At 38.1% G+C, this 72,089-nt stretch overlaps 1 pseudogene; it reads left to right on the forward strand.

Moving 5' to 3' along the window:
- The first annotated feature begins 14,825 nt into the window (after nucleotides 1-14,825).
- On the forward strand, nucleotides 14,826-24,043 carry LOC104837515 (annotated as a pseudogene).
- The last annotated feature ends 48,046 nt before the right edge of the window (nucleotides 24,044-72,089 follow it).

A 72,089-nucleotide genomic window follows, 5' to 3' on the forward strand; every position in this document is an offset into this window, starting at 1 on the left:
TCTACTTGCCTCAGGCAGAAGACAGTTCATCAGTTTACAGTGTCTTCACGTGTTTGAGGTCATATCTCTTGAAACCATAGAGGCTAGAAATACAATAAAGAAACACAAAAACCTTAGAATCATGGAAAACAAATTTTTAGGGAGTGTTGAATTTCAGAGTAATGGGAAACACACAGCTCTATTTACACCAAAATATACAGGCATGCATCTAGGGGACTTAAACCTAGAAATTGCTTTATAATTCTTCCAAAGAGTGCAGGAGCATGACAAAAAAACACTGAGTTATACTCAGCACCCAATTCTCATCACCTTTTTTTGTTGTAAATCTATTTCAGCCTCTTTCAATCCTTCTATTTCACTTAATAACTCATCTTTCTTTGATGTAAATGTTTATCTTTTTTAAGACCATAAAATAGGAAAAAGGAGTAATCAAATTGTGTAGAGAAAATATTACTAAAAATTGAAAATGCCAGGCAAAAAGCATTTTGCTTTTAAGGACTAAAGTACAGACACTGTCATGTCTCTGAGTATCTTCAACATAATAGTCTGTGACTCGAAGGTAATATGCAATGAGTGTGATGCAGAGGTTGTTATGGTTTCAGGGGCTTCTATGACTTTTACTGAATGTAAAATCCTACAAACAGATATGTTAGACCTGATCCTGGAGCTATAACTCACAGAATGAGATAGTCTCCCTATACAGTGCAAATATGTATGTACCTGTGTACCTTTATATTAAAACCCAAACCATTTATCCCTCCCATACAAAGAAAGGTAATCTTGCTCCCTATATGCTTTCAAGAACTCAGAATAATTGTGCTAACATAAAAAAATATTTTTTTCACTTAGTACCCTCACATAATTGTCTTATACAGTGGCTGCAGGGTTTGGGAAGTTATGGAACCATTCCTATAATAAATGTTTTTGCTAAAATATAAATAAATATTTTAGATTATGTTTTAAAGGAACATTTCCAAAGTTAGAGACAGCACGCATGCTATTGGTATTCAGTGGGAGTTGGGTGCTTAACTGCCCTTCATGCTTTTGAAAGTCTCTCTTTTTTTCTCCTGGATGTTCTAAGTAAATCAAAGTCAATGGAAAGTTTCTCATTTGGTTCAGAGGTGTTTAGATCAGGCTATAAAGGCTTGAATTTGTTCCCACTGGTGACAACATCAAAATCTGTTGACTTCTGGCTTCAGGACAAGTCCCTAAAGTGCCTTCCTTCTCATAACATGCACCATTTCCTTTAATACATTCATTTTCTACAAAATGCTCACAGTTCATATTTGTATACTTTACCTGTAAATAAACTATGTCTTTCCTATGAAATCATCATCACTATTACCACAGAGTTCTAGATTATCTTATTGTATCTCTAATGTTTAATTTAGCATTCTGGTATTTTTTCCTCCAATTTACTAGGTAGATTATTATAGTGCACAAAATACTCTCCACCCACCACCACTTCCTATACCATGCCTGACTGTCCTGGTTTCAGCTGGGATAGAGTTAACTGTCTTCCTAGTAGCTGGTACAGTGCTATGTTTTGAGTTCAGTATGTGAAGAATGTTGATAACACTGATGTTTTCAGTTGTTGCTCAGTAGTGTTTAGACTAGAGTCAAGGATTTTTCAGCTCCTCATGCCCAGCCAGGGCACCTGACCCAAACTGGCCAACAGTGTATTCCATACCATGGGACGTCCCATCTAGTTTAGGAACTGGGAAGTGGGGGGGGCAGGGAATCGCCGCTCGGGGACTGGCTGGGGGTCGGTCGGCGGGGGGTGAGCAATTGCCCTGCGCATCATTTGTACATTTCAATCCTTTTATTACTACTGTTGTCATTTCATTAGTGTTATCATTATCATTATTAGTTTCTTCTTTTCTGTTCTATTAAATCGTTCTTATCTCAACCCAGGAGTTTTACTTCTTTTCCTGATTTTCTCCCCCATCCCACTGGATGGGGGGGGAGTAAGTGAGCGGCTGCGTGGTGCTTAGTTGCTGGCTGGGGTTAAACCACGACACTGACATACACTCATAGAACATTTTTTAAATATTTCTCCTAAATGTCATGTATTACAACATGCAGGTAAAGTAAGAAGGAAAAACTAAAACATAAAATGGAGGAAACATACAGTTAAAAATCTATGTTTAACACTATGGAGTATTTGACTCCTTTCCCACAAAAAAATGCCCCTTTCACTCTTCAGTATTGACTGTATGTTCTTGAAATAACAAGTTGAAATGATTGCTATTCTTGACCCTTTCCTCTCCTTGACTTACTGTTCTGTATCAAATTGCTTGATTATCTTATCATTCAGGGAAGAAAATACTCAGTTCCAGATGAATAAAACTGTTTTTTTTCAGTCAATGGCATTACAAGACTTTAATATTCATAGTAATTGGATTGAGCAAAAGGCTGAATGAAAATGACACCAAAAATATTATTCAGAATTATTGTTTAAAAGTGTTTCTTCTAAGTATGTATTGCTTTCTTGGTAAGGGGTAACAGTAGCAGCATTTTTTTTCTTGTTATTACCTCTACATTTATGAACTAAAAACATATTTTTGAGGGCACTCACAAATTTCAAGTTTCTGAAAATAATATTTATGATAATTTAAAAATATTTTAGCAAATAAGAACATAAAAAATATGAGCAGTAGTTAAAAAGCAATTACCATTCTAAACTAAAGAGATAATGGGTAATCAGAGCACAAATATTACAGACCTCTCATATCTGACTTACATGTAATAATCTTTTTATATAACTTATCTACTAGATGTTATAAAAATCAATATTAAAGTATTATCAATTATCATTGCTAAAAGAACTTAACTTTCATAAACTTCAGAAGTCACCAACTCTGTACTTACATTCGATTTTGTGTTCTTTTTTGAGTAACTCAGAGAGAGATGTTGGGAAAGAGTATTATAAAAATGACCTCGTTTTGTTTATATTGTTAACATTTGGAGAATAAATAACAATAGTCTGCAGAACTTAGGCGTGGGAGAAGTGTGTTCTCTGCCCAGGCCTGTCCTGAGAAGTGGAAGGTGTCAGTCATCTCAAATTTGTGATTTGGTCCTGAATTCAACTGCTGTCCTCAACCCAATGAGATATGGGGTTTGTGCCTCCTCACATCATTTGGTATACATTTTAAATTGCAGAATTATAGAATACTTAAGGTTAGAAGGAACCTTATGAGGTCATCTAGTCCAATTTTTCCCTCCAAACGCAGCACAGATGGCCAACTTCCTCCTCAGCTTCACTGTTAAAGCACAGCCAGCAGTTTAAAAGAAGTGATTATTATCCCATATGGTTGCTGTGAAATGGAGTGTATCATCTTCCAGTCTGGGGGCTCCCCAGTACAAGAGAGACATTGACAAACTGGAGCAAGCCACAGGAGAGCCACCAGATTGTGACGTGCCTGGAGTGCACAGGGTTACAAGGAGAGGCTGAGTTTCAGTTGTTCAGTTCAGAGAACAGATGGCTAAGGGTCAACTCAACATTGTCTTCCACTGTTGAGTGTGTGTTTCTAGAGAAGATCTAACCAGGTTTTTCTCAATGATGCACAGCAAAAGGATGAGGAGAATGAATGCAAATTGCATCAAGGAAAATTTCCTCTTGTTATTAAGAAAACAACAACACAGGGTGGTCAGACGCTGGGACAACTTTCCCCCAGAGATTCTGAAGGCTCCTTGCTCGGAGATTTTCAGAACTCTGCTGGACAATGACTGGAGAAACTTAATTTAAAGTAGGAGTTTTCCCCGATTTGATCAGGTGGCTTATGGTCCCTTCCAACCTAAATTATTCTATGGTTTCACAATTTAATATGTGTGACAAATGATGAGGGAGGAACTGTAGGCACACCAAAATCTTCACAGAGTCTGGAGGTAGAAGGTACAAACTGTACATCCTACTGAGCTGATGACAGTGGTGGGATTCAGAAGCAATTTACAGACAGGAGATAGCAACCATTCCCTGGCTGTCTCAGTGCTTCTCTGTAGCAATTGCCAGGGATGACTGTGGTCAGTTTTATGGCAGTCCCTGACAGCTTGCCTGAACAAAATGAACCAGATGATTCCCACAGGTTTCCACTCTTATATCAAAGACTAGATGAAAGTTGGTGAGAAAAAAGGAAATCTAACTAAGGGGTGAAATTCAGCTTTTTCTGTATTATATTATTGCTGTAAAAACCTAAATTTAGCTGAGTTGGTATGCTGTCTATACTGTCAAATAATGTGTCACTTTAATCCCAGATCCTGTTCTTCTGATTAAGCATATAAATGTTCACTTGTTTTTGTACACTGTTGTGGAATAAAATCACTACTTCCCTCCAAAACAAAATCAGATGTAATTTCTAAGGATAGTTCTCATGTAAGCTTCTGAATGTGTTTATTTCTGTCACTGACTATAGAAAAGATCCTGGGGTTTTAGCTCAGATATTGATACTAGTGTTAGCAGAGATTAATACCATCCAAAATGACTGCTTCAAACATACTCTTTCTATATGATGGACACTACTATTATAAGTAGTAAGATGTCTCCAACAATAGAAAAATTCAGTGTGTGGCTGTGATACAAGAAAAGAGTTCTCAGGAATCTAGTGATCTCTTTATGTTCTAGATAAGGTCTGTTTTTCTTTGTTTTCTCAATTACTTTGAGTATAGTCAGAAGAGTTGAAGCAGTCTGAGTGACTAAGCAAACATGAATTACAGTAAATTATTTGTAGAATATGTGGGAAATTTTGACAAGTGATTATTTACCAGTAGTGTTTCCTTTCCTTTTTCCTTTTACTTTTTCCTTTCCTCTTTCCTTGCCTTGCCTTTCCTTCCTTTCCTTTCCCTTGCATTTTTCTGTGAGGTGGTTCTTTACTAGGGAAAATGCTTCTCCTTTTCATTTTTTAAGCAGAGCAATTCTTAAATCTGTTAGTACTTGTCTATGGAGCCATATGTGTTTCCATATGGCATTTCTTTTGATGACTGTGCCATATTCAATATCTTAACCATGTGCATGTCTGTGTAATCAAGTGTTTTATCTTTAATTTCCTGCACTGATGTGTAGAAGATAACTCTGAGTGTATTAGCACATTTCTGCTTTATCTGTCTATCATTAGATTGGAGGATAGCATGTTCACACATTCTTTAATTGGGTAGTTAATTGGTCTAAGAGAAGATGTGGTAATATGAACTGTCTTCTGTCATGGGTGGTATGAAAATGTTCTCCTTGGTACTGACCGTTTTATTACCATAAATAAGCAAGTTGAAACTTGTCTTAAAGAATTTAAAGAACTAAATTGGAGAATGATGGAAGCTATGTGTCAGAAAACATTAAAGGAGATTTTTTATTTCTGATATTGTTTACATGACTCAGGAATGTCACAAAATGAGAAAAAATATTTGTTTAGAGTGCTATAAGCAGAGGGGATGGGTCTTTTTTGATAAAATAAGCATGATTTCCAACAAGGTATTAATAGAAAAATGTAGTCTGAAATACTTCTGAAGATGTAAACCTCATAATGTCGAGTATTTCAGTTCAGCCAAAATTCATTACTAACTTTATACAAGTAGATGCAGTTATGATTTCATATCATGACATTCCTCTACCAAACTAAGGAAATAAAGGAAACTTGTAATTTTCTATAAGGCTAGATGCAATTAAAGAGTATCAATTAAATATTCATATGTAAATGAGAAATAGGACTGCTGTCTTGTATTTCCAATGCATAAGCTTTGACGATTTAGTATATTTCTTTCTTGTAAGATAGTTTTGGCTCCCTTTTACAAAGCCTTGAGGTGTATAAGGTACATTTTCACTCAGATATCTCTTATAGGGAGTAGTGATTCTTGCTTTGGAAAGTTGTCTGTATTTGCTTGCCAGGAAAAAGAACTATCTGTTTGCAAAATAAAAATTAAGTATATTCCCAGTATTATGGTAGGCAAATTTTAGATTAAATTATTATTTAAAAAAAAACTTATTATATTCAAAAGAGAAAGAAGAAAAACGTTATCATTATTAGCATTTTCCTATGATTCTATAATAATTCAACCATTTACAAGGAAAATTAAAGAGTTAAGCACGACTAATAGACCCAGTCTTTTGCCTCTTCATTCTGAAGATGTGCGAACTGTGTAGTGTTAGTAGCAGGCAGAAGCTGTTCAGCAGCCATCTTTTCCTCTGAGCAAGGAACAGTTTCTTCAAGGGAGATTAGTATCACAGTTTGATTCTGAGGATAGGAGCTATGACGTGTTCTTGATTTAAGCTTGCTTTCAGAGTTTGAATAGAAAAAAAAATCCTGTTATAGAAATACATCAATATTTTGAATACATATTTTAAAGCATTGCTTAAAATTTAATTTGTTAGGGACTACTAGGAAGCACAGAAGAGAGTATTTTGCCCAAGGGAAAAAGAAGAAAAAGAGGAAAGAAAAAAAGAAAAGAAAAAGCGGGGGGGGGAAGTTATATTAAAAAAGTTTGGGAAAACTCAGTTTGGAGATATTTGGAAAACCTCATGCTCATGCACACTTTGTAAAGCTTTTTCATGCATGAAGATTGCTCACTGTGCATGTACATACTCAGTAAATTTTTATTGTATATCAGCTTCAATTTTGTATGCAGTGCATCAGTTTACGGCCCAGTACTGCATTGATCCACACAGCAATACTAAATACATATTTATGATGAGAGAAGGTTAATGGTCTTCCAAAACTCCCACTTTGTTTTAATCTTTAATTAATTCAGTAGAAGGGATAATATACAACTTTTCTTGTTTTGGGTGGTTTGGTTTTTTTGGTTTGGTTTGGTTTGGTTTGGTTTTTTTCCTCTTTTGTTTATAGGGACACACAGGAATAAAATTTCAACAATATGTTTTCTCAAATAATTCATTTGTGTAAATATTATCCCATTAATATATAAACCTTCATAGTTTCCTATTAAACACAAAAGCTCCCCTTGTCAAAATTTAACAGCTACATAGAAGGTCTGCTGCAGTAAAAGACATTAATGGTAACAGTGTATTTTGGACCTGTTATTGTGAAGCTCTTTCTACTAACTAAAACTAAAAACCATCCATACACATATCAACAATTTTATGGGCAGAGCTGGAAAGCTTTACTCAATGCTTTTGATTTTTACAGTGTCTTTTCTTTACCTGATTCTAGTCTCCACATATTTTACCAAAATACATTCACTGAAGTGGTAGCACAAGTAAAATTTGCCTACTGATGTATATAAAAGTTCATACATATTAAAAAATGCGTACCCCAAAAATGGTATGTCCAATGACTGTGCTGATGGAAGAAGCCACATAATCAGTCACCTTTCTCATGAAAAAAATATCACTGATACCTCCCTCTGGAGTACTAACCTATGTAGTAGATAATGACTATCAGTATTCTCTATACTGTGGTTATATGAGCAGCAAACCTAAGGAAGATTATAATATTTTGAACTTTCACTAATATATAAAAAGAGATATACTTCTGATAAACTGCCCTTGAAAGAAAAAGAAGCTAGGAAATAAACAGAACAAAGCAGACCCCAAAACCATATTGCTTCATCTATACTGTTTAGTAAGCTCTTCATCTGGTGTTATGTTTTATTAGAATAATTATATCAAGTTACAAGAACATTTCAAGATATTAAAAATGTAGGTTACCTCAAAAGAAGAAAAAAACATATACCTTATAACATTTGGAATGGGAATTTGCATGTATTGACTTGTGTAATAATTACCCTCTCTTTCCTTCATAGCGAAGTCTATTTAGTATTTATGAGAAGAGAAAGACCATGAAAGAAGCTTGTGTTGTGCGCATACACAATACATAAGCTCCTGAAATATAATGCTCCTGAAAAGGACAACAAAACAGACTGGAGCTCTCCTGCTTTCTTTTCACATTGCCTCTAATGCTTTGCAATTACTTAACCAATGACAGTGTTTAATTATCCAAGATCTGCAGTGAGTTCTGTTAAAAAAAAAAGAAGAAAAAAATTAAACCTGTATGGTATAGGAGTGAGATCAAGTCCAAATATTGAGGATTCCATCTGAATTTAAATTTATGGGGTTTTTTGTTTTCTTTTCTTTCTTTTCTATTAAAAAATTACCCTGCATTTATTTTTGCTAGGAGGAAGGAGGAAAAATGGAGGAGGAGAAAGTTAAGAGAGAATGAGAGAGAAAGAGAACAGGTGGCACTATATATTTACAACCTTTTATTCAGGTTTTATCGGAAAAAGAACTGTCCTTACTGCAGTGCTTGCAGCCTGAAATGCACTCCATCATTCCACTCCGAAACTCCGATAAGTCCAGATGTGTGATGGCCTTCAGCTCTAAATCAGGCTGTGCACTTCTAACATGACCTTCCCCTAGGCATCACAATGATAGCCCTGTCTCTGACTTCCTATGCACAAATTGAATCAAGGTACTTTAGACACGTCTTCCTTAACAACTTTACATATTGTATGGAATAATGGACATCAAAGATTTTTCAATTTCTGACTTACCCATTTCCCAGCTTGGATTGTAATGGTAATGATGTGTTTATTGTCTAGATATGAACAATGAAAGGACTAAAATACAATAGAAGAATAAAGCATTGTGCATTCCAGGCATGGCAACTGAATAAGTAGCATACAAACTTCAGAAAATTCTTCTGCTGCATTTATAACATCATTCAAGGTAGAAAATAAACTGTGATAAAATAGCAGTAGCATGCTATTCTTTCCACAAACTTCTTGATTGTTTTTATTATTTTTTTAACTTCATTGTCTTTTCTATTGTACTGCAGTATTTTTAAAATTCATAATTTGTATACTTCTGGAGAAAGTAATGAGAAAGAAAATCTACAAGCTTTAGAGGCTGCTACTTCTTTAGTCCCCAAGAACTTTTAAAATGAACATGAAACATTTTTTAAAACAAATAATTAATGCTAATACCTAGTATCTTACAAGGATTCAGTTAAAGCCAAGCACCATGGGGACATGACTAGAGTTTTTCATTCATGTTCCCTTCAATGGGCAGTAATTTTGGCAAACACACAGATGTTAGAAACCCTCATTGCATATATAATTTCCCCAAACTTCCAAGATGAAGGCATGGATAGAAAATAAAGGTTCCTGAGATTATGGAAATCCCTGACTAGATGCTTGTGTCATGATCTGAGTTAGTAGGAAACTTTCTGTGGGAAACAGTGTTCCCTACCACTTCCATCTACATCAGCTTTCTGTGCTTCAGTTTGATGCTTGAGTTAATTTAAAGTTTTATGCAGGAAATGGTGACAGAAAGATTTGCTCACAGGAGCACTGGTATCTCAGTGAAATTTCAGTGGCTTTTGTCATTTTAGCTTCAAGATAGAACTGTTAATTAAAACAACAAAAACTCCTCAAAAAAACACAGCCCATTTTGACTCAAAATCCAGTAGCTGAGGAGACATGAAATCACTTTACTAAATGCCTGACCAAAGTCCAAGTTTCAAGGTTCTTCACAGAAATCAAAATGAAACCTGGATATTTTTATTTCTTCCTAACTGATTTGAATTCCAACCTTTTTGGGGGGGGGGGAAGGGGGGGCAGCTTTTCAGTTACATTTCTTTGTAAATAGTTGTACCCACTGGGCTGCAAAATGACAAATCTCCTTTATACCCTGGTGGTTGGACTCTCAATCTTGAGATAGAAAACTCAAGACAAAGCTACAGTAGTGTATTTATTCCACATTAACACAAGGCAGAATACTTTCTTCCAGACAGAGCAAGCTTGAGCTCTTCCTTCTCCTCCCTCTCCTCCTACCCTTCAGAAAAGAAGTACTATCAGGAGATGGATTATTTGATCTTTCTCCTTTGTCAAAAATGGGAAAATTAGTGCTAAAATTTAGGACAAGCGGCTCAGGAAAAGTTTTCAGTCAGTTGAGTAGTCTAGTGTCTTGTTCGTCATAAGATACTTCTAAAGGTCTTTGTTTTACTTGACTGCAGAGCAAGAACATTTATAAAACTTTACAGGTGTTGTCTATAGAAAAAAAAAAATTGCCACACTCTTAATTGTTACGTAAAGCTATATAGGCAAGTGCGTCTGAGTACTGCCTGTTCTGTCTTGTTTTTTTTAATTTACTCCCTCCAGATCTCACAGCAGATCAGAGGACAATAAGGTTTATAACTGTTACCCTAATTTCAGATTATTGAATGATGGCTAATTCCTTCTCAAAAAGTTAGATTCCAGCCACTTGAGTCCTGTTCTGTAAACACCAATCATGGATTTATGGAATATTAACCACTTCAAATAGCATATGGCCTTACATAGTCACACATGTTACTATAATATAATGTGTGGGAAAGATGCAGTAATTTTGTATACCTTCACTCAAGGCAAATGCTATAACCAAATTCTAAAGTATTATTGCATATATATTTTATGTACATTAGAAACATTAAACAATGATTTAGCTGGGTTTTCCCTAGACTGTAACATTGCTTCTCGAATTTGTATATGATGAACACACAATCATGACAGATTTATTAAAGACAAATGATGTATTAAAACCCAAGAAGTTATATTTTTACTTAAAAGGAAATTAAAACAATAAATTTAATGTGTGCACAGATGAGCCCAGTCTTCGCAAACAATAATCACTTGCTGTTTAATTTTCCTGGGCTGGATTGCTTCATATCTTGACCTGATGAGCCATTTCAGCTATCTTCCCTACCCCCATATGCTTGACATTTTGTTCATTAGGATTGGCTTTCCTGATCATCACAATACAAGATAAACTGTTGTATTAAGAGGAAATGATGGTGTTGCCTCTCCATAATTGAATCTGGAAGATGTATCTGCTGTAGTTTAGAATGACATATTCAGGAAGCCAAATAATCAACCTCAAGGGAACAGCTTTCTGTGCCTGAGAGATTCAGGTCGCCTAATACTTCACCAGTGGTTTTTTGCAGAAAATGTGAAGCTTTTGTCAAAACAAGCCAGCTCACCTGATAAATAATCATGTCATATAGAAATATATGTTTTTGCTAAAAATGCTTTAAAAATAAGGTTTAAGGTACTAATTCAGAGAGAATAGGGTATATAATGGTCTATTCATCACTCTCTCTTGTCTTGCAAAGGCTATGTTCCAGGACTAAACTTCAAGTGCTCTTTTTCTTTGTTTTTCCCTTCCAAGAGATAAGGACCATAAAAGAAGTGATACTTAAAATCAGTGTTTAGAAGTCCGTATGTAAAAATACAATGGGCCTTTTTGTTTTTTTTTAAGTATAGATAAAACAAACACTTATTGTAGCATGCATTTTTTCTATAGGGAAGGATCAAGGGCATCCAGACAGGATTATCTCTTTCACAAATTCTCCAGCCTTGAAAAAGTATGTTGATGCTGCCAATGACAGTAACTGGTAAGAGATATGTAACACGATCTTCATAGAGTTAGAGAGAGCATTTAGAATTTATCTTAAATTCCATGTCAATACATGCATACACACAAAAACTCTAGGAGGTTGGGAGTTTTTTTTCAAATTCATATTGTAGTTATCCAGGATTATGTAAGTTTGAGCTATTACATTCTGGATTTCTTTATACTTTTTTTGTAGTAAATTTAAAACTGCACAAGCCTTAACAATTTTTAACTTTTTATATTTCCTAAAGTGCCTTTCCCTTCAGAATTTCAGTGGCATTGTTACCTGTATAAACAAAGGAAAAATGTATGATTTGATACTAAAAAACTTTTACGGTAATACAAAGCATCAAAAAAAAAATCTTCATAATCTGTTTATAGACTAAAATATGAAAAAGATTATTCTGAGTTCATGTTATACCACAATATCACAAATGGAGATATTCAGAAAGAAGTACTACCGTTTTGCTCTCTGACCTCTGGAAGACAATCAGAGTTAGAAATCAGTCATTTGTGACTTAGATTTCCTCCTTTACTAATGTAAACATTGATACCTTCTTTATTTGATACTATGATGGATATTCAATTTCACTTTTCTCACCCTACTTCTCTTTCTTATCACAACAAATTAGATGGTGTGCAAAATAAGTACATTGCTTAATTAAGACTTTATAAAAACTTACCTGTGAGCTATTCAGAGGATACCATTTTTGTTTCACAGCAAGAATCTATTAGATTTTCAGACTCTGTCTCTTGCTCTCTGTCTCTTTCTTTCAATTTACCTCCCCATAGCTTTTTTTCCTACTTAATTTATTCCCTTGTCATAAAGATGTTGTCCTATTATGATTATTTTTCTTGTCCTTTTTCTTCTCTTTAAAAATATCTTGGTTTTCCCCTTTTCAAATGCATGACCATTCATATGGCATTACAGAGCCCTTCTGTTAATACCAAGCCACTTAGAATGCAGCATATTTTGATTCCACCACTTGCTTGTTTACCTTGATAACTACATGTTGCATACTCCTTCTGGCTCAAAATATGCGAAGCTCTTCAGTTAAAACAAATAATAAGTTTTGAGTAATTGGAAACTTATAAAAATAATTTTAAAATATTTTGCATACCATGCTTTTAACTAATGAAATCTAAAAATTCAAAATGGAAGTGTTTATCTTGCCCATAATACCTAACCCTAGAGGCAATGAATCATCTGAAAGGAAGAATGTTTTGTAGATCTGTTTTCATATGAAATTTAAAAGCTGCTTCTAGCAGAGTTATTTTTAAGGCGCAATTTTCTAGTTCTAGTGCGTATTTTATACTTTTAGTGTGTTCCATGCCTAAAGACTTTAATGGCTGGTGAAATACTTTGCCTATACCAGGTTTCACCATCTGCTTTGTTATCCTCCTAGTCTTTTCAGGTAAAAGGGAGAAAGTACATGATCTTAAAAGAAAAAGGAATTGTTAATGGAAATAAAGTGCAAAAAGTGAAAAAGATTCACTCTTCCCATATCTAAAAGCTCTTTTTTTTTAATATGTTTTATGTGGGGAGGAAAGAGGAGTGAGTGAAATGTCTTCACATACTTATACACTAGATCATAAAGGAGCCTGGAATAATGGAGAAATAAATTGCTTTGGCATCTGTATTATAAAGCTAAGCATATGATTGTGCCATGAATGTAGTCTCTTATAAAGAATAATTTCCTGTATTGTCATAAAAAGGTATGATAGTCCATTAATATCTATTCACATCTCTGCCTTTCTGATGCAACTACGCTAACATGTTTGCAGGATTTCTGAATAACCATGTTAAAGAGGATAGATATGCTAAATAAAGACTTTCCAAAGGGAACTTTATCCTATATTTGTCCCAAGTGTTCCAGGTACTTTTTTTTTCTGAAGCGTATTGACCATTATCGGTGACGAGGTATTACAGGATATGTGCCGGTACACTGATCTTTCATCTTAAATTCTCATGAATGACATGCAAAGTTGGGAGACATGATATACTAGGCTTTTTTTCTTTTCTGTGAATACAAATTTTCTCCCTGTATACTGTTTCTCCTCACTTTTTTTTTTTTGTATTCCAGTTTTCACTTGGGTTTAGTCTCAAATAACCCAACTAGATCATATTTGTCTTTAAAGCATGGAAGTTTTTAGCATATTTTGTAGAAGAACTTGTTGAAACTTTAAAAGAAAAAACAAACAAACAAACAACCCCCCCCCCCAAAATCAACCAAAACAATGACCATATGTCAAAAACTATTGCTGCTAAATCAGTAGATACCAAATAAAGTATTTATGATTGTATAATACTATTACACAATGCTTCAAGTAACTAAAAGCAAGAAAACCAAAATACTTCTAGCTTGTAAAATATACGTGTATAGCCTATTGGAAATATATGACCTGAATACTGAAACCTGCTGTGGTGTGTTGAACTTGGCTGGCTGCCAGACGCCCACCCAACCACTCTCTCACTCCCCCTCCTCAACAGGACAGGGGGAGAAAATAAATGAAGACGCTTGTGGGTCAAGATAAAGACAGGGAGATTGTCTGCTATTTACTGTCGCAGGCAAAAGAGACTCAACTTGGGGAAAAATGATTTAATTTATCATCACTTAAAGTACATTTGGATAGTGAGAAACAAGAAAAAAATAAAACAACATCTTACCTTCACCCCTTTTCTAGGCTCAATTTCAATCATTCTTTACTGATGCCTGTACCTTCTCCCCCATGAGTAGCATAGGGGGATGGAGAATGGAGGCTGTGGTCAACCCATGACAGTTGTCTCTGCCGCTCCTTCCTCCTCACACTTTTCCATTTCTCTGATGCGGTGTCCTCCACAGGCTGCAGCATGGATACCTGCTCCATCATGGTCTCCTCCATGAGCTACAGAAGACTCTGTGCTCTGGCACCTGGAGCGCCTCCTCCCTCTCCTTCTTCTCCAGCCTTGACTGGTGTCCACAGGAATGTCTCTCACACTTTTTTCCCCTCACTCCTCACTGTCATGCAAAGTTTTGCCCTTTCTTGAGTATGTTTTCCTCGAGGTGCTTGGCTGTTGACATCACAAGTGTCTTGCATTGTGTCCTTTGAAACTGGCTGGAACTGGCCAGAACCAGCTGTGTCCGGTTCCAGCCAGCAGCCTCTGGCCTCTCCTCACAGAGACCACCCCTGCTGCCAGTGCCTTGACATTGACACCCAATACACCGGCAACACTTATTTAAGGGCTAGCTCTAGATAGCATAATAGTGGCTTTAGAAAAACTCTGTTGTGCCTCTATTTTAGTTACCTTTCCTGTAGTCATATAGTCACTTTTCCAAAACCTTGTTTCTTTACTTAATTTATCACAAATATTGTCATTACAGGAAATCTAATTTAAATTGGTAACCTATCTATTTCAAATCAGGTATCCTGGGAAGAGTATAGGGATGTTACCCGGTTGTGTAGGGATGGGGTCATGAAGGCCAAGGCACGGATGGAGCTGAACTTGGCAAGGGACACAAAGAAGAAGAAGGGCTTCTACAGGTATGTCAGCCAGAAAAGGAAGGTCAAAGAAAGTGTACCCCCCTGATGAACATGACTAGCAAACTGGTAACAACAGACAAGGAGAAGTCTGAGGTACTCAACAACTTTTTGGCCTCAGTCTTCACTGGAAACCTCTCTTCCCACACCTCTCGAGTGGATGGACTGCAAGGCAGGGAATGGGGGAGCAAAGTCCCTCCCACTGGAAGAGAAGATCAGGTTGGTGACCACCTGAGGAACCTGAATGTACATAAGTCTATGGGACCTGACTAGATGCGTCCCAGAGTCCAGAGGAAATTGGCTGACGTAGTTGCCAAGCCACTCTCCATGAGATTTGAAAAGTCATGGCAGTCAGATGAAGTCCCTGGTGACTGGAAAAAGGGCAACATTGCACCCATTTTAAAAAAGGGTAGAAAGGAGGACCCTGGGAACTATTGAGCTGTCAGCCTCACGGGATCTGGGGAGATCATGGAACAGATCCTCCTAGAATCTCTGCTAAGGCACATGGAGAACAGGGAGGTGATTCAAGACAGCCAGCATGGCTTCACCAAGGGCAAGTCCTGCCTGACCAACAGAGTGGCCTTCTAGGATGGAGTGACTACATCAGTGAACATGGGAAGAGCTATGGATATCATCTATGTGGACTTCTGTAAGGCCTTTGGCACGGTACCTACCCCACAACATTCTTCTCTCTAAACTGGAGAGATATGGATTTGATGGGTGGACTGTTTGGTGGATGAGGAATTGGTTGGATGGTCACATCCAGAGGGTAGTGGTCAATGGCTCAATGTCCAGATGGAGATCAGTGATGAGTGGTGTCCCTCAGGGACACCTCAGTCTGTAATGGGACTGGTACTGTTTAACATCATCAAGGACATAGATGCTGGGATTGAGTCCACCCTCAATGAATTTGCAGACAACACCAAGCTGAGTGGTGTTGTTGATGCACCTGAGGGACGGGATGCCATCCAGAGGCACCTGGACATGCTCAAGAAGTGGGCCCATGTGAACTTCATGAGGTTCAACAAGGCCAAGTGCAAGGTCCTGCACCTGGGTTGGGACAACCCCTGGTAGCAATACAGGTTGGGGGATGAAGGGATTGAGAGCAGCCCTGAGGAGAAGGACTTGGGGGAACTGGTGGATGAAAAACTGGGCATGAGCTGATGATGTGCACTCACAGCCCAGAAAGCCAACTGTATCCCAGGCTGTATAAAAAGGAAAGTGGCCAGCAGGTTGAGAAAGGTGAGACTTTTTAATTGGGCCTGTTGCAATAGGACAAGGGGTGGTGGTTTTAAACTAAAAGAGTGTAAATTCAGACTAGATATAAGGAAGGCATTTTTCCAACAATGGTGGTGAAACACTGGAACAGATTGCTCAGAGAGGTTGTAGATGTCCCATCCCTGGAAACATTCAATGTCAGGTTGGACGAGGCTCTGAGTAACATGATCTAGTTGAAGATGTCTGTGAACATTGCAAGGGGGTTGGCCTAGATGACTTTTAAAGGTCCCTTCCAACCAAAACTATTCTATGATTCTATGATTCTAAATAGAGCAATTAGAAAACATTTTCCCTGCAAGAAAATATAGTAATTTTCATCTTCATATAAATAAAAGTAGATTTTTGAAATTAGTAACATATGACAAAAACATGTAAGTTAAACTTTTAACTGCACTAATAACATTTTTTATTTTACAAAAAAATCATCAAACAGTTGCAAAACAGTAGATGAAGCATTAAATAATGAACAATATGTATCAAACATGATATATTTTAGTTGGAACAATGTCTAAAAGCAGCTGGAATTTAATGCATCTTGAAAAACAAATTGATATGCATCTAAACATTACATAAAGACAATGTAGTCAGCATCAACCTGTGCTAATTTCATTTTGCTAATTACATGTATCATGTCATATCTTTCTTTACATGACAATCACTTCAAAGGTATAAACCAGAATAACACACACACACAGAGAAAGTAAGAATGGCTTGGAAACAAAAAACAAGTATCAGCTTTTTTTTCAAATACCAACAATAGTATCAATTATATACAGCTTATAGAGGGATTTATTAGAACAAGTTAAAAATAAATAGCTATATACAATAAAAGTAAATTATAAATATGAAATGGGGAAAAATAATGAAAAGTCATATAGATATGAATCCACGCAATAAAGCAAAATCCTATCTGTGGTTTGGCATCCTACCTAATACATTTAAGCTTATTAGCCCATCCCTCTCTCACAAAAGCAAATGTCATATTGGCACGTTTTGTGGCTGTGGTGCATGCATGAATGTGCATATTTGGTATGCAGAGCATTAACATTTCCTTATGGTTATCCAGACCTTTGTCAATTTGGGGGATCACTGCACTCCTGATAGCTCCTACTAAGTTAAAATAATTTCCAGACCAGTATTTCATGCTCAGTGCTTATACTATCTTCATTTGACTTCATTCTGTGCCAAAACAAGTCATTTCCAAATTCTCATTCAAGGAAATAAAAAACCTGGAGATTTTATCAGAGAAACATAAGCAACAGTGATCCTTCTAATGTTTTTCAATAACTTGGATATGGCTTTGATGAAACTGGTACTATTAGAAGAAATATGAACTTTGTAGAGAGGAGGTAGTGATTGATGTGCCTTTTCATCACTCCTTTCTTCTACTTAATTTGTTTTTCCTTGTTAGTTTGTTTGTTTGTCTTTAGGGGTTGGCACATTTTCCTTTTATTACCACATTTTCTTTCTCTTTCCCCCTTCTCTTGTCACTAGTTGTGAAGAGGTAAGAATTCACACTGACTGAGGCACTGGAACTTACTCTGCCCACTAGTGCTGATATTACACAAATGGGCCCATACTGGCACCAGATGCCCAGTCTTTTATGTGGTGTTACCAGAGTGCAGGTGGAAGTTCTTTTAAATTCTTCGAGGGGGAAAAATTATGAGATTCTTGGTCTGGATTCAGTGAGCTAAAAGGTTTTGTATCTGAGACCGTTAAAGTACCTGAGGCATCCGCATGGAGCATGAACCTCTGATATGAAATTGATTTCAAAATGATCTCAAGTTTCAAATTGCAACAGAATCATAGAATCATTTAGGTTGGAAAAGACCTTTAAGATCATCAAGTCAGACTGTTAACCTGACACCCCCAAGTCCACCACTAAACCATGTCCCTAAGCACCACGTCTACATGTCCTTTAAACACCTCCAGGGATGGTGATTCAGCCACTTCCCTGGGCAGCCTGTGCCAATGATAAAGATATTAAACAGAACTGGCCCCAATACTGAGGCCTAGGGAACACCACTTCCGGCCGCCAGCTGGATTTAACTCCATTCACCACAACTCTTTGGTCTCAGTCATCCAGCCACTATTTCACCCAGTAAGGGCATACCTGTCCAAGCCATGAGCAGCCAGTTTCTCCAGGACAATGTTGTGTAAAATGGTGTCAAAGGCTTTACTGAAGTCTACGTAGGCAACATCCACAGCCCTTCCCTCATCCACTAAGAGGGTCACCTGGTCATAGAAAGAGACCAGGTTACTCAAGCAGGACCTGCCTTCCATAAACCCGTGCTGACTGGGCCTGATCACCTGGTTGTCCTGGACATGCCGTGTGATGGCACTCAAAATGATCTGCTCCATATCCTTCCCCAGCACTGACGTCAGACTGACAGGCCTGTAGTTCCCTGGATCCTCCTTCTGCCCCTTCTTGTAGAATCAGTCTTACAGATAATGACACTCAATGAGCTGCCATATATAAATGTCAATATTAGGAGGAACTGGACAGGCAACACTGGCTCTTTTGACTACGATTAGTATTTAGTTGCCTGAAATTGGAGCCTAGTGCTATTTCAGATGCTCTAGGCTTCTGTCTGTCATACCAGATGGACCTCCTGTAGATCTTCTGTCATAACTGCTACTCCCATGGCCAGGTCACCATGTCTATGACAACTTGAATGGCATTAGACACCCAATGTGTGGGCAACTGATCTTACTCAAGATCATCATTAGTTCTTAATGCATTGTAGACATACCTTGCATGATAAAATCCTCATTTAAAAGCTTTTAGATGCTGAGTCCTATTTTTAGATTCTGGGTGATGAGGTCATTTAAGCATCTCTACAGTATAGAATAGAGCAACCATAGGATCAACAGTAAGTGTAATTTTTCTGCTGACCTTTAGTAATAACAAGTTACTACCCCTTTTGTAGTAGGGCATGACTCATTCCTCACCTCATCTACTTCCTAACTGCCTATACAAAAGAGGAAACTACTAGGGACAAACTCTATTCTTGTTAACAACCTGGGCTTACAACACATCTCCAGGTGGGGTGGAAAAGAGCATGTAGAGTCCTTATTCACTCACTTAATCATGTTTGGGCTCTGCAAAGAGCAGTTCCCCACATTACAGATTTTGAGAAAGAAATTACTTGGTAAGTTATTTCAGAGGTAATAAACTCTTAAATTGGCTTCATCCTTAGCTTTGATGTTCATGAAGTAATGCTTTTAAATTTAATTTTCTATTTTCATTTAAACATTTTTGTAGTGTATAGATCATTATAGAGTTTTAAAAGTTCATTTGTGTTTTAATAATCCATACGAGTTCTTGGCATCTGTGTAGCAGGATCGTCCTGTGAAAACATAATTCTTATGCTATTATGAAAAACTAGTTTTGTTCACTTAAAAAATCTCATTTAGTTTCTTTATAAATGCTTTTTACCTTAACCACTGAAAGATCTCCAGGCAGGTTATATCAAATTGTCTTACTTTTCTCACTAATATAGGTGAAGAATAACTAAAATGGCATGGTATTTATTTATGTTACTTCCTATGGAAAACATTCAGCACCTTCAAAACAGAATTAAGGAAAAAAGCAATGGACTGAATCATGTCAGAAGCGTATACACGCTAAAGCTACATTGCATAAAGTTAGATAATATGAGCTTGTTATTGGATGTATTTTAAAGCAGGCTCTGCCAAAGCTTTCAACTGAAGGAACTGTGCTGAATCTGTGTACTGTTCAATGCTTCAGATATTAAATTCAGTTTGCAGTACACAAAGTAATAGAAAAGAAAAAAAAATGTTCAGCACTCGAGAAAACGTTCTATCCATCAAATTTGTAGATTGACTTCTTACCAATAACATATATGTATTGTTCTACATGATCTCAAACTTAGATTGTGCAGAACAGTATCTTGCAATAAAACATAGAATAAAAATAAAACCTAAAAAAGATCAACCAGCAAACATTTTAAGGAAAAGATAAGTTATGAAAGGAAGTGACGTACAAATCTCTTTCAATTACAAGTGAGTTCCCCAGAACAATTCATGTAAGTGGTTATATTACTATGGGAAGTTATCTAAATTCAAAAAGTCTAAAGTCACAAGATTTAAAGTCACAAGTAAGTCAGGTATGCTAATGTTGGGTTCTTCACTAAACAAAATCTTTAAAGCCCTTGAAAGACTGAAATTTCACTTCCTAAAAATCATGCTTTTGTGCTGGACGCAAGAAGAAATTTTTCATTAGTTGTGTTGTGTTGTACACACAATGTAATGTTTTTGTTATGATAGTGAGAAATAAATCTTAAAAATTACAACATTAGTATCCAGTCTCAACAAAAGTACAGGGCAATCCCTGAAAAAGCTGGTTTCTTGCTAATGAAAAACCTGAAAGGAGTACCTACCACTTATATTTTTCAGACTCTATGTATGGAGATGTAGTAAAATTTATTATTTGTGTCTTGGGGAGACTCCACAATCTTGATCAGGGACTAATATGTCCTTCTTGTAAGAACAGCACAATTAATTATGAGGAAAATAGTACTTATTAAATATTTTACAGCTGAACAAAAATGAATGAAACAACTAAAAAGGGACAAGGAAAAAAAAAAGAAAAGAAAGAACAAGATGAACAGCTTATTTTGGTATGGTAATAGTCATAAAGTGTATTAGAATATGAATACGCAGATTCACTCATAATCAACAGAACAAGAGAGGTCAGCTTTGAGGGCTGAATCACCCAATCTTTGAATTGCTTTTTTGCTGTTGTTCCTTTTTTCTTTTTCTTTTTTTTCCCCATAAACTACATAAGGAGTCTGTGTGATTAGTTTTCTTTTTAAGGTTTTAAATTTAAATAGCTATTGATAAAGGCAATGAATCTTATCCTTTCCCCTTTTTGATTAATTAGACTCTTAACTGGGTACTTTTACTGGGGCTATCATTGCATCAGATCTATTTTAACACAATTGCAAAACCATAGAAGAAATTAATCAGCAGAGGTCAATGGGATCCATTTTGACTAATGCAAATTTTGTCCTGCTTTGCCATCATAGTACCAATATCCTATCTTATTTGTTTGTCTCATCTTAGATTTTATTAAGGGTTTTTTTCACTTTAATATGTTGACTGTATTGGTCGCAGGTGCCCAGGTGCTGGCAGCTCCAACCCGCCCACCCCAGGGCACCGCTCGGCCCCACAGACAAGGCGCTGGCTCCTTGGGGAAAATGTGCTCAGGAAAGGGTAAAAAAACGCTGCATGCAGTGAGGGAAAAAAAAATGTGAGAAACAACGCTGCTGACACTGAGGTCAGGGGAGGAGGAGGTGGAGGTACTCCGGGTACCTCCTGGAGGAGAGATTCCCCTGCAGCCTGTGGGAGACACCACGGTGGAGCAGGTTATTTCCAAGCAGCCCACGGAGAGGACCATGTTGGAGCAGATATCCACACCGCAGCCTGTGGAGGACCTCATGCTGGAGCAGTTGAATATTTCCTGAAGGACTGCAGCTTGTGCGAAGGACCCATGCTGGAGCAAGGGAAATGTGTCAGGAGGAAGGACCAGCAGAGAAGAACTGTTATGGAGGGACCCCAATCCCCCATTCCCCATCCTGCCTGCACTGCCCATGGGCGAGGAAGTAGAGGGGCTGGGAACAAAGGAGTGAGGTTGAGCCTGGAAAAGGGATGGGGGAAGGTGGTGTTTTAGTTTTGTCTTTGTTTCTTACCATCCTACACTTTTAATTGGCAATGAATGAAATTAATTTTCCCCAAACCCAAGTTTAGTCTGTTTTGCCCATGTGGTAGGCAATCTCCCTCTCTTTATCTAAACCCACAAACTTTTTCATTGTATTTTCTCCCACTGTTCTGTTGAGGATGGGGAGTGAGAGAGCAGCTGGGTGGGCATCTGGCAGCCAGTCAAGGTCACCCACCACAATGATAAAAAGAAAAGGGATAAAAGAAGCAGGGGCTGCAAAGAACATGGTTGTTTATTTGCTCATCTTTTTTTTTTTTTTTCCTTGCCTTTTTTTTTCTGTGAGTGCAAAATTAAAGACTTGGGATCTAAATTAAAGAAACCAAGACAGACAAATTAAATTAAGTAATTCTTATATTAATCTGATTATTAACTTATATAACAGTAGAAAAGAAATTATCTAGTGATGTATATGCAGTGTGAACTTTCAAAGTTTCAGTTCAGGCACTGAGTCTAAACTAATTTAGTTGCAACCTTGGACAACCTTTGGATTTTCCAGTAAGTCTTCAGAACTGTTCAATCTTTGAAACTATACTGTTATTTAAATATGGTTGCAATGTTCTTTCAAATAAGTAACTTTTATAGACCCTACTAGACAGAATGAAACACAATATTACATAATGTTACATGGGTATATTCTTTATTATAACCCACCCCCAAAGTATAGAACTAGTATTGTATTGCTTGAGAAATGCTTCAAGGTAATGTAAATTCAAGCTGGGTTGTAACTTAAAGGCTGGCAGGTTCATAAGCTTGCTTGCTGCAAATGCCAGATTGTTTAACCATAATGTACTCTACATAGTTATTTTCCTTCAAACATCCGAGGATTTTCTAGGTTTGTTTTTTATTTGTTCTGTTTTATTTAGAGAATTAAGAGAAGAAAAAGCATAAAGAAGGAATTTACCTAGCTGCATTCCTGATCTCTGCATTTGCAAAACCAAGCAAATAAAAAATCATATATATCATCAGTGTATATAAAATCTAAATATCATTTGCCTTGGTATTGTTCACAACATTGGAACTAACTAAATGTGATACAGCATGTGTGCAATGTAATTTAACAAGGACCATATTGACAGAAATCTAAACCGCTGTTCTGAGAAATCTCAAAAAGTACTTCCTCAAAACCCTCCATGATTAACTCCAGCACCAGGTTAGTTCCTTGTTGGTAGTTACAATGTACAAATTCAGAAAAAAAAATACATTTTTAACAAAAAGGCTGTTGTTTTTCTTTGGGTACATAAATAGTTCTTCTTGACGGATTCTTGACCAAAGTGTTTTAAAATGTAAAATTTCCCTTAGAGCTAAGCACAATGCAGAGATAACTAAAACATAAATTCAGTAATTTAAAGGTCAAACCCATCTTATGTCAGTAATCTGAATGTCAAATCCACCTTTTCCTAAAGTTTTTCCTTTCTTTTTCCTCCTAATTATATTTGTCCATTCTTTCACTTTGGTCATTTCCTTTCTTGCAGTATGACTTCTCCATGGTTTGTTACTTCTCCCATCTTCTACCACTTTCTTTCAAGTAGAAGAACAATATGAAAGAAAGTGACTTCTCTTTTTTAGCTTTTTTTCTTCTTTTCTTATTTTTTTCCTGTTCCTGAAAACAGTCTAGGAAGTCTAGAGACTACACAGAATAGAGTAATGTATTTCTTTTCCTTTCCTGAAATCATCCCAGGTGTTTTTATTTTTTGTTTCTTCTGTTCTCATTAGCTCATGTATTCAATAGCTTATCTCTTCATTTGCTTTTCTACTTGTTTTGAACTTTTCCTTATTTTTCAGTGTACTTTCCCATTGCTTCAGATTTTTTATTTTCCTCCATTTTTCTTGAGTAAGCAAAGAAAAATTCCATGTCCTGCAGGTAAGACAGAATAACTTGCAACAGTACAGACTAAGGGCTGATTTAAGGATCAGTCTCTGCAAAAAAGAACATGGATGTCCTGGTGGGCTGTGAGTCAGACATAAGTCAGCAGTGCATCCTTTTGGTGGTGAAAACTTACCACTTACAGAGCTATATTACCAAAAGCATACATTGCAGATCAAGGGAAGGGATTCTTTATCTTTATTTGGTACTTGTGATGCCTCACTTAGAGCACTATCTCCGGTTGTGGGCCCCCCAATACATAAAATGATTAGGGAGCTGAAGCACATTTCATATGAGGGATTGGGTTAGACTGGATGTAAGAAGGCTCAAGGAAGACTTAATCATGGCCTTCTACTGCCTAGAGGGTTATAGTACAGAAAAGGCTAGACTTGCCACAGAGGTGCAGAGAAGAAGACACAAGAATATGGTCAAAAATTGTAATAAACAAAATTCCAGTTCTTCACAATAAGAATGACTAAGCACTAGAGTATTTTCCAGGAAGGCTTGTAATAGCTCCATCCTTGAATATTTTCTAAACACAGATGAGCAAGGCCATCAGCCAACTGTCCCTGATCCAACTTTGAAGCTCATCTGGCTTTGAACTAGACATCAGACCAGATAACCTCCAGGGATGTTTTCCAGCATTAATTTTTCTATGATTCCATAAGTCTATGACCAACACTACTAGTCTATAACCAGCATAGATTCACAAAGGGGAAATCATGCTTGTCTGACTTGATAGCCTTCTACAATGAAATGACAGGCTTGATAGATGAGGGGACAGCAATGGATACTCTCTACCTAGACTTCAGTAAGGTTTCTGACATTGTCTCTCACATGATGCTCATAGAGAGGCTGTTGATGTACAGCCTGGATGAGCAGTGAGGTGGATTGAAAACTGGTTGAACGGCCAGGCCCAGAGAGTAGTGATCTACACAAAGTCTAGTTGGAGACCAGTGACTAGCAGTGTACCCCAGCAGTCAATAGTGGCTCCAATCCTGTTTAACATCTTCATTAATGATCTGGATGATGGGGCAGAATGTATCCTGAGCAAGTTTGTTGACACAAAACCGGGAGGAGTGGCTGATACGCCAGAGGGTCCTGCTGCCATCCAGAGGGATCCCCTGTGACTGACTAAACCCCTAGAGGTAGAATGTGACTCACTGGATAAACTCCTAAAATGGAAGAAGGCTCAGAGGAGATGGGCAAGGGCCATGAGGGTCAGGGCATAGTACAGGATGTGACTGACCACAGCTATTGCAAAGAAGCTCACTTTTATCTCAACTGGTGAGGCCACACCTGGAGTATTGTGTCCAGTGCTGGCCTCCTCAGTACAGAATAGACATAGAAAGAGTCCAGCAAAGGACTACAGAGATGGTGAAGGGACTGGAGCATCTCTTATAAGAGGAAAGGCTAAGACAGCTGGGACTGTTTAGCCCAGAGGAGAGAAGGCTCAGGGGGGGATCTCATCAATGTCCATAAATACCTGAAGGGAGGATGCAGGGAAGACAGCGCCAGGCCGTTTTCAGTGGTGCCCAGTGACAGGACCAGAGGCAATGGGCCCAGACTGAAACACAGGAGGTTCCATCTGAACGTCAGGAAATGCTGTTTCCACTGTGGGGGACTGAGCACCGACACAGGTTGCCTGGGAAGTTGGTGGAGTTTCCCTCATTGGAGATACCGAAAAGCTGTCTGGACATGGTCCTGGGGATCCAGCTTTAGGTGGCCCTGCTTGAGTAAGAGGGGTTGGACTAGATGACCCTCCAGAAGTCCCTTCTAGCCTCAACTATTTTCTGGTTTTGTGATTTTGTTTTTACCTATCTTAGTCCCAGAACCATGGCAGTAAGGACCTTTATAACTTCATTTAAAATTATGTGGAAAGCAGAGAATAGGAAAAAAGAAATATATTTCTATTTATTTTTTTTTGCTAGGAAGATATACTGGACTGGTTGAAGCTTGATGGATTGGAGGCATATTGCTGGCTAGGATGGAGACTTGTAGACAGCTGGAAAAGATGGAATGTGTAGGACATTATGATCACCAAGGAATACAGGTGTATTCTGAAAAGAAGGAACTGAACTGGTTAATTTTTGTGATTTTGTACCTGAAAAAAACAAGGCTTCACTATCAGTGTGAGGTTTCCAAAGCTCTTCTCCTCATCTCTGTATTTCTGAGGCTGAATTTCATCAAGTTATTCTTCATTCAGGAAAACATTTCCTCCCAGCCCAAGGAAGGGTTGGGGAACGACAAGCAGATATTTCTGTCAATCTCCCATTTCCTTCTGAAAAGAAATATTAAATGCAGTCCATAGTGCAGTCCAAGTCAACATACGAACCGAGTTCAAACTAATCTCTGTACAGAGTGGATAGTCAGGAGATGAGAAAACTGTGGTAAAACAGGGATCAAAGCAATCTGAAAGTATTGGTTGAATGTAAGTTGGAACTCATGTGTATGTCACGGTATACAACACAGACCCAGGGTCCAACACTTCACAGTTGTATGTCTTGCTGAAGACAGGGATTAAACCTGGATGTGCACTTTCTTTTGGAAAACAGCCTCTGTGGGCCATTGGGAAGGCACCTTTAGGAAGGAGCCATTGAGAAGGAACCATATTTTATCCTGGCTGGATGATCAAAGAACCAAAATTGTAAAGGCATAGAGAAAATTACACACTTTTCCCACAGTGTGAACACAAATAACAACCCCCAAAATAAATCAAATAATATTAATGTTCTCCTTTGAACTTGACACATCTCTTAAATGAGCTAGCGCTCACAATGTCAAATATTGCTGAGGGATCCACAAGCATAAAAATGGATCAGTGCCCTCTATGTATTGACAGTATGAATCATCTGTCAGTGCCATTAATGTTTTTAACTTAATTCAGATCATGCTGAGTCCCAAGTATTAGCTTCAATTGTAGAAATATGTTAACTCATAAGTTTGCTTATAAATAGGCAGTTTTTCAACTGAGTGGTACTTAGCTTTTTCAGGATCTTCAGTGATGGTTTGTCATGGTTTAACCCCAGCTGGCAACCACACAGCCACTCGCTCACTCCCTCCACAGTGGGATGGGGGAGAGAATCGGAAGGGTAAAAGTGAGAAAATTTGTGGGTTGAGATAAAGACAGTTTAAATGGTAAAGCAAAAGCCATGCACGCAAGCAAAGCAAAGCATGGAATTCATTCCCCACTTCCCACGGGCAGGCAGGTGTTCAGCATCTCCAGGACAGCAGGGCTCCATCACATCCCTGACGGTGACTTGGGAAGATGAACGCCATCACTCCAAACATCCCCCCTTCCTCCTTCTTCCCCCAGCTTTACGTGCTGAGCATGACGTCGTATGGTGTGGGATATCCCTTGGGTCAGTTGGGGTCAGCTGTCCCGGCTGTGTCCCCTCCCACCTCCTTGTGCCCCCCCAGCCTGCTCGCTGGTGGGGTGGGGGGAGAAGCAGAAAAGCCCTTGGCTCTGGGTAAGCACTGCCCAGCAGGAATGAAAACATCCCTGTGTTATCAACACTGCTTCCAGCACAAATCCAAAACATAGCCCCATACCAGCTACTATGGAAAATATTAACTCTATCTTAGTGTTATAGAAGAAATTTAATTAACTGTATTCTCTCTGAATAGTCATGTTTAACATTAGTGGCTTAGCATTAGCAGCTAAAGTAGCTGAAGCCATAGGCCGCAAGAGCTGACCAAGAGTAAACATTTTTGAGAAAATTAATGCTGCTAACAAAGAACTAGCTGAATTTAGCAGATGGGAGTGGATTTAAGAAGATAAGGACCAAGGAGACAATTCCAAGAGAAAGAAGTATCTTCAGAAGAAGGCCACCCCAGCAACAGTCAAACCCAAGAGACCACTGACCAGAATTAAGTGATTGGACTTGGGGATAGGATGATGTGTGGTGCAGGTATAATTGAGAGGTGTGAATTGGGTAAGGCTCCCTCTCCAGAGGTACCCAGCTTGAGCCGTAGCCTAAGAACTAATAAAAGACTAATTGGAAACCTTCACTTGGACTTGGCATTCTCAGCGGGATCCTAGAGTCAGACCCTGTTACAGTGGCCAGCAGTATGTTACTCCATAACACCCAGTCAAAACCACCACATGGTTGAATTGTCTCATGTTCAAAACACAAAGAGAATGGAGTGAGACTTTTAGTGTCTTGAAACAGTGGCACAATTTCTATATATATATATGTCTCACCTCACTGCAAATACTATTTATTGAGATTTTTTAAAAATAATGTATTCTTTTAATGTTCTTTTTTAAAAGAAAGACAATTTGAGTTTATCACATTCTTACTGCTAACTTAGCATACCTCTAATGCACTGGTCAGATCTGAGTGTTTATTAGAAGCCATTTTTAGCACTGTACCTGCATTTGTAAAATGAAGGATGCCTGCTGAACCATAAAGCAAAACAATTACATTCCAATCCTATCAGCTCCTTGTTCATATAAGCTCCCTTCCATTCTTTCTGTGCTCTCAAAAAGGATGAGAAAGATGAATAAAGGAGTTCAGATAAATATTTAAATATATTTCATTAATAGCATTGGATGATTTTGTTCTCTGAATCAGAAATTTAAAAAATCAGATGTGATACTTGTCATCAACATTCCAACCTGTATTGTTTGGATAAACATCTCTAAACTGGCTAAAATAATTTTTCAAGGTTTTAACGTTTTTTGCCATTTATTTTAATTGGCCAGACCCCCATCATCCTGAAAATTGCCCTTGACTACTATTATTTTCTTGGCAAGACAGGTGTTCTTGCACAGTGTGCAGCAGAGCAAGAGATGTAATTCCAAGGAGGATTTCAAGTGACTAATTCCAAGAGCAAAAGGCAAAGGAGGCATTGCATCAAATGAAATGGTGACAAAATGAAGTTTTGTTTGTAAGTTAGAATGGAAATATAATAGAATGCAGAGCAGTCAGAGGTACATACTCCATGCACAAAGGAATATATTACTTTATGAGAAAATTATAGTAATTTGTATTCTCGGCAAGCAGTGGTGTTAATTGATACGAATTAACAAGAAATTAAAGTAGGTGCCATGGAAATTCTTTTTATTTCACATCTTCTTTCCTGTGCTTGTCATGTATTCTGTAAACTGCAAAGATCTCCTTTCATGTAGCAGTTCAGACTGCACAAAAGGTTCAGGGTCCTGCTTTGCAAGTGATTGTCTAATGTTTGTCAAAATTCTGCTGGTGTGTGCTTTCTGGAATTAGGCAGCACACATAGAACTAAACCCTTGTTCACATTCTGCATTTTTTCAAGTAAGTCTATATTTAATAAAGGTTTGGGATTGAAAATTGCTTGGAATATTGTCTCCTTTATATTTATTGAACTCCACAAATTCAAGACTAGCATTTTCTCATGACACAATTGCTCATCCCTTTCTATCAGTATGACACATACTGCTCCTTAACCGTTCATTGCCAGTTGTACTCTGCCTCCTTTTTTGGCCCTCCATTCTACTGGGAAAAAAAAAATATTTGGTGCTGCATGGTAAACTAGGTCAGAGAAATGATCTGGTACAAACTAACTGGAAAAAAAAAAAAGAGATAGAACAAAAGGAAGGGAGGATACATTTCAAGGTAGCATGAAAAAGTATACAAGAAGCATGTTTGAAACTATGCCTTCAGAAGCACAAAGTTCTGATACAATCTTTACTTCCATCAAGTTCCTGTGCTCTTTAGCCATTTAAAACAGAATAATATAGCTGTGAAATGTTATAGAAAATAAGAATAATACTTCTAATACTCTTTTCATAGAAGAAAAGAAGTGTTCAAAATACAAAGGCTCAAGGTCACCTGTAGAAATTTTATTTCCTCATATGTCATCTTGCAGCCTAGTTTTTGGGACAAGTTCTGCAAGCCATATTGACAAAAACGTGTTTCTGAATATCCTGGCCAGAGGCTGTTGTCATAAGCATTTCCAAATTACTGTATCTACAAAGTACTGAATTAATTAGGCATGATATATTTTTGGCATGTGACTGCATAGAATGTAGCATAATGTCATGAAATCTACCAGCCTGAACTGCACTGTTTGCAGAGGTGACAGTCTCATGAGAATATTTTCAGCTCTGAATGCATGCAATTTACCTTGAAAGTAAACTGCTAGCTCTCACTAATGCAACCCCTTTTCTCTCCCTCTTTTTCAATAGCCAAGCCTGATAGGCTGGCTTTGTTTTGTTTTGTTTTGTTTTCAGATCACACTTTGCTGCACAACTTAATAAGAACGAATCAAACAAGAATGTCCCAGCTAAACTCCCAGCACCTAGGTAAAAAACTAAAAAAGAATCTGAGATAGCTGCAGTATAATAAACAGAATTTAATTTAATTTATTTTCATTGCATGCTAGCTTTAAAGAATACTTGTATTAAAGAATACATGCATACATACCTGTGTGTATATGTGTATATGTTTCATATATGTATATCTGTGTTCGTGCAAATGTATTATTTTTCCTCTTTATTGACTTTCTAAAGTACTAAATGTGTAAGGATTTTTATGAAAGAAATTACAGTGTGTACAATGATTAGATGAAAGAAAGAACCTAGTTTGTTTCAGAGCATAGTTCTATAGTATTAACAACTGCTGTTTCAGGATGGTGATCTCAAAAATATCAACCCTGTAATTTGAAAACTAATTTGCAAGTGATGAGCTACTTCAGACTGTGACCCTATGACCACTGTACAGAATCTATGGTGTATTTAACTGAAGTACTAAATTTCACACTAACTGTTCTGTAAAACTTTACCTAAAAGACATCAATCCTGAGACAGATATATATATATAGATGTTCAACTCAAGAAAATGAAAATTTTCTCCAAATTGATTGATTTATCTAAGTTTATACTAAACTTTATTAAATGATATTTTATATTTTTAATTTATTATTATTTACTAAACAGGTACACAGTAATCCACATTTCTAATGAAAGATTTTGTCGGAAAGTATATTTCACAGGAACATGTTCATTTTGAGTACATTCAGGAAAGAAAATTATCAAAGTAAATTGTTTTATCATCCCAATTTGCAATGGCAAATGTTTCATTTTAAGGAAGTAAAAATGCATCACTTAATGGTATTGTTCTACATTATTTTATACAATAAGAAACATCTAATACTCTATAGATCATATTTTTTACTGTATTATAATATTTTAACGTAGAATGTGAATCATTCATGTTTCAAGCTGACACAAATGTTGAAGTACTGACGTTTTTCTAAAGACCAGTTATTTTGTTTTCCTATCAACTAAATTGCAGTTTCCTTCTTCTAAACTACAGTGTTACTGAGACTTGAAAGGTATCAAGGTGAATCATGTCTTATTTCATACTTTGAATCAAACTAGACAATGAGGCTCATAATGTCACTGCATGTTTTTATTTTTGCTGTTACGATTTTATTAGTAACAGGAATGGAGGGTAGCAATAGAGTAAGTACACATTTTTGTGCTGTTCTAACAACACATGACAAAATGATGGCCTTTGCAAGAACAGAATAAGAGAGAAATAGATGCAGCAGATCAACAATTTTTACACAAGTAAACAATTTGATAGCACTGTTTAGCATGTAATAGTCTAGGTTAGTAATAGTCTTACTAGGTTCACTTCCTATCTGTTGCCAAGGCTTTCATGTGTCTCTTAACAAACATTTTTGTTACACATTATAATAAACTGTCACAGTGGACATGTACAGATGTTTCAGTGAACAACAGATGAAAATAAAAAAGATCTGTGAAAAGCTAATTAGAGAGCAACAAAGGCTGGCTTCATTGACACAGCAAAGGTAAGCGTTAACACCTTGATCCCGTACGGCAAACTGTAGGCTCCCTTCATGGGAAATGGGTAGTTTGCTTCCATGTATTGGAGAACAAGAAGCCAAAAGGTGGCTATAGGAAAAGTGATATTATCTAAGTAGTACTGTGAAAAATAAAACAAATTTTAAAGCATGTAGATATTGCAAAAGTGTCAGCATCAAAGACGGACAGCTGTCATAGAGACACGAAGTACATGATTTTAGCTGTATGAAAACAGAAAACTCTATGTTACAGTTGTTATGAATGTAGAATGTGTTATGAATGTAGAATGTGTAGACTCAGATGGATGTGCAAATCCAGAATAAGGGCCAAGTCATATATTTTTGCACAGTATCCAGGCTTCTGTGACAGGAGCTGAGTTACAGTTCTTTACAGTTATTAGAACTGCAATGGGAATTAGTGCCTGCTTCTATACATGCAACATCTAAAAATGATATTAAATCCCACTGGATGGCAGGTGTTGCTGGATTAGAAATATTTCCTTCTTTTGAAAATCTAAAAATCTACTTGCTAAAGATTATCAACACGAAGTACACTTTGTCAAGCTTGTAATCTAAGATAAACTCTGCAATGTTACTTTTCTACAGTCCACTTTATCCTCCCTGAATCCATTAAGCTAAATTCTTGGGGGTTTTTTTGTACCAACATATGAAACTTGAATGCATTACAGTAGGTGATACATAACTGCTAAAGGACTTAGACGTTTAGGAAAAAAAAAAGGAGAGTCTATTGCTTCTAAGTAAAAAAGCTTTTGTCACAGTTCTAAATGGTCAGGCAGGGAGGGGGATGAAATAAAATGGCACTTTTAATGAAAAGATAAATGAGAGTCAGGATGAAACACCAAGATACAACAAGAACTACTCTGAAGAAGATACTGATTCAATAAACATGTATGCTACACATTATTTCTTTTTCTAAAACAAAGATTAGAGATTTAATCATGTACAGAATATTATATGTAAGTTTAAGAACCCTTCAAAAGGGTATTTTTTCAAATAATACCTCTAGGCACATTGTCATTATGACTTAGAAGACATTGAAGTATGAGACACTTCCATTTACACCTGTGGGTATCTAAAGGAAGGATTTTTCCAGTGTATGTTGCAAAAAAGAGCCAACTGAGGTTTAAGGAGGCTGAAGAGGAGGAAGGAGTGGATAATAATCACTCTAGTGCAGTGAATCTGAGTGACAGACCAAATGGCTGTCGGTTAGTATGAGTAGACCAGGGAAGAAGGAAATGGAGTACTGTTAGGAAAAAGAAAAGCTCAGGTTTTCAAATGCTGAGTCCTGAAAATTAAAAGGACAACCGAGATAGGGCAGGCAACTCAGGAAGAGTACAGGGACCTTGTTAGGTCACGCAGAGAGGAAATTAGAAAGGCAAAAGCTCAGCTAGAACTCAATCTGGCCACTGTTGTAAGAGACAACAAAAAATGTTTTTACAAATATGTTAACAATAAAAAGAGAGCCAAGGAGAATATCTATCCTTTATTGGATACAGAGGGGAACATTGCCACCGAAGATGAGGAAAAGGCTGAGGTACTTAATGCCTTTTTTGCCTCAGTCTTTAATAGTGACACCAGTTATCCTCAGGGTACTCAGCCCCATGAGCTTCAAGACAGGGACAGAGAGCAGAATACACCCCCCATAATCCAGAAAGAAATAGTTAATGATCTGCTATGCCATTTGGACACTCACAAGTCTATGGGACCAGATGGGATGCATCCAAGAGTACTGACAGAGCTGATGGAGGAGCTTGCCAAGACACTCTCCATCATCTATCACCAATCCTGGACAACAGGGGAGGTCCCAGAGGACTGGAGGCTTGCCAGTGTGACACCCATTTACAAAAGGGGTCAGAGGGAGGATCTGGGGAACTACAGGCCTGTCAGCCTGACCTTGGTACCGGGGAAGATTATGGAGTGGTTCATCTTGAGTGCACTCACACGGCATGTGCAGGACAATCAGGGGAAATCAGGCCCAGCCAGCATGGGTTCATGAAAGGCAGGTCCTGTTTGACCAACTTGATCTCCTTCTATGACCAGGTTACCCACCTAGTGGATGAGGGGAAGGCTGTGGATGTTGTCTACCTGGACTTCAGTAAGGCCTTTGACACTGTCTCTTATGGCATACTCCTGGAGAAGTTGGCGTCTCACTGCTTAGACAAGTGTACTCTGCTGGGTAACAAACTGGCTGGATGGATGAGCCCAGAGGGTTATGGTGAATGGAGTTAAATCCAGTTGGCAGCTGGTCACAAGTGGTGTTCCCCAGGGCTCAGTACTGGGGCCAGTTCTGTTTAATATCTTTATCAGTGATCTGGATGAGGGGATTGAGTGCCGCCTCAGTAAGTTTGTGGATGACACCAAGCTGGGTGGGAGGGTTGATCTGCTGGAGGGTAGGAAGGCTCTACAGAGGGGTCTGGACAGGCTGGATCGATGGGCTGGGGCCAGCTGTATGAGGTTCGACAAGGCCAAGTGCTGGGTCCTGCACTTGGGTCACAACAACCCCACGCAGCGCTACAGGCTTGGGGAAGAGCGGCTGGAAAGCTGCCCGGCGGAAAAGGACCTGGGGGTGCTGGTTGACAGCCGGCTGAGTATGAGCCGGCAGAGTGCCCAGGTGGCCAAGAAGGCCAACGGCATCCTGGCCTGTATCAGAAATAGTGTGGCCAGGAGGAGCAGGGAAGTGATTGTTCCCTTGGTGAGGCCACAACCTGAGTCCTGTGTTCAGTTTTGGGCCCCTCACTACAGGAAAGACATGGAGGTGCTGGAGCGTGTCCAGAGAAGGGCAACAAAGTTGGTGAAGGGTCTAGAGCACAAGTCCTATGAGGAGCGGCTGAAGGAACTGGGGTTGTTTAGCCTGGAGAAAAGGAGGCTGAGGGGAGACCTTATCACTCTCTACAACTACCTCAAAGAAGGTTGTAGCGAGGTGGGTGCTGGTCTCTTCTGTCAAGTGGCTGGAGATAGGACGAGATGAAATGGCCGCAAGTTGAGGCAGGGGAGGTTTAGATCGGATATTAGGAAAAAATTCTTTACTGAAAGGGTTGTCAGGCTTTGCAACAGGCTGCCCAGGGAAGTGGTTGAGTCACCATCCCTGGAGGTATTCAAAAAGTGTGTAGACAAGGCACTTCGGGACATGGTTTAGTGGGCATGGTTGCTGGTTGGACTCGATGATCTTAAAGGTCTTTTCCAACCTAAACGATTCTATGACTCTATAATGTGTCAGGAAATAGTGGATGAAAATGAAATCAAGGTTGAGAAAATAGATTTGTGAGTCATCATCACGGTAGAAGCCATATAGCTCTAGATGGTAATAGGGCAGAGAAGAAAAAATGAAGCTCTGAAAGACAAAAACTCAATAAAAGACAGACAAGGGGAAAAGAACAGCCAAAGAATATTTTGAAGGCGAAGCTGGAAAGAGAGGGGGGAAATTCACAGGAGTATGGGGTAACAGAAGCCAATTAATGTTTTCAGTGTTTTGCTAACACTCTTTTGTTGGCTAGTATGTACTATTTCAGTGCAATCTGGTTTTAACAGCCTGGAAATCACAGGTTTATCAAATTAATGAGTATTAATATTGACATAAACCTGGACAAGGAAAATTATTGTCAGGGAAAGTTGAGCTGGCAAGCAGGGAATGGTTGCCATTTCTGCCTAATGATAACAAGTCTTTAAAATCTTGTTTTTCTTGGGATTTAGTTTTTGTTTTGACATATATACCTATATGCTCTTTGGTGTCTCCTCTTTCTGCTGCCATGTGCTGCCTGCTGTTACATGGATTCACTTTTGGCATGTGCTCTGCCAGATATTAAGTGGTTGTTACTACTTTATGCACTCGGTTTGAAAACTAATTGAGAGCATAGAGACTAACTAGGCTTGGCTACTAAAGCACATTTAGTCACAGATATACTTGATGTGTGCATGACCTCTCTGCTTCACATCAGTCGGGGGGCAGGGGGAGTGTGTGCACAGAATACCTGCTTCTTATTGGCTGAAATTCCCATGGTGCCTGACGATTGGATGTCACTGTCACCAGGGCAACCTCTTCGCCATTAACAGGTTAGTTGTAGGGGAGCCATTTAAGTAGAAACAGAGTTTAACTGGGCCCAACCCTCTGCCAAACTACCACCGTGGCCTGTCTTGCACTGAGCTTCTGCCAAGATCAGGGCTCTGTCGTGGTGTGGTTTTGATCATTTGGCTTCATATCGATCTCTTTTCCAGCTTCTTTATAGATGACCCACTTAAAATATACATTGTCTACAACAGGCATTGTATTTCTAAATAGCAAAATTGAAACCTTCCAGCCTGCCCTGAGAGCTGAGGTACTAGTACAACATAAAAAAGTCAGTAATAGTGTAGTGACTGTAGGCTGCTTATCAAAAATGCAGACCAGCCCGACTGCTCCCAGGTCCCATGCTGCAGACATTCACATGCTAATCATCTGCAAGGAGAGTTCTCTTCCACACTGGAGATGGTGGAGTTATCTGTTCTTTTGCAGTGTAATTCATTGTATTCTACTTTGTCACTGGGTGTTTGTCCTTATGCCATTGCTGGATTGAGCAAAACGTAAGGTCAAACATCTTAGAAAATGTCACATGGAGAGGTGTTTTTTCCCCTGTTAATACTGGAATATTAGATTCCTCCCGTTAAATTTTATTCTAGAGTTATACCAAGGGTGCTTGTTTATCACTAATCACTGACCTTAGTTTAAACTGCATCAAACAAAACTTGCATTTAAAGATTATTTCTTGTACTTTGGACACTTTCAAGTCTGACAGGAATTAGAGGAGAATGCACCTTCAAGTGCTGAAAGAGCTGCAGCAAGCAAGGAAGAAAATAGTCAATCTCAGTCGAGAACTGTGCCACAGAGAAGGAACATCTATACTGCAAATAGCAGTGGCTCATCACAGTCATCTGTTTCCTCGTTCTGTAGCCATTTATCTGCAGACAAAACTTTGACATTCACTAAAAGGCACTAAAGAAAATGGGGCAGACAGGAAACTTAAAGGAAGACTCTACAGGACAATGTAAGGAAAGGTAAAGTAGTTGACAAAGATAGCTTGGGCTCTTGATATAACGGGGATCAATTCTCCTAAAGGCCAAAATGACTTTTCAGCTCCTGGAATAGTTTTGAAAGGTTCAGATTCACATCCTGCTACTGGGGAGATACTAAACACTGAGTTGTCAGTGTCTGTTGTTTATCCTCCAATTCACTTAGGAATAGTTCTGAATAAAGTGAAAAATAGAGTCCCATAAAAGATTAGAGGGATGCCACCTTTAAATACTCAAGTTAGATGTGTAGAAGCCCAGGCTTCCCATATAATTAAAATATATAGAGATACTTCTATACTTGGTGATTCAGTTCCTTTTATAGTTCACCTCTTTGTGGTTCCTCTTTTGCATTAACTGCAAAGAAGCTTGGGTATCTCCATTCCTCACTTAGATATTTCTATTAAATGGGGTGGAACTGGACTGGAAGGGTCTGATTTTTGGATGTGATAGGTTAATTTTGTTTATTTTTAAACACAATTTTGATTTGAAAGGAAAGTTTAGAGAAGGAAAGATATTTTTGCATATGTCTATGTCTATATATTCTTTAAAGTAAAAAAATATAATCTTCCTGTTAAAGATTGGTAATGGGAGCCCTTTTTTTGTCTTCTTTCCTTGGAGTTTTTAAGCTTTGATTTTAAGATTTCTTAGCAGTCCCTTTATTGTTTTAATTATATTTCTACTTAGCATAAGAACTTAGGCTAGCAGTAAGTGTTTCAAAAACTCTCCACCTAAAGTAACACCTAAATTTAAAGCTCTGTAAGAAAACCATTATTAAGAGAGCTTAGTGAAAAAAAACCCTTCTAAAAATTACTGCTGAGGAGGCTTGTAAAGATCATGCTGAGCAGTAGGTCAAAAAGCCCAACCCATTGACAATTGCTAGAGTTAGGGAATTCACTTATCCTGGTAGGTGGCTACTTCTCTTCACTCACCCCTTTTGACACTGTTCTCTTATGTCATTTGGACATATTCAGTAAGGTGATACAAGGGGCAGACTTTTCCTGTGCTTATATGTAGGTAGTGGAGGTATGGAGACTTGTTACTGCTTAATAGGCTACTTTAGCTGCACTTACTGAACAAGCCTGGCATCATGTAAAGCAAAGGACAGGGTGGGAAGGGACTCGTACTGACTAGGTAAATTCTGTTTGGAATACTTCCTTTCTAACTTGCACAGCCCTATTGAAAGAGGTAGTATATCATTCAAGCCTTTTGCAGGCTCCTGTCTTTCCATGGTCTGGCATTTTTGAGGATAGAGCTGGAACCCATTTAAGTTATGTTTTCTGAAGTTTGTATAGATGACATAGTTAAAACTAGCACACATGAGATCTGTACAAGTAAGGCATTTTCCTTAGAGAGAACAGAATCAAAGCAGCTTCTTGCCTAGTCACAGTAATGAAAGCAAAGTACTATAAAATGAAAACACAGCCATTAACTTGTCAGTGACTTGACTGATGAGCCACTGCAAATACTTGATATCCAGCTGAAAATCCAGGTGAGAATCCATGTAAAGAATCAATTGCCTAATGGCCAGCAACACATGTTGAAGAACTGACAAAATGTGTCAATTGTATGTTTTCAGGAATAAAGGGAGAAATCTAACTGAAGCTCTAGATACATCTGACTTTTTACTATAGGCAGGGTAAAACGGAGCATATATATTCATGTGAGCATAACTGATATAAAACATTGTAGGAAGTCATATTCCAAGGTTAAGATAGACACTTGGTACATTTTTGTCTCTCTTTTGAATTCAGTGGAGATGGTGAGATTGACTGTAATGTGCTAGAGAACTGTGGCCTAATACAGTTATATATTTAATAGCTTGTCATGGTTGACCTGAATGTGCTTTCAATAAGCCCATATTTTCATGTTGTCCACTGATTTTGTCCAAGTCCTCACATGTGCGTATATGTCTGCAAAACCTCTACATGTGCTGGACCTCAGACTGTTGAGAGCTTGGGTTTGCTTGCAGCTATGGCAGTACTTACAAGGTTTAAAAAACAGAACAAAACAAAACAAAACCACTTTGAGAGAGAGAGAGATTACAGAATTGAGATTTGGAGGTAGATTGTGCAGCTAGAGAGCTGGTAATTGCCCATTTTTTACATATCTTTTGTGATATGCATAATCAACAGCACAGGACCTGGAAGGTGCACGTACCCTTCTTACATTGTTTTAAAGTTGTATTATCAGCCCAACAGTTACTCAACAATTACAGTGTTAATTGAGCTCGAAGTGAACAAACTCATCTACTGTTTCATTAAAGAATTAACTTTTCCAATTAAAGTTTAGCTTTCTTTAGTCCATTTACATAGACATCATCCTAAAGCAAATAGAAGAACAATTTATCACCGTTACAGCTTTCTGAAACATAATCATGATGAGCTTTTCCAGTGTCAGAGTTACTGAAATAAAACTGTTATAACAAAACTGATTAGGCAGATTTAAGGAAAAAAGAAGTTCAGCATTATTTGTATAATGAGATACTCAATAGTCAAGTTACAAAACAATTTGTAGTCACTAAAATGTTGATCTTTCAATAGTCGTTGTCCAGGAAAGTCAAGTTGATGTATATATAAAATGAATTCTATTACAGAGCACATATGTCTGTGTGCCTTTGCAAAATACGCTAAGACTTGAGGCCTTTTATGCTGCTGATAATTAGAAAGTAAATATGGACGAAACATTTCTGACTTTCCATAAAATCTTCACCTTTCCCAACTAAAGAAGAAATGACAGTGGTGCTAACCATAGAGCTCTGACTAATAAGCCATTAAAATACAAACTGTAGGACACAATTATTACTTTAGTGGAAAAGTGTTACGTCAAAGCTTGCAAGGCTCTAAGCGATACCAAATAAAGGTTTACTCAGTGAGAGGTACTTTATCTTATTTATTCATCTTTGGCACATATGAGAGTATGAGATTTAGTAGACAGTGATGTATTTTGGAGAATCCAGGTGGGAACAGTGATACTGAGCAGTTACTGTAGAAATGTTCTATTATGCAACCCTTATCTATCTATCTTTATATTACCCTATCACAATAATATCTGAATGCCACAGAATACTCACCTGTATAATGCCCTTGTGAAGTGTCAATAGTCTCATTTTAAAGGTGGGAAATAAGAGATAGAAAAATAAATCATTTTTTTATCATAGATTACTTAGGTAAAATATGGCAGTTAGTTAGATTGAATTTTTATCTCCTGAGACTTCAGTTTGTTACTTAACCAGTAGTTCATCCTTCCTTATATAGTTATTTATAATTACATATAGATCAAAGCATAAATGAGATAATTGGAAGTGAGGCTGTTGTTTTCAGTTTGTAGAAAGATTAAATAAAGTATTCTTGCACCAAGTTTAACAGCTGTAACTGTGGATCTACTATAGATCTGGGAAAAGTGGCTCTCAATTTTATTAATGTGGCTTCCAGTCAACTCCATTCTTTTGTTCCTCAATGTCTAACTTAGAAACAGAAATCACAACTGAATCAGAAGAGCTGGAGCTTGGAAAAAGCTCTCCTGTTTTGTTTTGGTTTTTTTTTCCTTCTGGAAAACTGAAAATTCTTTTTTGCTCTGAAAGAGATCTTTATTCTTGCTAACAATTTCATATTTCCTTCAGCTTCCCTCTATGTTACCATTTTTTATCCCAGTGTTCTGCATTTTAATACACAGAAAACTTTTTATAGCTCCCCCCCCCAATGTTTCAGCTTTTCTGTCGCCATTTTTAAAAGTTTCAATAAAATCTGGGCATTCAAAAAGGTCTAGCAATTTCCCAGGGTGGCAATTCTTCCAGTTTCAGATCATGACACTAAAATTCACCTTTGTTTAGACAACCTTATTTCTTTCGACTGAGTGTCTGAATCTATCATAGTAAAGAATAGATGCACAGAATTGTCTCACAACTACACTGGGATCTTTTAGAAGAAATCAGAAGTATGCATGTTTCAGAATACATGGCTTATTTTACTGGAAGTTTATCAAAATAGCTAGAAAGGGGTATGAGAGTGAGAAAATCTGTATTACTTAGGTGTTTATAAGCTTCTGTCCTCACTCTTTCCTCACTGGTCTGGTGAGGCAAATAAGCACTACTCTTCCCATTATACAATTACAGAACAAAATACTAAAAGTAGGATTATTTTTATTTTGGACATCTAAAATTTAGGTATCTAAATCTGAACTATTATCCTAGACTTCCTATATCAGAGCAGATATTGAGTCAACATTAAGCCCATCAGCAGAACTTTCACCTGCATGTCTCTAATTTCACCGTGATGTGAGTTGTACTTTGGGAATACCTGCTTCACTTTAGTGAAAACAGATGATTTTTGGAAAAAAACCTCAGTATTAGGAGTCATACATTTAGGTGACTAAGACAGATGAATGCCAGCCTAAATCGGAGGCTCACTCTGAAAACTAGGTCAGTGTCCTAGGATGAATAGTTTTGTGTATATTATTAAGTGCTGCAGTGAACCTCTTCTCAGTCTAGGTTGGGGGAAAAAAACACAAAACCAAACCCCCAAAATCCCAGAGGTCTAACAGGTAATTACCACTGAGGAACAAGTGAAAAATATTGTGTGTGCAATCTCACAGAAAGAAAAATCCACCAATGCTGTCAAAGTTCAGTTACTAAGGCCCACATTCACTTAATTAACTTTAGAAACTTAACTGGAACTACTTGAAGCTTGATGTTTCTACCCCATTTTCCTCTTATAACTTTCACTATCACTGAAGCTCCTCATCTAGCAGTCTTGTTACCATAAGGTCAATAGAGAGAAAAAAACATCTTCAGATGTTAGTCAGACCAGCTAAATTCTGAAGTCATTTTCTAGATGAGCCTCTTTCTTTTTCCACTGACTACAGAAAAAGAGTTAAGGAAACTACAGTCTCAGCTTATAGTGAGACACATGTCCTTTATCATAGGTGTCTAGAAGTTAGATGCTTAGGTCTGAGATAATCAATCCAGAGTCCTTCTCTAGCCACTGTAGAGCAGTGTGTGCTTCTTTAAGGCAATTAATCTTATACTAAAAAAGGACATCTGAAATAGGTCTGACAAATCAGCCTCTTGACATGCCTTTTTCTTGTCACTGAATATGAAGGGACCCTATGGTGACTAGCCCAAAGTTAAAATTATAGATATAGAAAATTACATGAAATAAATTGCCTTTCTGTTAGGTGGCTAAAACTATGTAAGATAAATTGATGTATTGCACCTGGCTGGAATGGAGTTAACTTTCCCCATAGCAGCCCATATAGTGCTGTGCTTTGTATTTGTAGCTAGAATGGAGTTGATAACACACCAATGCTTTGGCTACTGCTGAGCAGCGCAAACACAGCGTCAAGGCTGTGTCTCCAACCTAGGACTGGTAGACTGGGAGTGGGCAAGAGGCTGGGGAGGTGGACAGCCAGGATATCTGATCCAAACTGACCAAAGAGATATTCTATATGACATGACATCATGCTCAGCAATAAAAGCAAGGAGAAAAAAGGGCAGGGGGGGAGAGAAAGGGGAGGGCACTTGTTGCTAAGGCATTTGTCTTCCAAAGCAACCGCTATGGGTACTGAGGTCCTGTTTCCCAGGGAGTGGCTGGACATCACCTGTTGGTGGGCAGTAGAGAAGAAATCTTTTTTTTTTTTTTTTCCCTTTTCTTTTCTTATTAAACTGTCTTTATTTCGACCTGTAAGTTTTTCTTCTTATTTTCTCCCCCTGTCCTGCTGAGGAAGAGGAGTCATGGAGCAGCTTGGTGGACATTTGGTGGCCAGCCAAGGTCAACCTGCCACAACTGTTATCCAAAATTTTTATCCAGTTCCCTTTAAACTCAATTAAAATCTCTTCACTCTCTTCAGTAATTTTCAAGTCTGGCCTTGAAGTATTTAGAATGTTATTTATTGCGGTGCTTGTTCACTGCTGACTGCAGACACAGTTGCACCTGCGTGTAATGTGCACAGAGTGCTTGGGCTTTATCTAATAGCTAACACACTTTGAGCAGTTAGGCTGATCCATATAATTGAAATTGAGGAGCGTTATTGTTCGTAATGTGATACTTGTCATTATTTTTGATAGCCATTGTAAACCAGATATAAATAAAAGTCACAAATTACTGAAACATTTATTGTCAGCATTGCTAGATAAAGGGGAAAAGTGATGTATTCACTGCTTATGTGGTGAGTGACTGAAAAGATATAGTAAAAGCAGTGTTATTAAGAGCAAAGACAGCAACAGGTGGAACATCTTTTTCTTAGAAACTTGAATTAACACTGGTGGGAATACAAAATATGGAAAATTATTTTCCAATAACATTTTCAGTCAATCAGTCTTACTAGATATCTCAGAATCAGAAGGCTGAACTACAGAAATGTAAACTACTGCATTAAAAGAATGAACTAAAGCATAGCATGCTTTCACCACAAGCTTGAATTAAAATCAGTGAAAATATCTTTTAGATGTGAAAATAATACTTGGGGTTTTGTTTTTGGGTTTTTTTTTCTTCCTTTCTCTTATCTTTTAGTTTTGCATTGTTCTGTACTTCATATTTTAGTTTGGAACATAAGTAAAATGAAAACACTGCCAGGAGATATTGAAAAGTACAAAAGAATATTTCTGGCCTTCTTATACAGACAGAAACACTTTGGATAATTTGAATAAGTTTCAGATAAGCAGCCATATTTTCGGGTGCTCATTAGAGCTTGGTGAATAATTTATAACAAATAATTTAGTTGATGAATTTTAACTCTCTTCGGCTCACAAATTGTCCATGAACAGATTGTGATTTTCCTAAATTAGCTCATTATTCACAATCATTCAGTGAATAATTCCTGTGAATAATTCTTTCTTTGTAGCTAGTTTGTGGCCTGTTGTTGTAAACAGTTAACTTTCAAGCCGTTTTGGTGTGACACATAAATCCTGTAGAATATTTCTGCTTACCTATAATGTTTGAAAGCAAATTATCAGGAATAATAATAACAATAATAATAAAATCCTATATAATACATGCACTTTCTACCCTATGTTTCAGTTCTGTGTCCATCACTGTAATATTCAGGAGATGTCCTGCAAAGTCAAGTTAATTTTCTCATACATCCAAAATGAACAAATTCTCATATATTCAAAAGATCTTGAGAATTTTCTGAAAATTTTATTCGTTCCTTGACTTCCTTTGATTCAGTGTTCACCCATTCATTGTGAGTAGGGTACATCAGCAATAATCATCACAAAATGTGAAAGGAAAGGGAGTACACTTGCAGTACGAATAAAATCTTTTACATGTTTAAGGATATCAATGGAGTAATTTTCCAAGCTCAAGTAATAAATCGTATCAAAGATTTTGAGTTTGACTTGTCTTTTGTAATCTTGATGTTGGATTTTATTATATAAGGCCAATGCTGCATGAATAACCCCTTTTGAATTTAAAAAAAATATATTCACTATTTAGCTCAGAATGTAAATCACATCTTTTGGGGCTAAAAGAGAAGGGGAAGAGGTATTTTTCTGAGTAACTTATGTCCTTGTTTTGCCTGTATGTTCTCAATTTCTTAAAACCGTAAAAATGTTGAAATTAAGCCATTTAGCTTTATGACTATATGACTAGTCTTATGTTAATATTTACTTAACAAGGCTGATGTAAAACCATATTTTTTTATTATATTCTTTTTTCTTCTTTCATTATTCCATTAAATCCCTGTTTAGTTTGAATGCTTTGTCAAAATATTGTCACACATCAGTATTTTATTTATGAGGAGAAATTATGAAATATTAAGATAAATTTTTAAGTGAATCAGCAATTTCATTTATTTGCAATGAATGTACAAGGTGAATTCTCTAAACACAAGCATAATCAGGCAAGAGGAAACAGTTCCACAGGAAGAGGTCTTTTTAAGTGAATAATCAACTAAAATCCCTCTTTGTTAGCTTCTTTTAGGAGCACTGATGCTTTTGAAGCATCCCATTTTTAAAAAGGGAAAAAAGGAAGCTGGGTAGAGAATGGATTGAGAGCAGCCCTGCGGAGGAGGCCTTGGCGGTATTGGTTGACAAGAAGCTCAACATGACCCTGCAACGGGTGGTCACAGCCCAGAAAGCCAACTGCAGTCTGGACTTCATCAAAAGCAGCGTGACCAGCAGGTCAAGGGAGGGGATTGTCCCCCTCTACTCTGCTCTCGTGAGACCCCACCTGCAGTACTGCGTGCAGCTCTGGGGTCCTCAGCACAGGAAAGACATGGACCTGTTGGAGCGGGTCTGGAGGAGGGACACGAAGATGATGAGAGGGCTGGAGCACCTCTCCTATGAAGACAGGCTGAGAGACTTGGGGTTGTTCAGCCTGGAGAAGAGAAGGCTCCAGGGAGACCTTATAGCAGCCTGCCAGTACCTAAAGGGGGGCTGCAGGAAAGATGGGGAGGGACTTTTTACAAGGGCTTGTAGTGATAGGACAAGGGGTAGTGGCTTTGAACTGAAAAAGAGTAGATTTGGATTAGCTGTAAGGAAGAAATTCTTCACCATGAGGGTGGTGAGGCACTGGAACAGGCTGCCCAGAGAGGCTGTGGCTGCCCCATCCGTGGCAGTGTTCAAGGCCAGGTTGGATGGGGCTTTGAGCAACCTGGTCTAGTGGAAGGTGTCCCTGCCCATGGCAGGGGGGTTGGACTAGATGATCTTTAAGGTCCCTTCCAACTCAAACCATTCTGTGAATCTATGATTCTATGAAGCTTCCTTGTTTCTTTCTGTATCAGCTTTTGTCTCCTAGACACTAAGAAAAATGATCTATCTTCATATACTAAGAACCTTAACTTGCCGTATGTTTTCCCTGGAAAAATGGCAGAGTTCAGAAGGCTCAGGTTGTATTCAAGTTGCTGTTTGTCCCTGTGCTGTGGTTCTTAAATTAGTTTAGATATTGCATCACATGGAAAAGTTTAATAAATGAAACCTCCTTAAATAAAAGTTAGCTGTAAGGAAATGACTACATACTGTAACAGATTCCACAACACTGTTCAGATTCTTCCAAGGTTTGATTGCTGAAATTAATTGGATTTTGATTTGAATAGCAATTGCAGTTCTAAGTGATATTATTGCATACAATAGGCTTTCTATCCATTGCTATATTTAATCAGAAACATATAAGCATGCTACACTGTCAGTATAAAAAGGTACATTTCAATTTACACACATTTATTTTTCACATCCAGAAAGTTCATGTTGTGCATTAGCTCATACTCAGTAACCATCAGCTACAGAAAACTCATGGTGCTGTAACATTGTTTAACTTGTTATTACCTTCAAGTACTTGCTTTGTTTTCTCTGCAGAACCTCTGCTCTATAGCTGTCTAGTTTTGAGTACCTAGTACTACTTCTAGTAGTGGGGATGTTTTAGCATGGGTTATCACTCAGAAACTTTCAGCAAGTTATTGCACAAAACTTTCATTAAGCCCTTTATCCAAAAAAGATTTTTTTGAGAAAAGCATCAGCATTGCAGAAAACCTGAATCACAAAAAGAAATCAGTCATTCACAAGGACTGTAAAGCAATATTAATAAGATGGATTTTTCAGAAATTATTTTGAACAAATTTTCTTGAATTATCTTAATTTTATGTTTCACCTTGAATATTGGGGTTTATTATTATTTATTTTTCTTATCTGTATTTCTATAAGAAATGTGCCCCAGTTTCCTAAGCTCAAAAATAATATCTACAAGCCTTTTTGTGAGAGTTCTGCTGTGGGATGCTCTGTTGCAATGATGTGAACCATGAAGTCCCAGCTTTCTGTATAGATTATGTCCAAAACAGTGTTCCCCAAAGAACAGAAATTCCACCTACTCATGAAGGGTCCTAAACCTTCACTGACACAGCTTGAAAGAAGTGGAGTCTGGAAGTGTAATTAGGAAAAAAAGAAAGACAAAAAAAAAAAATAATAGAGAAAAGAAAAGAGGCAAGCCAATAGGGTTTTGGAGAGAGAAAAACATATAGAACCACTCAGAAATATGAGCCTATGGAGCCTGCTTACTTTATAGAACTATTTCCTTAGCTTGAGTAAAGGCATATATTTTTAAAACATGCACTGAAGGGATGACAGGAAGTCAACAAGTTTTTAAGTAGTATACTTAAATAAGAATCTACACTCCCTGAAGTCAACAAATATTTCAAACAATGAATGAGTGCATATTCCACTCTTGTTTCATTGCAAAAGGGGGGAAAAGAACCAAATAAGAACATGAAGAAAAATTAGTTGTCAGGTTAGTTCTCAGGGCATGGAAATCAATGATTTGTTTTGTGCTTTTGCCTCAAATCTTTTAGCAGAAGCGTTTGCTTTCTCTCCATGAATCGGAGTTAGCTGGTATTATTGACATATCCACAGAAAGGCTGTAATTTAAAAAATGTATAATACTTAGCAATGAGTTTATTTAGGGGAGCTTTTGAATGTCAAGGACATTTGAGACAGTTTGCTCATTTTAGGCTGTAGAATTTCAAGACATGAAAGGCTGGGAATAGATATAGTTATTGTTTTTGTCTAGCACAATACACAATAGACCTATTTTAATTCCCTTTTCTTCTTAAATTTCTATGCCTCATAGTATTCAGCATACCTGTCTTCAGAAGTCCCATGCTGTATAGAGGAGCTACAGTCTGTGGCAGCCACTGAGTCTTCAACTTTCAAGTCTTTGGCCTACTATCAGATTCATTATTATATAGTAACTTTATCAGCAGAGTATAATAGATACTGAGTGCTATCTGCATTTATGTATATATTCTCTTTGTTTATAGCAACAGGGCTATTTTTTCCCAAAACATACATTGGCCCTTCCTCTGTGCCAGAAGAATGAGTAAGAGGTAAAAATGAACCATATGTTTAACATGAAATTAAGAAATTACGAGAAGTATATCCTTCGATGCATGTAAGATTTAGTAGGATCCAATGAAAAGAAGTCAGTGGAAAGAATGACTGATTTTATATATTATGAATCTCTGTAAAAGATTTAATCTTTAAGTTTCAAGGCTATAGGAAAAGCTGACAGTCTGAACTCCGGAAAATCCAGCCAGCTGTGATTTGTTCAACAGGAGGTGTGAAGTATAGCTGCTCACATTCTCTACATAACTACGACATGATGGCTTAGACACAGACTGAAGTCAGGTTTTCGTAATGTATTTTTCCAAGTCACTAAGGAATGCCGAGAGCACCTCCTATAGGCCAGTTCCAACCTGTTGCTGTACAGCCAGGATCTTTCCTGGGAACATGGTTTGTCAGTCAGGTTCTTTTCTTCCTAGCAACAATGTCCAAACAATTATTAAGTCCTATTAACCTAAGATAATTACTGATTCCCATTAATAAAAGCTGTTCATTTGTTTAATTGAAAAGGTTTTACTGTATACAATATTTCTTAGAGCTGTTTTAGAAAATTCGATAAAAGAAGTACTTAATTTCCTCTTCGTTATCTGAATATGTTCATTAACATTCCTTTGAAATACCTGCTATTGTTGATACCCCAGTGATCCAAAGAGTCTCACTAGCGTCAGAATCACTCTACTGACTGCAAGAGCAACCTACTGATATTTCCCTTCCCAAAACTCTCAATCTATGAATAACCAAAGGGTTTTATTTTTCTCAGGTGAACACCTATTCCGTGAGCTAATGTAGCAAAAGATTATTAGCCAGCTCGTAGCCATTATGGTGATTCAGGGGATACCATAGGATATACATGTCACCACGTGGCATGTCCCTCATACATCATCAAATGCAAGAAGGAATGCTTGATTAGATTCAGACAGTTACGAGCAGGGGCATTTTTGGTTGCCATCATTCAGTGCAGGTATCAGCATAATTGTTATCTGCTATGAAGTTAGGAGAATATTTTTTATAACGTTACACTCCCGATGCAGCTGTAATTTGTGTGCAGCATATTAGATCAAAACAAAAACGACTGCATTTGTTGTGAATAGCATCAGTTCTTGATATTCTTCTCATTTACTGAACAGGGCACAGTACTCTGCAAAGGAGGTGATACAAATCACTGATAGATTGCTTTACCTGAGACAGCACAGTAGGTGATCTGAATTCAACCTTTGTTCGTGGAAAGTAAATTACTTGAATACAGCCTGAATTGCACAAGTCAGAAGTTTTTAGGGAATTACGTAAATGCAGTTGGACTGACTTCAAGTATATTTTGTTTGCTGCACTGATGGAACTATCTGTTTTCTGAAAAGCTGAATTTGCCCACAGTTTGAACACTGATCAGAAGAAAGTTGCACAACAAGTTCTTGAAAATGTAACTCCCTTTAATCTCCCTACTCTTTCTAAGTAGTTACAATTGTCATAATCAGTCTGTAAAAATACTTCTGGAAAAATCATCAAAGATACACAAGCAAGCCTTCCTTTAGAGGAACTAAATAAATTTTGAAAATATATTATATGCATGTATATCTTTCTATCTTCCTCTTGAAAGAATTACATTATATAAAGTTTTACCTGTAGCAGATTTGTTTTATTCAATGTAGTATTTATCACATTTCTTTGTGTCAAATATATGTACAGTCTTCTAAAAAAATGTATACAATATCTGACTATAATATCCTGAGATAATGTGTCCTATAAGATGACTTCTTATAAGTCTTGTAAGAAAGTAAAATATAGTGATAAAGGATTTATTTATAATTTAGGCTCCCATTGGAGTCTGTGTAATCAACAATATTCCCACATATCTATAATAAAGTCTCTTTCTGTATGTAATTGATTTTAGGAAGCTAACTCTTCCATGTTGCTTTGAGTCCCTTAGGCATTGAAGAAAGAATGAAAGCAGTAATTCCCTACTAGTTGTGCTCTCTCTTTTTTCCCAAGAATTAAAGAACAATTCACCCTACTGTTGAGATTTGAACTTATGGCATGGCTTTTGTTGTTGTTCCTTTCTTTCTATTTTAACTGTGCTCTCGTTACTATGCTATTTGAACACTTCAAGTTACATTCTGGGAGTAATTCAGGGAAAGTCAGCACATCAGCTCTGGAAAGTAAAAAAAAATTACCTTGCCCTTACCTTTCCTGTGAAGGCTACAGACATTGGCCTGTATGTGCAAGGTCAAGATCTACTTCTGTGAACCATTCCACCTATGTATCTTCTTGCAAGTGTGGGTACGATAGCAGAGCTCCAGGGACACCCCCTGTACAGCTGAAGTACCATAGCAGAGAAAACTTCTATAGAAGAGTAAGAGAGTTTACTTTCCCCTCTCTGTTTTACCCTGTGTTGGACTCTGGGAGAAAATTTGGTCATTGGTTTACTCTTCTAATGGGTTTTAAGGAGCTTGTACAGAAATGCTTATAGGCAGGCTAAGGAGGAAGTGAAACATGAAAAGTTACCGAGTAAGGAATAATAAAATGCCCATTTGAGATGGCAGTATCCATCTCATGATGTACTAAGCATGTAGATAACCATATGAATCTTAATAAGCAATGCCCATTGAGTTCACTTTGTGTGTCCGTGTAGAAATTTTTGCCTTCGTGTTCTTTTTTATTTGGTAAATAAACTTTCTTTTGAATAAAGAAACTGCTGATCTGCTTTCAGCAAAGCACTCCATAGAGATGGATGGAAATAAGGAAAATCTTCATGAAACATTGAAATATTTAAGCTGATTATATTTTTCAATGTTTGAAGTGCAACACCATTTTCCTTTCTGTGATTCTTTTTCTCTTTCCCAAAGGAATCAATAACTCTGTGATTTATATGCATTCTTTCTTTCACTTTTCCTACTTTTTACCACAGAGTAAATGATAATAAATGATATGTAGAACTCATTATTCACTTACCAGTAGACAGAATTACTACTCTTAAAATGTTTAAAATTTCTAGAGTGTTGGAAAATTACAAAGCTACAAACAGAAAATAAAAAAAGCCACACAAAAATGGAAAAAAAATACTGCAAACATATTTGCAGATAATGATTTCTATTGCATTGAATGAGTGAAAGAAATAAAGAGAAAATGAATAAAAGAAAGATTTGGTGAGGTGTTATTTTTTTCTTTATCACCATTCAAATATGCCAGATTTACAAGTAGCTTTAACTGTTCCAAATGAGTTAAGTGCTAACTCCATTTTGCTGAACTAATCATTACAGCTTTAGGAACAATTGGAGGTTTGCTTATTAGTTCAGATTACAGTGTTAAGACTAATGAAACCAAACTTTCAGACTGTTGTGGGTTTGGTTTTTTTTAAGAAAGACAGAAAGGCAGAACTTTTTTATAATTCTTTTTGCAAAGAAGAGAGAAAACAAGAAAAGACCCCTCATTGTTCCTGAATAAAACGTTTCAGAAGAAAAGCTTTTGATAATGTCTACATTAATATTCTTTAATTGATATAGCCCATGTAAGCCCTTCTCTTTCTATGATAAGGAATCTTACTTTTGTATAACCTCCTTTCCTACCATACTTTTACTTATCTGGCTTGTTCTTCTCCAGTGGGTAGTAATTTTTTTCTAATGACCATCAGTTTCGGAGTACGAACATCATTCATTTTGCATAGGGCACTGAAGAACTATCAAATCGTAATGATTTTCAGTCATTGCAGACCTGAGCCAGATTCAAGCCTAGTGACTCAGTGATGAAAGCCCCTGAATACTATTAGCAATTCCCTGAATTTCTCAGTTCCCATTAAATAAATGCACAATGTATTTGTCATTAGGACTCCTAACTTCTCATTCTAATTCTCCATATTAGAAGATGTTGGTCTAAAAATAAAACTGTATTTGCATCCATCAGGTAATTTTTCCTCCACTTGCAATGTTACATTAATATATCCACAGTTACGGTCAGTTAAGTTTTCCACTGCAAATGAGTGGTTGGAGGATTCCTATCTTTATTATTTTGTTCTAAATTCTAAGCAGTTTCTAGGCGTGATATTCATTTTATGAGAAAACATATTATAAAAATCAAAGAAAAAACTCTAACAAAAAAAGTGTTTTTTACAGGATTCAGTAAGAATAGATAGCAGTAGTGGTCCAAACTAATTACAGTCAAGGGTCATCTGACATTTCTTTTGTGAGCTCCGTAATTCAAAAATATACCTTAGCTGTTTTAATTAACACTGGCACAGAAGTTGTTAGCCAGATGCATTGTTTTGTAAAAAAAATTTTAAAAAATTTTAAAATCTTAATTATTTAAGCCATTGTTTAATGACCATATAACCACAAAATAATTATCTAGTTATTTTTCCATATAAACTGAGAGCCTTATTACAGAACCTGAAAGCAAGTTATGAGGTAATTGGTTTTGAACTACTCAGTAACTTCAGGTATAATTGCTAAGTAATTTGCAAAATATGTAATTACGGTGGGCCATATGTTCCTATGTCTTGTGTGCTGCGCAATGTGGTAGCATGTCACAAAAGTGACTCAGAATACCTAAACCAGGGTATAAGTACCTGAGCAGTATTAACGTTAAAATACCTTGAAGAGAAATCTGAGCACAATCTACGGTGCTTTTACTGAAAAGCAACAGAAGTCATTGCTATTGGAAAGGTGGGAGGAGCCAGCTAGGAAATATTTTGTACCATATGTCTGCTTCACAACCCACTGAAGAAATGTCAGAAGAACATTGCAAGTTAATATTGCCTGAGACAGTGATAACTTACAATGCACTGACAACACAGATTGCAGATGGCCAAATTACCACTACAAACACCTTCTGGCACCTGACAGCTCACCAGATGCTGGTGGGTGTCATTTGCTACTTAATCATGTACCTGAGGAGAGATTATGGAGTTCCTATCCAGGATCCTGTGGTATCCATGTTAGTAAACAATCGATGGTCCTGATGCAGGAATTCAACACAGCGCCAGGGTAAATAGTGTCATGTTTGTGTGTAGATACCCTGACGAAGTACCTCCACTGCCTTACAGAACAAATGCAAGACTGGCTTAACTGACTGCTTTCCATTGTAACCTTATTAACAGTGAGGTTAGGGAAAGCTCCAAATACCAAATAACACATTTATAAAGCGGCAGAACGGTGAATCAAAAGCTTCTGCCACATCAGTTTCTGGAAATACATCTATAAGTTGGAGACTTTTATTCCTTCCATCCAGAAATAGTCATAGAGTTTTTGCATGTGGCCATGTAATTGGAGTTGTTTGTCTGCTTTACATTTTTAATGTAAGCAAATTCTGACTACTGAATAAATATTCTTCTAGAAACCTGAGAGTGAGAGTATTCTAAAGTATCCTGGGAATGATACGTGTGTTTGCTTTTCCTTTTCTATTTTAATATTTTATCCAACCTTTTAAAATGATTTTAATCCTGTCTCCCAGTTGTGAGCTTATTCAAGATTTTGCCTGCCTTTAGCCATAAAATAAAATTTAAAAAAAAAGCTCTGCAGACTTCATAGAAACCAAATCACATAGCAACAGATCACCAAGGTTTTCATGAGCCTTAGTGCTTTCAATATGTACTCTCTACTGACTTTATTTTATAGGTATTTACATAGACAATTTTAATACATGGCTTAAAAGGCTTCAGAATTATTATCCAGCTTGCAGGGTAAAAATAATGCATAACGAACTCTGAGAATTTAGTCACATACATTTTTGTGGTTCACAGATTCTTTTTCCTTTTCCTACTCAAAGTTCCCAAGTGACTACTATACTCTTTTCATTCACATAACATTGAATACAACAAGGGAAAGTTGGGACTGCAGAATCAATGCTTGGTTAGCTGCCAGATGAGAAATTAGGAACAAAAGTTGTATCTGTAATAAAGAATATACGACTTGTATTTAGATTAATACAGTATTAGTATAGACCACAGTAAGACAGCTTGAAAGCTGCAAAAAAGCAGGAAGAAGGATCAAGTGATAGTCAAATGCAAAAAGTGAGAAATAAAGTTGCCATTGTGGTGGCCACGATAGAACCTCTGTCTGGACATCAGATACTGATTTTACATAGCAACTGGGAACCTATATAGAAGAAAAGATGAGGGTATGAGGGTGGAGATAAAAACAGAAGAAGGTCCTAGTCCAGTAACAGCAAGAAAACACACAGGAGCTGAGAAAGAACAGGGGGATCCAGACTCCGCTGCAATTACACACAAGATTTAAATAGCTTTGCTTACCTGTAGATTTGCATATTTAGATTTCTCATAAATTTAGCACAACCTGCAGTTTTTTATAATAAATTCATACATCTACTGACTGGTGACCTGGTGTCACTGTATTTGCTCTTTAGAGTACAACTTTAAGCTGGAATAATTATATATTCTTATTGTGAAAATGTACTTGCCTAGCTATTTTAAGCTACCTCTTGTTAAATGAAGTAGTAAACTGAATGGTGAGTGGACTGAAAGTGTTCCCCCAATCAGCTAGTCTGTTTATTAGGTGATAAATTATCTCCCAATTAGACAGCCAGGGCTGGCCCTGTCGGTGATCAGTGAGCTTTTGCACAATCGACTGCTCAGGTTACTGAGGGGTAACAGCACTTGACTGATATGTATCAAAAGGTAGCCCAAATCTTCCAGCAGTGTAAATCATTTATGGAAACATAAGTAATTATGCTTAATCGTACGGAAGGCCACACAATATAAAGGTGACTAAAAATCACACATAAAATTAAATGAAATAATCCAAAGTAATGAGCTAGAGGAAACGATAATTTGTATGGACCTAATGCAGGGTGTGTCAGCATCTTACATACTTCATGCAGTTCCTGTCGACCCACCTTTAGTACATCTAGAACTAAAACTGGTACAAAATGCAGTAAGGATTATCTGGTATGTGGGATGGACTCCATCTGGAGAAATAACTGATATTACAATTGCTTATCTTGCAAAGGAGGTAAAGGAAAAGAGTAGAGCTGATCCAACCAAGCATGGCACTGAGAGGACGAATTGGAAATGATCATTCTGAATTTCTGATAACTGCAGAACTAGGGATACCATGTAGAAATTTTAGTCAGAATGCTTAGAAACATTTTCCACAAAACCTGTAATTATAACATTTACTTTCCAAAGTAGTAAAATACATCCCAGAGTTCAATAAGGAGTTAGGCAAATTGCTGAAAGATCAGTCTATAGATAACTATCACACATTAACATTCAGACAAAACTTTGGGCTCATGAAGTTCCTACATCACTGATCACAGAAAGCAAGGAAAGGGAAAGAGTCATTTAATACTTGCCCTGCTCCTTTTACCCTTTCCCTAACCATCTGTTCTAAACTGCTGCTGAAGATGGTATACTTGGCTAGATGGGCCTTCAGCCTCATCCAGTACAGCTGTTCTTACATTCTTTTGTATTTATATACATGGTTGGTGTTGAATAATGAGTAACAAGGGGAAAAATATATGGTAGAACTGAGCAGATGTCCAGATTTAAACTGAATGTTCATGAACTGTTACCAGAACCATAGTTTCTAAGGCCTGTGAGACTATTGTATGGAGTTACAAAACTGACGCTACTTTTTCACAAAATCTGTATTGCTGTTGTAAACCAGAAAATGATGATGATGATGATGTGTAAAGATGTCTTCCCATGGCATGATAGATGCTTGAGTTCTTTTAGTTATTCATGCTAGATCTTTGCGTTTTAATAGTTGGCCACATAATGGTTTACCAAAATATTTTGGGTTTGTTTTTTTATTATGTGGGCCAATCTAACGTAGATAATGCACTTTTATAGGCTACACTTGTTTGAATCTGATTTTGAACTAGAGTGTGCTAGGCTGTTGCAGAGTATTTGTCCTGGACAAGGCAGAGATCCTTCACAGAATCACAGAAAGGCTGAGGTTGGAAAGGACCTCTGGAGGTCATCTGGTCCAACCCCCCTGCTCAGGCAGGGCCACCTGGATCCAGATGCCCAGGACAATGTCCAGACAGCTTTTCAGTATTTCCAACGATGGAGACTCCACACCTCTCTGGAAAACCTGTGCCAGCACTTGGTCAACCTCACAGTAAAAAAGTGTTTCCTGGTGCCCATTGCCTCTGTTCCTGTCACTGGGCACCACTGAGAAGGGACTGGCTCCGTCCTCTTTGCATCCTCCCTTCAGGTGTTTATAGAGGTTGATAATATCCCCCTGAGCATTCTCTTCTCCAGGCTGAACAGTCCCAGCCCTCTCAGCTTTTCCTCATATGTGAGCTACTCTTGTAGCCTTCGTTGGACTCTTGCCAGTATTTCCATGTCTCTTCTGTACTGAGGAGCCCAGAACTGGACAGAGGACTCCAGGTGTAGCCTCACCAGTGCTGAATAAAGGGGAAGGACCACCTCCCTCCACCTGCTGGCAATTCTTTGCCTAATGCAGCCCAGGATACTATTAGCCTTCTTTGCAGCAATGCACATTGCTGGCTCATGTTCAACCTGATGTCCACCAAGACACCCAGGTTATTTTCTGCTAAGTCTCTTTCCAGCTGCTCAGCCCCCAGTGTGTGCTGGTGCATGGAGTTTTTCCTCCCCGGGTGCAGTACTTCACACTTCTCCTTGTTGAACTTCATGAGGTTCCTCTCAGCCTGTTTTTCCAGCCTGTCAAGGTCCTGCTGGATGGCAGCACAACCATCTGGCCTATCAACCACTCTTCCCACTTTTGTTTCATCAGCAAACTTGCTGCACTTGGTGCACTCTGCCCCATCATCCAGATCATTAAAGAAAATGTAAAACCAGACTGGAACCAGTATTGATCCCTAGGGTACACCACTAGTCACTGGCCTCCAACTAGACTTCCCACCGCTGATCGCTACCCTCTGGGCTTGGCCATTCAGCCAGTTTTTAACCCACCTCACTGTCTGCTTATCTAGCCCATACACCATCAGCTTCTCTGTCAGGGTCTTATAGAAGACAGTGGCAGAGGCCTTACTGAAGTCCAGGTAGACAATATCCACTGTTCTCCCCTCATATACCGAGCCAGTCAAACCTTGTTTGCAGGTTACAGGACCAGTTGCAGAGACGAGCCAGTTATAATGGGATTGAAAAGACAGGTGACTATTACCTCTGATTTCTTTTTCCTGGCTCTTTCTTCAAATCTATAAGCAGTTAGTGGTTAGGTCTTATGGACTCTTTATTGTGCCAGATTATCCAGCCTGAGAAGGGCAGAGTTTAAAAGCTCTAGTTTCTCTGAAGGACAAAACTGACAGGTTTCACAGCTCTGCACTGAACCGTCAGAGACTTTCGTTGCTCTCTTCAGCTGACACCATACGCTGCATTCCTTCACAGCAGTAGAGGTCTGAGTACTACCACATTCTCTCTAACTCCCTCAGTGAAAACCAGTAAAAAGAATTAACGTTAAAACCATCATTTTTTACTCACCTTACAATATTCTAATTGCAATATTTAAATTATCCTTATGCCTACCGCCACTTCTTGCCTATTAAATTTAATTTCTTTCTTCTGTCTTCCTTTCCACGTCTTCAAATATATTTCTTCTGACTGGCTTTTTTTACTTCTCACTGAACTAAATAAACAATCAAACAAACAAGTAATTAAGTGTGTATATTAGAGACAGAAATAAGAATCACCATATCATTTAGGTTGGAAGGGACCTTTTAAGGTCATCTAGTCCAACTCCCCCTCTTCAAAGCAGGGTCAGCTAGAGCAGGTTGTCTACGATCAAGTCCAATTGGGTATGTTTTAATTTGTGTCCATTGCCTGTATCCTGTCAATAAGCACTACTGAGAAGAGTCTGGCTCCCTTTTCTTCATTCCCTCCCTTCAGGTATTTAAATACATTGATGAGATCCCCCTGAATCTTCTCCAGGCTGAAGAGTCCCAGCTCCCTCTGCCTTTCCTCATATAAAAGATGCTCCAGTCCCTGAATCAGTTTTGCTGGAGCATCACTTTGACCATTAAGTCTGTTTCTTTCTTGTACTGGGAGCCCAGAACTGAACGCAGCCCTGCAGGTGCAGCCTCCCCAGTACTGAATAGAGGGGAAGGATCACCTCCCTCAAACTGCTGGCAACACTCCTGATGCAGCCCGGGAGGTTGTTGGCATCCTTTGCTGTGAGGGTGCATTGCTGGCTCATAGTAAGCTTGCTGTCCTCCAGGACCCCAAGACCCTTCTTGGCAAAGCTGCTTTCCAAAGAGTTGCCCTCCTGTGTATACTGGTGCATGGAACTATTCTTCCCCAGATGCAGATTTTGGCATTTACCCTTGCTAAAATTCACAAGGGTCCTCTCCAGCCTATTTAGGTCCCTCTTAATGGTGGCACAACCCTCTGGATTATAAACCACTCCTCCCAGTTTTGTATCAGCCACAAACTTGCTGAGACTTCACTCCATCCCATCATCCAAGTGATTAATGAAGATGATGAAGAGAATTGGAGCTAGGATTGATCCCTGGGGTATATTGCTGGCAACTGCCTCCAGTGGGACTTTGTGCCACTGATCACAGCCCTCTGGCCCAGTCATTCAGCTAGTTTTTAATCCACCTCACTGTCCAATTACCTAATAAACCTTACTTTGTTGATTTGTCTATGATGGTGTTATGTCAATGAAAGGCTTTTCGGAAGTCAAAGTAAACAATCTGCGCTGCTCTGCCCTCATCCACCAAGCTATTCACATCATCGTATACATACAGTAAGCTGGTCGAGCATGATTTCACCTTCATAAATCCATGCTAATTACCTTCAGTTACCTCCTTGTCCTTCAACTGTTTGGAAAAGCTTTCCAGGAGCTTTTTCTCCATCATCTTCCAAGGAATTGAGGTGAGGCTGACCGGCCTGTGGTTCCCCAGATCTTCCTTCTACTCTTCTTGAATATAGGAGTGATATTTGTTCTCTTCTAGTCTTCAGATACCTCTCCCAATCACTATGGTGGTGGGTGACCCTCGCTGGATGCCAGGTGCCCACAAAAGCCACTCTATCACTCCCCTCCTCAGCTGGACAGGGGAGACCACTCAACCATTACCATCATGGGCAAAACAGACTCGACTTGGGGAAAATTAATTTAATTTATTACCAGTCAAATCAGAATAGGGTAATGAGAAATAAAACTAAATCTTAAAACCACTACCCCCCACCCCTCCTTTCTTCCCAGGCACAACTTCACTCCCGAATTCTCTACCTCCTCCCCCACAGCAGTGCAGGGGGACGGGGAATGGGGGTTGGGGTCAGCTCATCACACGTTGTCTCTGCTGCTCCTTCCTCCTCAGGGGGAGGAATCCTCATTCGTCCCCTGCTCCAACGTGGCCCCTTCCCTCGGGGTGCAGTCCTTCACGAACTGCTCCAGCATGGGTCCCTTCCCCGGGCTGCAGTCCTTCAGGCACAGCCTGCTCCAGCGTGGGCTCCTTCCACGGGGTCACAAGTCCTGCCAGAAAACCTGCTCCAGCGCGGGCTCCTCTCTCCCCGGGCTGCAGGTGGAGATCTGCTCCCCCGTGGACCTCCCTGGGCTGCAGGGACACAGCCTGCCTCACCATGGTCTTCCCCACGGGCTGAGGGGAATCTCTGCTCCAGCGCCTGGAGCACCTCCTGCCCTCCTGCTGCACTGACCTGGGGGGCTGCAGGGCTGGTGCTCTCACATATTCTCACTCCTCTCTCTGTCTTCAATTGCACATTTTTTCCCCCTTCTTAAACATGTTCTCCCAGAAGCACTACCGCTGTCGCTGATGGGCTCGGACTTGGCCAGCGGCAGGTCCGTCTTGGATCCGGCTGGCACTGACTCTGTCGGACATGGGGGAAGCTTCTAGCAGCTTCTCACAGAAGCCACCCCTGTAGCCCCCCTGCTACCAAAACCTTGCCACACAAACCTGATACACCATTTAAAGGTAATCAAGAGTAGCCTTGCAATGACATCAGCCAGCTCCCATCAGGCCCCATTGCCTTGTTTAAGTGCTCTGTGACTTCGTCATCTTCTGCCAATGATAAATCTTCATATTCTTCATAGTAGAAACAGTATAGATAAATCTGTATGACCATGTAATATAATGTTTACAACTCCTTTCTCCTAACCAATGCGTATGGATTCTATTGCTATATTTTGTCATATGGTAGGAGAACTTCTGAGTCCTTTTCGATATCATGAACCACCTGAAGGTGAAAAATATTCTGTATGGTTCTTCTCAGAATTGCATCTCTTTTCTTATGTCTAAGAATGCCCATTCCTAAATTAGCAACCTTGGAAGTCCAGCAGCTATTTAGATATTACCTAAATGTGATGTGTTATAAAGAGGCTGAAGTAGAACTTTTATGAAGCAGTAAATGCGATATCTGACATAGTGTCAGAAAATGTCTAAGGTCAGGATCAGCCTAGAGATGAACAGAACATTAGGGGAGGGCGAGCAGGCTCTGAAACACTTGCTGCATTCGGAGTCAAAATCAAATCCAAAGACTGCCATTCCATAGCCAAGACCCTTTGAATACATCTGGTACCCAACATCTGACCTGCTGACTCTGACCAAGTAGCTATCACAAAGAAATCAATCTTTCTTTATTAGTGAGAAGTGTGGCAGGTGTTTAATTCACTACACTTCTCTAATCAGTGACTGGAAAATAGTTTTTTCTCATAATTTGGAGTTGGTGTTTTCAGTTACGATCAAAGCTCCTTTATTTGTATTCCTTGCCTAAAAGAGTTAGTATGTTACTTCTGTGTGCATTTGTGTCAAAAAACCCCCAACAACCTAAACTGATATTTTTAATTACAGTATGACAGCTATCTCACACTTAGATGAAGTGGACTTCACTGAGTTCTGGATTTCTTTGATAGAATAAGTGATTTTCCTATAAAAAGACTTTGATGCATAATAAATTCAGAGATTTCTAAAGAAAACGCAATAAAAAACCCAAAACTTTCCATTGCCAGGAACAAAACCACTATCATATTATAATATGGTACAGTTGCCTTGTAAAAACTACAGCTATCTTGTAAGATTTAATTATCTCACATACTAACTAAAATTTATAGTCTTGTGTGGAAAAAAAAATATATACAAATCACTTCCCAACCTTGCTTATTGTATTTTGAATCACTGCCTACTGCTATACTGAACACCCTACTCACTAGTACGTGGTTCAGTTTCATGTGCATTCCTTTGAAAGTCAAAAGGCATGAGGTAGATTCTGGCATGTTCATACATCAACTGGAAAAGCTGGAATTATTTTTCAAACATACAATCTTTATTTCTTTTGAGGATGAGCAAGGCAAAAAGGAAAACAGCTTGTTTTTTGCATGCCACCTTACATTTACTTTAAAACAGTATCTCTCCAGTGTAAACTAAGCAAACAGTCTCTTTAAGACCAGAAGCTGTATCAAATACTATAATTTAAATTTTAATGTGATATCTTCACCATTGGAAAATTCAGATTAGTCCTCCTCAGTATTTAATGTGCACATTAAACCCTATGAGGCCTGAGACCTTTTAGAAATTTGTCTCTGAATCCTAGGTTGTCATTTTCCTGAGAAGAATCTCACTTAGGAGGGATTCATTTGGACTTGATTTATAAGGTGGTGTGATGACAGAGGCTTGACAGAAAGATGAGTTGAGAAGTTAAGCCATTAGTCTCAAATTTCATCCTTGTCACTCCCTGCTCTAAAGAGCAGCATTCACTTACCAAAATGTACTTTTTGCAGAAAAATTCCATTTAGCTTTCCTTTAGTTTGTCATTTCGAACACAAAGCATTAAAATATTAATCTCTGAACAGATCTTTCTCTGTTATGGCCTGTATTCTTTGTCTCTCTCTCTTTCAAACCTATCTATATCTGTATCTCATACTTACACATGCTCTATGATAAACGCTGGAAAACAGAGACTGCTAATGGAAAAAGTAAAGATAGTGTCCCTGACAAAGCCTACCTCAACTGAAAAAATTCTGCTTATTGCAACATAAGGGGAGTAAGTCTGTGAGCATTTGGAATCCATTCTTAAAACATATTAACAGCTAATCTTCAATGACTGTTTACAGATTTCTTAATCTCTATAAAGGGATTTCCCTTTCCTACTTTCTCACAATAGGAGAGGTTTAGGAATTTAAAGACTAGAATACACTAATAATTGTTTGACCTTACTTTCCTTTTAGCAAATATATGCTCTTTTGTTTACCTTTTACATGTCGTATATGAGCTGAGTAAATTTAATCTTTTTCAGAAATTCATTGTAGCCAAAAAATGTTATGGCTTTAGTATGTAAAAGTAGCTGTTTCAGTCTATATTTAGAGGCTCATGTAAAAACACCTAGATTTTTCAGACGTCTCTATCTCAGCATTCCCTTATTGACTCATGCTTACGTGCTTAATAACCTGGGGGGGAGTCAATATCTTTAAGGGTAGGTATATATAAACCATTTTCGAGATCAGACAAATTAGATAAGATACAAGGTTATCAAATGCAAAATCATAAACCTCAGAACATGAAGGATAAAACCATGCAACAATATTCAAAACCTTTTAATAAAAACCTCTCCCTTATACTGAAGTTGCCAGTGTTATGAAATTGAAATATTTTTAAAAGCCTGTGTAAGCAGTAAAAAAACGATATGAAATCCCATTTAGGTCAGGTCTTCTCCCATTCTATTTCTGATACATCAATCACAAAGACGTAAAAGAGAAAGTACAGTCCTATCAGTAAGGTATTAATCAAGCATTTCTTTGTTCACTCTGGGGTGAGAATGATGCTATTTTGCCATATCACATCCTCTTCTCCTGCAGCCTCTGCTAACCTCTGTCCTTGGCTGTCTCTCTCTGACTCTTGGAAGGAAGTTTGCCTACCTGCAGACCAAAATCCTCTCACGTGAGGATGGGCCACACTGAGTTGGCCATACGTTTGCTGTGTGCAAATGGTATAAGTTTGGAAGGCTTCAGACGGTATCTAGCCTCAGGTGGTTTATTATGAGACTTGGCAGGTTTCCCTTGGTACGTCCCCCAGGTACCTTAACCGTTACTGACAGTATCTCTGATAAATCTGCTTCTCATGCTGCAGAATAAGCATTTGCTCCAAATACCTCTCTTTTCTGCTACTTTTTTTTTTCAAAATTGTACTCAGATGCTCATCCCTATGACTTCTGACCACAGCAACTTTTCCAGACGGGGCAATGTCTGCACACTGGGGTCTTGTAAAGGTTTCTCCAAAAACACACGGGTCTTCCATCACTGGACCAGGATACTTATGGTTCATGGTATACTGAACAGAGGCACAGGCCCCAAAAGTTTAAAAAAAACCACAGAGCTTTGTTTTCAGCCACTGTTTGAGCAGTCCTGGGAACTGCTGTGCTTGGCTATGGTCGGAACAAGCTGCACTGCCTCTCAGATGCACTGCTGGCATGTCCTAGGGGCTCTAACGACTGAAGTTTCTCCTTCCAGTCACTCCAGAACTTTTCCTCCCACTCTCAGCTTATATTGCTGGCCAAACAGGAATGTGTACTTCTAGTCACAGCTAGGGAATCGTTTATGAAGAATCCCAGCATCCGCTACAGGAGTAACTGTGCCCAACATGACCTGATGGGACTGAGTTGTGCTGCCGGCCATGAAGATGTTCTACAATGTCACTCAGTGCCAGGACCAAGTGGGCCAAAGTAGCAGGGCAACCAATTCAGATAGACCCCTACAACCTCTGATTTTAATTTGCAACCTACTTCTCATCCAAATTCTCATCATACAACTGGCATCAAGGATTTAAAAAAAAAAACATCAGGGTAAGTTTAGGATATGGTATCTCTCTGCCTTATAGAACTCATGATCTATCACAAAATGCACACTGCTTCATTTACACCCTTTTCCCATTCCCCGTGCAGCTGATTAAATCCCACCCAAAATTTTTTATACTTCATATCCATTATCCTGCCATCTTATATAGCAACTGAGAAAGCATTAAACCCTAGTCCTGCCTGAATACACAGCAAAGCTCAGCAGCCCGAACAGGCCACGTGAAAAGCTGGTGTTCAAGAGAGCCTACAGAGGAAGGTTGCTTGACAGGGGTCAGTGATTTCTCTTTGGCCTGTTTCCCCTGTCTTTGCACAGGTATGGAGGATGTCAACATTCACCTATCAAGTGTGGTATTCTTTACTTTTCTACAGACTCTTGTATTTTTAAATGTCTAAATACATTTTGAAATGTGGTTTTTAGTTTATATGTCTTAGTTCCTCCTACGCAAACTGGGATGAGGATACGTTCTTATCTCTCAGAGGTATTGCATGGATAAATACTATGAAGATTCAGAGGTGTTAAGGCATTATGGTAATGGGGATTTTGATGGGTTTGCTATCAACTCTGTTATTTTGACCTTGTAGAAAAGGCAGGAGTGCCACACTGGGTTGGTGGTACAAAATAATATATTAATAACAGATTCTTGTCTCATTTTCTCATTCCCTCTGAAAGGCTTCCACTTAGGAGATCTAAACAACTTCTTCAGGTTGCTAGCTTTCTTCTTAATATATTAACAAGATCAGAGCTTGGAGAATACTAAAAAAAAATACACTGCTCTTCATTTGAATTTTTAAATGAATTCATTTTGACTGATTTTGAATCCCTGTGGTGTCTGCTTTCCACATGTATTTTAGTAAACAGGTTAACAGGAAGACACATCCAGTAAAATAGTTAATTTTCAGGAACAGTTTTAGAATATATACAGAAAGTGAATCACAAATTCACAATTGTTTAAACAGGAAGCAATCCTACACTGACTATAAATATTATGCTTATCCAGTAAGGGAACAGAATACATACAATGTGAAATACCGAGGTCATCTGTGAGACCCAGAGTACTTCACAAAAGATGCTGTTGTATACCTCCCACGGAGCTCCGTACTTCACAGGATTTTGAAAATTTGACAAAATATTATGTGAGATACCATTTACTTCTTCTGGAATAAAAGCATATATAATTTCTGATTCTTCTGAACTGCAAGACCCTGACTATCAAGGTGGTGTCAATGTCTCTTACATCTATTTTAAGGTCTCTCTGCAATTCAGAATCATAGAAAATGACAACAGTATAAATGAGATTTGGATAATGGCACACAAAGCTTAAGTGAGTTCTTGAATCCTAGAAAGGGCTCAGGTGTGTTATACATTGAGAATGTGCAAAATATACATTTATGGTCCTATGAGACCTGCATGCAAAATTATTTCTAGTTTATTGAAAATGCATGCTATTCAGTTTTTGCTTATTCCAAGTGTGTTTAGTAAACAAGAGTCACTTGTGAATGATATGTTCTAAAATCAAATTTAAGGGTAAACTTAATTATGTCCACAGATGGTGAAGCATAATTGATGACAGTATGTCAATGTAAACTGGAACTAGCTGTGTCTAAAAACATATCATCACTATCAACAACATAACAACATTATGAATATTTTAAATGACTACTTTATAAAAAGGATGTGCTGGCTAATTCTGGTTGCCTCCATACATCGCCTAGTGTATGTCAACTATTTTTGTTTATGTGAGTTTCTTTTTCATTCGGTACAACACATCCTGCTTTCATTATTGCTGCAAAGAATCAACAAGGGAAATATTTCGATAGCAAAAGGAAAATACATAGACTACACTTTTCATGAAACAATAATTGGGGCACTGCCACCTGAATTTCACGGGAATTAAACAAGAAAAATAAAAGAACATAACCTTCTTTCTGCATGATTTACCATCACCAACAGTGAAATTCTTTGTTGTTATTATTTCATTTGATAGCAGCCACTTCCCATTTACATAAGACAGAGTGAATATAACAGTAGAAGAGCACAGGCAGCTCCAAAGGGAAGGCAGAATATTTTTTCATTATGTGACCATAGTCCTTACAGGTGAAACTGCATTTCAGGGGTCTGAACATTAGGTTTGATTACCAGGCTTACATGTTTCCAAAGAAACTCTCCCTATGTTGTTCATTTATTATAAAGCTGTGAAACTTGGAAAGCTTTATTACTATTTGTGTTTGTTTTCTTTCTTTTAACTATAGATTTCTCTTCTTATGATGAGTGTATTTTAGCATTTAACTGAAGACTGGTGGAAAACAAGAACACTGATTCTCAGGTAGCCTTCCATATGACTAGTTGGGGTGTGAGCATGGCCTCGGGTGCTTGTCAAGAAATTTTAATGTCACCCTACCCTAACTCTCTAGGAATAGCATTAGGGTGTTAAATGTTCTTAATCTCAGATTATTCTTGTCTTCTCAGGAGATGCTTGCAAAAACCAAGTAGTCATTTACCATATTTGTATAAACTCCCTTCTAATTCAGACACATCAGAAGGAAAATGGAATCTGCTTCCATAAATCATTACAAATCTGATGTTCCTTGTTCACTTCCTCCCATATGAATAACTGAACAAAGCAGTGATTTGCTCCATAAGGAGCCCACCTAAACAAAGTCCATAATAGTGGCATAGACTGGAAAACATGAAATGTGAGAGACAAACAAGGACACACTCTTATCTTTGAAAACCTATCACTTCTCCCAAGGCCAGCTTCTAATTGGACCTGTTGTCAATACAAAAGACGTTTGTTAGTATTAACATGTCAGTGCTTTGGTGCTGTGTAGCTCTGAAGCAGCTGTTGCTGTTCCCAGGTGGACAGTACGGTACAAGATAGGGAAAATGTTGCCGAAGAAGTGTTGTTTGTAAGCTGCCATTGCCCTTGCAAGTTGTTAGAAAAAGCTGATTATCATAGTAGCATCCCTCCACCCCTGCATTTCCATTTACTGGGGCCTTATCTTCCCTGAGAACGAAACAGAAAAAATTTTGTGGATTCTCTGGCATACAGCATGGCTTCCATAATGGCCTCCTCTAAATGCAGAAGACACAGTGGGATTGGTCTCTAGTGTTAATGAACAAGTGTGCTTAGGGAAAGAATGTTTTAATTTAAATAGAACTTATGCTTTTTTATTATTATTATTAATAGCATGCTTTTATTTATGTTACACTTATTTCCTGCCAGAGGAAAACTTAGATTTCATGAAGTAATTACAAGAAATGCTCAGGCAGAAATAGGTTAACAACAAGGTGGAACAACTTTACAACTCTGAATACCTGAATAATTAAAAAAAAAAGAAAAGGGAAAAGAATAATACTTATGCTAAGAAAATATGAGAACTCTGGGAAAACCATTGAAGAAAACATTCCACTACAAGAAGAAATTCAATAGGCTGGTGTAATTTCCTCTGAAGAAAGCATGTCCAATGGATGCTACAGCCATTCAAACATATACCTGAGACTTTTGTGAATATAAGTTTATGCATCCTTGTTTAAATGGATTTTTTCTAGGGCTGCAAAATAGAAGCAGATCTAAACAACTACCTCATATGTTCTACTTGTGTTATGCTATGACTACATCAATTGTGATTGAAAAAAAACAATCAATTGAATAAAATTTAATTTAACATCCATTATGAAATCTATGCTTAAAACAAAGACACCCCCACATAAAATATCTAAGTCCACTTTTATTACCCTACATTCTCCATTTAAAGGATGTGATGGCTTGATGCTAACCTATGTCAGAAGTAGAGCCATAAGACTTGCTCTAAAGTTCAGATGAAAGAAAGTTCTCAAATGTTTATGGTTGTGCTGGGTTTATGTGTCAAGGTTTTAGTAGCTGCAGAGGTGTCCTCTGTGAGGAGAGACCAGGAGCTGCCCCTGTATCTGACAGAGCCGAATTCAAATTGGACCCACTGCTGGCCAAAGCTGAGCTGGTGGCACTTCTGCAATAACACGTTTAAGTAAGGGTAAAAATGCTGGATAGCAGCTGTGAGAAAGGAGTAAGAAAAATGTGAGAGAAACAACCCTGCAAACACCACGGAGAAGGAGGGGAGGAAGTGCTTCAGGCGCCGGAGCAGAGATTCCCCTGCAGCCTGTGGGGAAGACCATGGTGAGGCAGGCTGTGTCCCTGCAGCCCAGGGAGGTCCACAGGGGAGCAGATCTCCACCTGCAGCCCGGGGAGAGAGGAGCCCGCGCTGGAGCAGGTTTTCTGGCAGGACTTGTGACCCCGCAGGGGACCCACGCTGGAGCAGTCTGTGCCTGAAGGACTGCAGCCCGGGGAAGGGACCCACGCTGGAGCAGTTCGTGAAGAGCTGAAGCTTGTGGGATGACCCCACACTGGAGCAGTGAAAAAGCATGAGGAAGGAGTGACAGAGATGAAGTGTTACGAACTGATCACAGCTCCCATTCCCCAGCCCTCCGGTGCCACTTGAGGGGGAGAAGGAGACAGAAGAGTCAGGAACAGGAACAAAGGAGTGAAGACAAGCTTGGGGAGAAGGGTGGGGAGTGGGGAGAAGGTATTTTTAGTGTTGTCTTTGATTTCTCACCATACTACATTTTTAGTTGGCAATAAGTTACATTAATCTCCCCCAAATCAAACCTGTTTTTCTTATGATAGTAATTGGTAAGTAATTGGTAAGTAATTGGTAAGTGATCACCCTGTCTTTATCTCAGCCCACAAGCTTTTTCATCTTATTTTCTCTCTCTGTCCTATTCAGGAGGGGGAGTTAGAGAGCGACTTGGTGGACATATGGCAGCCACCCCATTTAAGCCACCACAATGGATCATCTTTTGAAAGCAATACCTCTGATGTGAAGTATATGATCAAAAAGTCCATTTGCTGCAGCTTTACTTCTCTGTCTCATTGCAAATTCGTGTCACTCACATGTTGGGATTGGCTGAATTATCTCTGGAACTTCTTAGAACTCTACTGACTTTACAGGGACCTACGGTGACGAGCTTTCTAAATGATTGAAGTGGCAAAGAAAATTTGTTGAGTCTTACACATTCTTTGTAGAAGTGAAGGGAATTGGTTTTAAATGACTCCTATCTCTTAGGGGACTATTGGACATTTTTCTAAAAAGCTGTCTTCTAGAGGGTGCAGTAGTGTTTTATTCTGTCAGATCTCTTATTTTGCCTGACAGCCACAGGTGTATGGATGATCAGAAAGCCTGAGATGGGAATTCAGTGAGGACTGGCTTAGTGAGGATCAATTCAAACAGAAGTTTAGGGAAGCGAATTTCATACCTATGTATGAGACATCTCATCCAACATTTATGATAAGGACTTACGGTAAGAAGTTCAGCTTATTCCATCTATCCTGCCTACTTCTGAATGTTCATTCAGAAATATGAGCTCACCTTGGAAAGGGAGCATTATCTTTACTACTGACATCCAGTAAGTTAAGCACTCTATACTTTATGTGCTTCAGGCAAGGCATGAGGGACAATGTGGCCCACTAGGGTTCGGAGTCCCTGACTTCAAATTCCGTCTCTCTTAAAGGCTTGATTTGTGTCCTGCAACAACATGCTTAACACTGTCAGTTTCTCAATAAGAAACTTCTCTGAAAAGGGTAGTAACAATTATTTTTCTCTTCCCAAGAGTGATGTGAGGATATGTCACTTGTAATTTGCAAAGTGTTCTGAAATTAAAAATCTATACATTGTAGTATAATAGTATGACTGCTAAAACTATTAGTAGCATTTCATTCCTTTATTATGGATTCACTAAAAGAAATCTGGATTTTGTCGAGATCTCACACATCCAATTTAGTAGACAATCATCTATGCTGAGGTGAGTGCCAGGATACTGGGAGAAATTTTCATTACTAGATTCTCATAGCTAGCTAAACTCAGGTTATTCGATGCAAAAATTTTCAGTAAATTTAAGCAAGTTGAAGCTGAAAAGAATAAATTTACCAAGAAGGTTCTTGATGAATAGTTAGTTGTGACACTGTGGAAGAAAGTGTTATTGGCAATGTGGGAACTTAGACAGATCTTAAAAAAAATCCAAAATTTCATGAACTTTCTAAGATTCTATTGCACAATTTTAAGAAATTGCAGGTTCTGAAGTGCACATTTTTTATCTCTAGTATCTGAGATAGCCAAATTTCATTTATAGCTGCCACTGACTTTGGCAGTCCTGCTTCATTTACAAGCCATTATGTAATAGCTGTCTTTTGATAAAGTGTCATTTCAAGTTTTTTGAGATAACTGGAGTAACTGGCAAAGAAAAAGGAGAAGGTACTGTATCATCATATGTGATGAATACGTTCTATTCCACAAGCACAGAGAAAACAACAAAGAAAAGCAAAAGAAGAAAGGTCTATTTTCCAATTCTGGTAATTCAAATAGGCAAATGCATTAGAACGTTGTAACTGAAGCTTACCACTGAAATGCTGAGTTGATTACAAAATTTTGCAGAGCAACAGTGGCTTTCAACCACCTGATTTTTCCTCTGTTTTGTAGACGTGGGATCTATAGGCCTGAAAATTGTTGCTTGCTAGGATATCTTTGTTAGAAGAGCAGTATGTTTATACTATTAATTTCTACCCTAGACAAATCCCTTAGATATTTGCTGAGGACACAATTCAAAATTCTTGTTGATTAAACTATAGAGTTTGTTTTAAGCAAATTTCTCATATCCAATTAAAGACATAGCAAAACTTGCAGTTCATCTCGTGTGACCTGGAGCCAACTTACTTGCATGCACCCAGAGGGAAATGGCCAGTATTTTAAGCAATTGTACTGTCCCATCTTTTCTGGCAGATGCATTCTGTTTTTCTGGTTCATCTATTAGTGTTCTATTCTGGGTTCATGTCTGCCCTTAAAGTTCAATACAAAAGCTAATTATTGTGCTAAGCAGCTTTTCTAAAGGCTTTGCTTTTGCATCTTTGATGCTTCATGAACAGAATGTGAAATTAAAACATAGATAAATGATCCAAAATTGAAAACAATTGTTCTACTTATCATTTAATAATAAACACAAAGCTTTTTTAAGAGAACATATATATTCAAAGACATTTACAAGTCTGCTATTCTACAACTCGTGCATCACCTCCTCACAGATTTTTTTGCAGTAATAGCTATGTAATGAGTCTGTTTAGGATACATCTTACTAAATGGTTCTAATCTATATAGGTTCTTATACCACACTCATCACCATAACATCTGAGCGCCTTCCAGTAGTGCATTAAGCAATGTGACTAACATCTGTAGCATATTTTGTTCTCTCATCCTTTCCCCAGGGGGAGAACTATGTGCAATGGAGTGTTTTATTTTGGATTAATTTATTTTTTAAGCATTCCATGACTTGGGGGCTTATTTAGTCCACAGAGGGTCACACAGATGAGGTAAAGATTACTGTGAGTCACAGAATGGTCACAGAAAAATGTAAACAGGGATGAAACACCTACCTTGAGCTGAGGTGTTGAAATGAATGTCCCAAACATTCAAGTATATCTGTTGATAATTTTTCACCTGCACATACCCAAAAACTTCTTTCTGCAGCATCACCTTAAGAAATTATACAATATTTTACTCCTATCAAGTGAATGAAACCTAATCTTTTAGACTAAGCAAACCACAGTATACACCTGGAGCTTTTGTATTACACATCTGAGAGCTGATCTAGACAGTTTACCTGTGTCTTGCCTAAAAATAACTTGCAATTAACTTAAGCAGCTAGCTTGGATTATACTGCAAAGTTAGGGACCCAAGTCAGAACCATGCTGACGGAGTGGTTTATGTTGCTTTCCATTCAGGACCACGTATAAACTTAACTATTGGCTTTCTCATTTGAAGACAATAAATGTAAAACAGATGCCTGCAAGTAAGCATGTGTTTAAGTACTCTCTTGTTTCCATGAATCAGGGCATAAAGACAGTAAAAGACCTATTTACATCCTTTATCCCATTTCTCAGACCATGTGCAGTTCACATATGCTTCCCTCATGGCAGATTTGATAGGATTTTTTTTTTTTTTTTCAGTTGTTTGAAGTGGTTCAAAGCAAGGTTCAGTTACTTCTTCACGGGACAAATGCAGAGCTTAGCCAATCTTAGCTGCCTGTCTTTTCCCTCTGAGTTCATTCTTGCTCTTCTTTGCCTCTTCTTAGTTTCCTTCTGTGATAAAGCAACAAATTCTTAAGACAGTAAATTAATTTTCCATCTCTGGGTGGGGAGGGAAGTTTAGGGTGAGGAGACACTTGGATGCATCAGTTAGGAGGCTAAGCTCCTGACAGGTATTCGGTGTGACCAGAAGGCAGACAGGGCACACAGTGCTGTGTGTTTCGCAAAGTCTAATCAGTGCACCAAAGAATGTGAGCGCATTCTTTGTGAGAATGAGTGAGTAAAAATTTCTCAGAACTGCCCTACAGCCCACTAGACAATCTGTTTACTTCTTTATTCTGAGCGATAAAAGCATTCTTTGGCTTAAGTATTTCACTTGTTTCTGAAAAAAATAGTTTATTCCCTCTCTTTCCCTTGGCTAATTTGAGACATCTTTTGCAGATGGCTTTCTCCCTGCCATGCTCCCTGTTTAAGTGTTCTGAAATCAAATATCTGACTCTTTTCCTAAGTGCTATTATGCCTTTGTGCTTTCTAAATCATAAAAGGGCAGAACACAGGGCAGAGAAGGCTTTCAGTGTGCTGCTTATTTGAAAAGATACTTGACAAATTTCTGGACATGCATACAGCAAATTAGAAAAGTGAAGAAAATAGAGTCTTTTGAATCTAATGATTATTTAAGATGTGCTCCATTTTACATACTAATAAAGCATCATTGTTTGTATTAATTTAAGTAAAATTTATGGCATCACTGATGATATTTATCAGCATG

Source organism: Haliaeetus leucocephalus, unplaced genomic scaffold (genome assembly GCF_000737465.1).
Source record: "Haliaeetus leucocephalus isolate CR32 unplaced genomic scaffold, Haliaeetus_leucocephalus-4.0 Scaffold32, whole genome shotgun sequence".
Lineage (NCBI taxonomy): Eukaryota > Metazoa > Chordata > Aves > Accipitriformes > Accipitridae > Haliaeetus > Haliaeetus leucocephalus.